Source organism: Aphelocoma coerulescens, chromosome 1 (genome assembly GCF_041296385.1).
Source record: "Aphelocoma coerulescens isolate FSJ_1873_10779 chromosome 1, UR_Acoe_1.0, whole genome shotgun sequence".
Taxonomy (NCBI): Eukaryota; Metazoa; Chordata; class Aves; order Passeriformes; family Corvidae; genus Aphelocoma; species Aphelocoma coerulescens.
This window is the reverse complement of record NC_091013.1, coordinates 31,029,370-31,093,549: the sequence shown is the minus strand read 5'-3', so window position 1 is coordinate 31,093,549 and position 64,180 is coordinate 31,029,370. Positions and strand designations below refer to the sequence as shown.

General features: G+C 42.4%; 4 protein-coding genes across 6 annotated transcripts in view; 2 read left to right on the top strand and 2 right to left on the bottom strand.

Annotated features, from left to right (window-relative positions):
• Positions 1-4,177: 4,177 nt before the first annotated feature.
• Positions 4,178-21,939, bottom strand: CHST10 (carbohydrate sulfotransferase 10). The gene is made up of 6 exons (XM_069005832.1): positions 21,579-21,939; positions 16,707-16,841; positions 13,898-13,995; positions 10,961-11,195; positions 8,614-8,719; positions 4,178-6,743 (listed from the first exon to the last, which is right to left on the bottom strand). The coding sequence occupies exons 2-6, from the start codon at positions 16,804-16,806 to the stop codon at positions 6,206-6,208; spliced, it is 1,077 nt and encodes a 358-aa protein (XP_068861933.1). The 5' UTR covers positions 16,807-16,841; positions 21,579-21,939; the 3' UTR covers positions 4,178-6,205.
• A 21,578-nt stretch (positions 21,940-43,517) lies between these two features.
• On the top strand, positions 43,518-50,716 carry NMS (neuromedin S). 2 transcript variants are annotated; one of them, XM_069029093.1, is made up of 8 exons: positions 43,518-43,662; positions 43,791-43,846; positions 44,217-44,267; positions 45,371-45,430; positions 48,122-48,157; positions 48,575-48,616; positions 49,592-49,622; positions 50,108-50,716. In XM_069029093.1, the coding sequence occupies exons 1-8, from the start codon at positions 43,590-43,592 to the stop codon at positions 50,122-50,124; spliced, it is 366 nt and encodes a 121-aa protein (XP_068885194.1). In that variant the 5' UTR covers positions 43,518-43,589; the 3' UTR covers positions 50,125-50,716. The 2 variants fall into 2 exon arrangements, with proteins under 2 accessions (XP_068885194.1, XP_068885204.1); XM_069029103.1 differs by lacking the exon at positions 48,122-48,157 and having other exon boundaries at positions 43,520-43,662; positions 50,108-50,715.
• A 3,847-nt stretch (positions 50,717-54,563) lies between these two features.
• On the bottom strand, positions 54,564-59,653 carry LOC138105708 (late histone H2A.L3-like). Of its 2 annotated transcripts, none has more exons than XM_069005822.1 (2): positions 59,485-59,568; positions 54,564-58,482 (listed from the first exon to the last, which is right to left on the bottom strand). In XM_069005822.1, exon 2 carries the CDS (start codon positions 58,416-58,418, stop codon positions 57,999-58,001), a length of 420 nt encoding a protein of 139 aa, XP_068861923.1. In that variant the 5' UTR covers positions 58,419-58,482; positions 59,485-59,568; the 3' UTR covers positions 54,564-57,998. The 2 variants fall into 2 exon arrangements, with proteins under 2 accessions (XP_068861923.1, XP_068861920.1); XM_069005819.1 differs by having other exon boundaries at positions 54,565-58,482; positions 59,557-59,653.
• Positions 59,654-61,744: 2,091 nt separating this feature from the next.
• Positions 61,745-64,180, top strand: part of PDCL3 (phosducin like 3) — a 6,390-nt gene continuing 3,954 nt past the window's right edge. Inside the window, exons 1-2 of the mRNA XM_069005811.1 lie at positions 61,745-61,849; positions 63,208-63,337. Coding sequence (XP_068861912.1) covers positions 61,844-61,849; positions 63,208-63,337 — 136 coding nt within the window. The 5' untranslated portion in view covers positions 61,745-61,843. The remainder of the gene's footprint in view (positions 61,850-63,207; positions 63,338-64,180) is intronic.

Genomic DNA, 64,180 nt, shown 5'->3' with positions numbered 1-64,180 from the left:
TGCTCCATCTTTGCTATGCAGTACTGTAACACATGATGGAACAAAGGTCTCACCTCTAAGAATCTTTCCTGATTCTATCAGAGAAGAGCAAGTGTGTGCAAGCATGCAGCTGAGACACTGAGAAACCCAGCTAAACTACACAGCATGCTTCCCATAAGGCCAAGAACTTATGTCCTAAAAGCTGTCAAACATGAGTATACAAGAAGGAGCAAAAGGTGTGGAACTGTGAAAGGGGGTGTGGAAGCCCCTTCCTCATGCTGCTTCTTTCTTTCCTGCTGCAACACTGTTCCTTATCCCTTCCCTCTTACCACATTTCTAAATCTGTAGCTTTAACCACAAATACGTACCCTAGCAGGTTTTACAGCAAAGAACTAGACTGAAAAGATAATAAAAGGAAGCAGATGCTGTAGATGGAGGCAGCATACAAATAAAGGTCTACTTTGGAGTCCTGTTCTCTCCAGAGTATTTGCTGACTCCTCTTGCTCATTGCCTTTTCGTACGTGCCACAGCATTGCAAAGAATAGTCAGAAATGAAAGAAACTGAGTAAGAGCAGAGTTGACTCTTACTCTACAAAATATGTACAGAAGAATGAAAGCAAAGTAAGTGGATCTAAAGTGAAGCTTTGTGGTATGGCAGACTTCAAATTTTACTTGCTGTAAAACCTTACTCAAAACATAAGAACAAAGAAGCCAAATACAGAACAGTGATCATTTTTCTGTAAGTGAATTTCTGCCCAACACATGGAACATCTAAGAAGTAACCCATGCAATCTTAATGTTTCAGTCACCACAAGTTCATTCATGATTGATAAAAACTCCCCTGTATTTTTCTTGAGTTTCTCAAAATTAGAGAGAACATTTTGTATTTCCTACAGCCTCTTCCACCCTTCTGACAAGAGAAGAATGATGTGTCCTACTGCGGTGTATCATCCAAAGACCTCTCAGGACACAGGAAAGAAAACTGAATAAAGCAGAAAGGCTGCAGAGAACAGGAAAAAAAGATGTTCAAAAGGAAATGTTCCTATTTCTTAAATCCCAGCAGGTGCATAACACTTGGTTCTTTACAGAGCTAATTATCCCACAAGAGCTTTTTCTACTTGTATGCTTCCAGTATAGCTATGGATTTTTCCTAGATGAGATCCACTTACTTAGGCACAATTGGGAGCTTTGGCTAGCTTCTCAGTATTAAATCACTTTGCAGAGCACCTACAGATACTCTATGATTGCGCTTTATCCTCCATTTGCAGATTTGCTTTGGTGCTACAAACTGCTCAGAAATTATTTGTACACATCCAGGGCAGTTGGCATGCTTCTGTTAAGAGTGGGTACTGCATTTCCAGGGGTGCAGCCTTCAGAATTATTTTTTCGTTACTTCCTTCTCACCTTTTTTTTTTCTTTCCTCCTTTCTGTGATTTCAAACAGACACCCACAGTAGATGCTTCACACTTTCAGCCTGCCATGTGCATGCTGTCCCATCACCATCTGCTCCTCTGGCATGCACATACATGCTATGGGGAGCATGCTTGCTCCCCTGACACCTCCCAGAAAGCTTCAGCAACTCTCCTTCAACATGTCCAGCATCTCCAGGGGCCTTAAAAATACCACCCATGGCTCTTTTCAGCGTTGCTCTCACAGACTTTGTCTTGCTTGGGTTTACCAGTCTGGAATATCTAACAGCACAGCTCCTTTTTGTGACTCAAAGCAAGCACACATCTTTTTTTCCCATTCACTCCTGCCTGGATTAAAAGGGAAAATTATGATTTTACAGCAGGAAGACCCAAACAGCACCATTTTCATGCTTACACCAGCCAGTTGCCATCAGCTGCATGGCTGCAGGCTTAATACGGCTCTCTTCATAAGGGAAATGTCTCCTGCTGCATAGCAAAACAGGCTGCAGGCCTTTCAAAGCTGCTCTGGTGGCGAGGAGATGAGTCACCTCAGGCTACTGCCACACACAGGAAACCAAGCTGACAGCTCAGCTGCACACAATTGCATTAAAAGCACAAAAATAGAGATTTATACAAGGCAGCACCAAAGCTGGCTGCACACATCAGTGTGAGCCGAAGAGCCTCCAGGAGGGAGGCACTCTGCTCACCAGCCCAAGCACCTGCAAGGCTTTGCTGCTAATAGGATCATTTCCTTCTAAAACCTTCCCCATGGCAGCAGCCCAGGAACACGCACAGCTAACTTAGGCTGAAAGGGAATTTTCCACCACCCACAAGCCTCTTTCTACCTCGCATAAATCTTCTCAAGCATAGGCCACACCAGCCTCTGCAGATGACATGTAACAAGTAATTGGACACGATAAATCTCCAGGAACCAACTCCCATGTCAAGTTTCCTTTACACCCTCACATTTCAAACAAGCACATGTTGACTTTACACCTCCTTCCAGGTCCCTTCATGTTGCTATAACAATAGGATGGGGGCTAGCTTAAATCACTACACGGCCATTAAGCAGAAATATCATTCCCTCTCTCTCTCTGTCAATTAAGCGATATCAGATACAGGCAGATACACTGACAAGAAGACATCCTTTTTCATCTGAGAAAATAAGCTTAAGCAATCCCTATATAATCACTCTTTTTCCCAGCAAACTTTCTGGAGCACAGATAAGATCAAAGGCTGCTTTCCCAGCCAACAAAGTTATTAACACCTCAAGGAAAAAGTGATGTTACACAAAAGCCAGAGCTGTCTGATGGCTTCCTTAATCTGAGGATGGAGACACGTGGAGCAGCAGGGAGCCTTACCCCAGTACAAACAGGGCAGCATCTGAGCATGAATCAGAAAACAACATGCTTTTTGGGGAAGAATACATATTTTCAAGACATTTTCTTTGACAGAACAGTTCCCAAAATAAAAAAAATGCACATGTATTTTTAACTACAGAAAAACATCTCCACGGCACGCAATCAGAAAGCACAGCAGACAATGCACTGCCAGCTGAAGTTAAGAGGAAAGGAGACAGGTTTTAACATAAAGTTGTTTCACAAACAAGTGAATTCTGAATCCATTTTCACAAGACAAACCCTCTTACCCCCAAGACCTCAAAAAATCCAGTCAGCTCAATTTTTATTACGAACATGAAGATAACAGACCTACAGAATACATTTTAATTTAATTTTTGTCTTTGTTAGCTGGGAAAAGAGGCCAAACTGTAGGGAGCACTAGGGAAGGGTGTCCATTATAAACTAGGAGCTCCATACAAGCAGATACAGTAAAACTGTTCCCTGTCTGTACTTTCACTAAAGCCAAGATACAGTATGGACTCTGATGTACATGGAATGTTTTTCCTCCTATTTTCAAGGAAATTACTTCAACTCACTACCCCTTGACTTTCCTTTGTAAAATGTGGGTAAAATGGGCCAAAGGATTCAAAAGCTGCTGAGGAGAGACAACAAAAAGAGACAGAGATGTACAAAGTAAGGATATGAATTTGTTTCCTGAAGCTGTAACAATAATAAGAAAGGAGAAAGGATAATCTGGGCCAGCAGTTCCAAAAATATGACATAAGTATCATCTGCAGTTTGAAAGCGGTATGCAAATGACATCTGAACAGCCAAAGTATGTTTGTGCATGCCACTGAGACTACATTTGTAAAAGCCTTGTGCAGAGTACAATCAAGCTAAAACAAACCACAAGCATTTAATTCATCATAACTAGCATGGCAAGGGCCTCCTCCCTAGCACAGCACACTCTGACCGTCACCCTACCTGCACTACACCAATTTAAGGAGAGCCCTACCACACCTTGCCAGTGACCATCACAGTATCTAAGGTTCTTCAAGAGACATGCCAAAATTGCATCATTGTTACTTCAGCCATGTAAGGAAAGAAAACCTCCACTCTCCTAGAAAGAAAATATAGCTCAGAAACGTGTAACTGAAAGGAGAAACATTGCATTTGAATTGAAGAAATGGTAGTGTGCATTCCAGTTCCAGCCTGAAAAGCCTGGGAACATGGACATGGGAGAGGATTATGCATCTCTGCCTAGGTCAGTCTATAGCTCTGTTCACAGATGCTCGAGAGAACTCAATGCAGAGAAAGCTATCAGAAAAAATTATTATTACTTAATATTTATGCAGCACTTTGCACCTGGCAATTTTTAGGCAAGCAATACATTAAGTAATTTACCGAGAAAAACATACATTGGCCTTCTGTGTGATCCGTAGCTCATGCTTTCAGAGGAAAACAATTCTACTTTATTAAACTTTAAGGCCTGAATTTACTATACATTATTCACTGTTACATTTTAAATTGGTAGCGAGGTAATCAATCAGGTTATTAGCTCCAAAATGCATTTAACAGTGCATTTTGATAAGTTCCCATATTAAGAAAACCACAGAAAAACCTGGAGCTGTTAACATCTTTTTATCATTGGTTAAGAACAAGTTAGGGCACTGTAATTGTTAAAAAAACCAAAGCAAACCAACCTGAAAAATATCCCACCTTCCAACTTTGCCACCCTGGATTATTCTCTTGCCAATGATGCCCAGTTAGTGATTCTCCCTTATTTCAATTCATCTGTTGAGATCTTTCTGAAATCATTTCCAGCTACAACAGGGCTTCCTTTTTGTGGGTAGCAGCACATGTCAGCTTGGCACAGCTTTCCTTTTACACAAGTGCAAGATGCTTCCTTGTGTTAATACAGAAAGCTATCAAAAACATACAGTGGCTGGATTTAAAAGCAGATTCCATAGCACTGGCTGTCATTTGCATTTCTAGCCAGCAACATTATGCTGATCTGAAAATAAATCTTTTGGGGCTAAGATTTAAAAAATACTGTTCACATGCTCACTGCAACAGAGCAATCCCTGTATTTCAGATATTTGGTCCATCTCTCTTCTATGGCCTGTGGGATGAAGTGGCAGCACACTGACTTTTACTGCTGGTGAACTCAGACAAGAGACTGCTCTTTATAAGACACAATACAAGCACAAGCAAATATGATGGCTGCATCCACTCAATTCAGATCTCTTTTTTTTTTTTTAATGCATAAAATGGGTACATGAATTTAGGTGACATTCAAACTTTTGGTAAATAGCCAATCCACCACATCAGTAACATAAATATTGGTCATTTTTGACTTGGGATACCATGGCATGAATCACTGAAAAAATGAGGGACTCCTCTTGTCTCCTTCTCTCCTTTAGCAGTAGCAATATGAATTTCCAGAGGGGGATAAACTTTCTGTTCTCTGAGGTACTCAACTGAGCAAGGCTGGATACAAGAAAAAGGTGGATCATTAACCCAAGTAAGCAGCTCTTTAATATGACATCTTGCTTTTGTAACTTCTTTATTAATCTTAACTGTTAGAAGACAAGTTAAATTGCGTGAGAGCACCTTGTGATTATTATGTGTGCTCCCACAAATACAACTGATACTTTAAATTAATTTTCCTTAAAGTTTCCTTAGCAGTTTTGTATTTCTTCTATGCTCCACTTGCAGCTGGTATTCTCACATAACTTACATAGCCAGAAGTTAAATAATCTCTTGAAAATCAAAAGTAGAATTATGAGGCTCAATACATCAGTAGTAAATACAGTAAACACTTGACAAAAATACAGACAACTGGGGTGTGGAACCAGTTCATTTTCTTACATCTAAAAGCTTCTGTCTAATTAGGTTCATTTTTTGACAAACAAGAATGGGATTAGATCAGCATTACTGTTATTATAGCAGTCACATGACAGAACCTAGATGGTTATATTTGTCAAGCATTTGATCAATTTCTAGTCCTGTACTGGCCTCTCATTTACAAAGCTCATGGGAAACTACGTGACTTTCTCATGAGCAGGAATCATCATGTTTACCCACGTCACGGTTAACCCACAGTGGAATTGCCATCTTTATAAATACTTCACAACATTTCAAAAATGGCCTTCTGTCTGGGAGGAGAGGAAGATCACAGCCCATTTGTTGTCCCTCTTTTTTCTTGGAGGGAAGAAGGGAGAAGTCAAATTCTGTATTTCAGATAACAGAGACATAATTCCTAACAAATTGCAATGTCATGTACTGAAAACGTGGTCAGGAAACAACAACTATAAGCCCCTACTTGTTCATATGACAAATATTTCACTGAAAGGTGGAGCAACATCAAAAAGCTAGAAAACAAATGGTCATTCTCAGCTCTGTCAGTGTTGCAGCTGGTATTCACGCAGGTTTAGATTAATCCATGAGACACCTTTTCATATCTCATCCCAGGTGTCAGTTAAGCAAGAAATCAGGCTCACGATAACCAAAGAGTTTAAAATCGCCTTCAAATCGTGCATAGAGGCGTCTTATGTCTCTCTTGCTAATTCCTGAAAAATACCGCTCTACTTTTGTTCTGTTGTACACTGTTATGCCTGGTGGGATGGTGGGGTATGACACCAAGTGGTCTATGCCAGCTGCTTTCAGGATATATGGAGCATCGTCCTCCAGGGTCTCGTGGTGTCCGATCACACTGTATGTGATTTCACAGGGAGCACAAAGCTCCACATATGTTACCCAGTGAATGATGTGGTCACCAAACTGAACATCCAGCCATCGGTGATTCGGGTCACCCAGGTAGCGCACAAAATCCTCAAACTGCAGCCCTTTGGTCTCTGTGCGATTCTTTCTGTATTTACGAATGATGCCGGGAGCAATTTCATGCCGGTACCAAGGTTCAAACCGAGGATTGTGCACAAACTTGTCTTTAAATGCAGAAATAAGTCTTTCAAATGGATCTCTAACAATAAAAAACTTGAAGTATAAATTCAGTCTAAACAGAGGAAGAAAAAAAATGAAAGAATTAAGGAAAGTGTTTAGCACATACTTAAAAAATGTACATCAACTCTGAACACAGCCATAGCAATATAAATCTCAAAGCACTTGCATAGTCTATCAGTATTATAATCAAAAGGACTAGAAATACCATTTCTGTCTTCTTACTAGCAGTTTTTGCATACAGGACAAAGAGGAAATAGTTTACCCCAGTTTTCACGTTTTTTTCAAACTGGAGGAGTTTAGTTTATCTCAATCCATATGAACAGGAGACAAAAGATGCAGAGAACTCCAAGTCAAAGACATATGTTATGCCACGTGATCGAGCTCAAAAAGCAAAATACATAAGGGCATGGGGAAAAGTGCACTGCTGAAGCTAAATGCATACAGAAGGCTGCATTTTTCACTGGCAGGCAGTTAGATAAATTGCTGCTTAAGTTTAAAAAAAAAAAGGTATTTTATTTGATGTTTTGTCATGTTTTCAGTAACAGCTGAGAACACTATTGAGACCACATGTTTCAACAGTGAAACATGTGACCACAGTTTTCAAATGAATTTCACGTATTACTGTGATACTGTAATATGTAATATTCTGTAGTCAGATTATCTGTAGGAGTAAATTGAAAACAAAGTTTATTTCAAGAAATAACTAAGAAAAGAGATTGAGAGCCCAATCCTCACTGTAATAAGGAGGGACTGGATGTGGACGGACTCTTTTCAGCCTCTACAGGACTTGAATCATACTTCAGATTCTGCTGACTTACTCCTAGCCAGGCAGGGCTAGATAGAGGTCAGCAAACTAAATCAACAGATGCACACCATCCTGCTTTCCATACCTAAAACTCTGGTAATTTCATGTTACACACCTGCAGCATAGCTTCCATGCTGAGCAGAGAATGCAGCAACCCAAGCAATAGTGGCATTCAATTTCATATATCCTAACTAGGGTGCACTCCTAGGTGAATAATTCAGGGCTGCTCGCAGGGAGGGAGAACACATCCCCTTTCTCAAGAAAACAGTGACAATACTTTGCTTTGCACAGTATCAATCCAATCAACTGACCCCAATTCTACAGGCAGAGCTGTGATAAATGTCCTTGTGCCACTGCATGCAACAAAAAACCTTGGGCTGAGCTCTACTGACATCTGACACATGTATAAGGGGTTGAGTCTTCAGAATGGCATAATGCACACAAACCCCATGCAAGCACACGCTTACACGTGTCCACTGTCATCTTATGTCCTGTTCTGTCCATGTTGCCACCCCTTACAGGGATTATATATGGCACAGGCTCTAGTAGAGATGAGAGCAGGCACAGTTAAAGATCGAGCTGAAGTAATGTAGAAGTTCTATTGCAGAGTATTTTTTGGCTCTGAAAATAACTAGAAGCACTTGAACAGGAAGACAAAGTGGTTCAGCTGAATGGAAAATATTGTGGGGCTAAGAAGCACTAACAATTTAAATCTAACCAGTTCAATCCCAGTAATTAAGTCTGCTGCAACAACAATCTTACCCATAGGCAGTAAGGTTTACCATGCAAGACATCAGGAATGGGCTGTCCAATTAAACCTTCAGTTCTGAAGGTCAACTATCTAACAACTAGGTATGCACTGAATTACAGAAACCTTATATCTGAGGAGTTGGCTGGCTCAGCTAACTATACCACAAATTACACTGGTGTTCTCCTTCAAAGCCAGTAGGAAGGCAGACACAGCAACATCCGTGAGGGTAACAGAATAGTGCCGTAATACAAGTGGTGGAGCAGAAACTCTGCTGTCCTGAGTTTCAGATGCAGACTTCAGCTGTACCCTTGACTGCTCATAACACCACTGACCTCAACCCCGTCCCTCATTAGAAGGGCCACTTACCGTTTTTTAATTTCAGAGTCACTGAAAGAGGACAAGCGTGGAAGGCCATTCTTCTCATGATCATGTACAATGTTTTCTGGGATCTCTTCTATGGAAGAAAATGCTCCTAGACAAATCAAAATGACAGAGCAAGTGATTCATTCAAGGGAAAAAGCAGTGAGTATAAGCAAGCATGTGTGCCTTTGGCTGACAGTTTTATGTCTTTCTCTTTTCTTTATTTTTACCATTTAAAGTTACTATGTTTAAAACTGTTAAATTATGAGAGATTCTGACTGCAAAGCCGAAACTTGCTAAAATTCTTTAGGGTATATGACATCAAGGTCCAAGACCAAATGGCCCCGAAACTCTCAGAAAAGCATATTATGCAAATTTCATCAACAATTATGTCTAAGCCTGTAACTCCTCACATGTCAGTGTCCCCATTCCCTTTCCCTCTGCCTGCCCATGCAAATGGAGGAAGACTTTAAGGATTAACTCAGATGAAGGAACCAGCTTCTTGGCTGAGCTTCAACCACCAACAAAAATAAATGCTACGAGCTGCTTTTGGAACTGCTTCAATGCAGAAGTACTTTGCTGTCAGGATCCATAAAGTTTTTTTAACAAGTATGCTGTGCTGAAACAAAAATTCCAATCAGAGAATACTCCACAGATTAAAAGGCACTAAAATTAACAACAAAAGTCTCCAGATAGTAATTTCTGCAAGCACATAAGCTGACAAGAAAAATAATGTCACTTAACTCTGCTGCGTTCATTTTAATATCCTGATCCAGGAAAGTTTTATGACCTTGAGAAACATCTCATGTGGCCCCTTGGGCTTTAGGCATAAGCCTTCACACAACAGCATCATTTCAGAGTATCAACCTGCAACAAGCACAGGGTGCTACAAAACAAGCCCGTTAGGTGAAAGTCTCTACAGCCTTCTTGTTTCCAGAACTGAAGCGAATAATAACACAGCTGCTCAGTTTTCCAATTTTTTTTTCCTAGAGGGGGCAGGGTACGACAGGTGGAGACTGGAGCTGTATTTTAGTGATTTCATGTTTTCAACTGTATTTTTCGGTACTACAGGTAACTCACATGTGGACAACAGATGTCAGATTAGACAGCCTCAGGAACCGATACCTTGCATTCATTCAGAGAACATATTTGGTACAAGCAGTAGCAGAGTTACCCCCCCCACAGTGCCACAGCTGCATTTCCCCATCCTGAATCTCCAAATACCACTTAGGTATTTGAACATAAATTATTCCCCCTCAAGTATGAGCCCTGCCTTCTGAAACTACCCAAAGAGGAGAAAGTTAGATTAACCACAGCAGTAGCCTTCATCAGCAGACACCAGTGCACTTAAGTGGCAGCTTAAGGCAAAAGGGACCAGTGTTTATGGGGAAACAATTTTCTATCATTATCTAACATGATAGAACTAGGAAACTCAAGGTGAAAAGTTCCCTGCTTTTAAGATGTGAGTTATCCTCCACTCGGCACAGCCAATACATCCCTGCCCATCCTGAGGCGTTCTTTGCATGTTATCTTTTAAATGCTGATAAGAGAGGTACTTCTAATGTCCTCATACAGCTTCATATTTAGTACTTAGAGTGTGGCTTTCATAGGTACTAAGACACATGCACACACATAGGTATGGGTGTATCTCTGCTAGATTTTTAGCTCACATCCATAGATCAAAGATGAAACAAACATTAAAGTTTTTAATGCTAGTACTGCTTGCTAGAAAAATTTTGCTGAGGGACACAGTTCATTTGCTTATTTTTCAAACACACTCATCCCTTTATTCCTTCTTTCACCATTTTTTATAACGTAACTGGTGAGCAAACTATTGCATTGAGCACCTCAGAATCTTCGTAACTCTTAAGATGGTTCACTGATAGAACATACACAAGATTTCAGCAATATAGACCAACAGCACCTGCCAAGTTTTAACTGGCTTTCTTCATAGCTAAGATCTCTAGTCAAAAGTCACTGGCCTTTAGTCAGAAATTTCATATTATTGCTACTTAGGAATTATGATACCTTGTCATATACTTTCAAATTCTGTAAATTAGTGCACCCCTTCAAAGATCAGAAACCTACCTACCACATGCATATGGGGACTCTGTCATGACTCAAATAACTTTTGAGCCAAGAAATAACAATACTTACTTTTACAGAAAGAATAGATGTCATTTTAAGGGGATATTTTGAAAGGACTAGAAACAACTGTGATAAATGCAAAGCTGAAATTAAGTATCAGTGTACAGAAATGCAGAAAAGAATCCATTTTAGTTGCCCCAGTTAGAGCAATTCTGTTTCCTCCTTCTCCTCAAAGAAACCCACACACCCATGGAAGAGTAGATACCATTTAAAACAATCAAGACTTTTTTCCACTGAGTGTTGCCCACTTTCGGCGTCTGACAAAACAGGATCTTGTGCTTGTCACACACAAATATTCGGTCCAAGACGAACTTGGAAACTGCAGTATGAGAGAGATCTCTCAATGCAGTGTCTCTGCAGACATTCCTGAGAAGCTCAAGTCTTTCCATATGAACCAGGGGTTGGCGGATCAGATTTCCTGAAAAAGCTTTTCCCGTTGGCTTTATGAAATGCAGAGGAGAAAGAAAAAACAAAAGTGAAAGACTTCAGTTTTCAGATCAAATTCTCAAGTATAAAAATCCCCAAACTATGCACCCTAATGACTCCCGGATTCATGATTAAAACATTGCTATGTATTAATTAAAGGAGTAGCCCACAGTTTGATTTCTGTGCTGCTGCTATACATAGTTTCAACTCTTAAGACATTACATGGTAGTAAACAGTAGTAAGAGCTTTTCCATACAATAATTTAAGTCTGCTGCACAGCAGCGGTGTCTTATCTGTATGGATAAAACATGCCTTGATCAAGTACTGGAACTCCCACAGAGTTTCAACAACCTGTAAGAAAGCTTCTGAGAGGTTAGGACAGGAATTTCAACATAAATTATGCTTTAAACTCTGACAAAATGGGGCTGACCCATGGTGTGATTCTTGGGGATGTCCTGTGCAGAGTTAAGAGTTGGACTCAATGATCCTTGCAGGTCCCTTCCAACTCAGAATGTTTTGTGACCCATCTGGCAGGGAAAGAATTTAGGATAAAAATTCTGTGTTGTTGTTTGCTAGCACCTACAGGCATTCACTGTTTCCATTTATCCAAGTTGAAATAAAATCAGGTGAATAAAAATGTGAACAATGAGCATCAGTGTGACAAATAAAGAAGTAGCAGGATACCGCTCCTCAAAAATGGATGAGCTGTTTCACACATCTCATTTTCTGAGACTTAGATGGGAACCACAACCACCTCTTGCCTCACAACTAGTGGAGTGAGAGGAAAAAGAAGCTTCTCTGATTAAGAGGTGATGGGAAAGCTTAAATTTCTACTGACAAATTTTCACCTTTCCACTAACTGAATGGCAATCCCCAATATCAATACAGACTAAGGGATGAACTGATTGAGACCAACCCTACCAAGGACTTGGGGATACTGATGAGTGAAAAAATGGTATGTGCTGGCAGTGCGTACTTGCAGCCCAGAAAGCCAACTGCACCATGGGCTGCATAAAAAAGCACTGTGGCCTGCAGGTCAAAGGAGGCGACTCTCCCCCTGTACTCTGCTCTACTGCCACCTGGAGTGCTGCATGCAGCCCTGGAGCCTCAGCACAGGAAAGACCTGGACCTGTTAAGGGAAGGTTCAGAGGAGGCCATGAAGATGGTCCGACATGGAGCACCTCTCCTATGAAGACAGGCTGAGACAGCTGTGGCTGTTCAGCCTGGAGAAGAAAAGGCTCCAGGAAAACCTCACCGCCACCTTTCAATGCTCACAAGGGGTTTTTAAGAAAGACAGAGAAACTTTTTACCAGGGCCTGTAGTGACAAGACAGGGGTAATGGTTTTCAAGTGAAAAAATATAGGTTTAGACATTAGGAAGGAATTTTTTCCTATGAGAGTGGTCAGGCACTAGAACAGGTTACCCAGAGAAGCTGTAGATGGTCCAGCCAAGAAATATTCAAGGCCAGGCTGGATGGGGCTCTGAGCAACCTGTTCTAATGAAAGGTGTCCCTGTCCACGGCAGACGAGCTGGAACTAGATGATCTTCAAAGGTCTCTTCGAACTCAAACCATTCTGTGATTCTATGATTTTAGGTACAGTGTCCAAGTTACAGATGAAAAAGGAATTATTTTTGTCCAAAGCTTCCACAAGGAAAAAAATATTCTCCTTTTTCTGTTTGTGACTCTTCTTCAATATCCCCTGCTCAGAATGCGATCTGAACAGTCTGTCAGATTATTTTATCTGTCCAAACAATTCTTTCTGCGTGCAACCAAAATTAATGTTGTTATTCTACATTTCATGCTGTCAGGAAGCCAAGAGGGAATTGGTTTAGATCCAGAAACCTTATTATCCTCTTCCACACTAGTAAAGAAAGCATTTAAAACTCACTACACATATCTGCCAATCTTCCACTGAATGAAGTGTTTTTCCCAAGTATTTTGAGGGTAACTTAAATTTCATGTTTTTGAAAAATGAAAGCAAAAAGAGTCGTGTTTATACAACTAACCTGTGTTCCATGCTGCATCATAAAAATACTTTAAATATAAGATGACTTACGTACTAATGCAAAAAAAAAGAAAAAAAATTGGGATTTAGCCCACTCTGCAAATGGTCTCAAATTTACATTTGTATAAAGGATTTTCAGAGTTTCCGTGTCAATCTGCTGAAAGCATGGAACTATGCATCTAAAAGATCAACTAGTATTGATTACTATTGTGTTTATATTCTACTTTGGAAGAATGCTGAAATGTAACACACAAAGAGCACAAAAGATGAAAAAGAAATTGACACTGATAAAAAGAAACAGAGAGATTGGGCAGAGATCTAAGAAAATAGAGAAGACACAGGCCTGCCCTCAACAACCACAAACCTGATCTCTGTGGCAAGACAGAACTTGAGTAATCCAAAACTGGGCCATTATATTAAAAAAGCTAACAAAAATGACTGTTCTGACTTGATAAAGGAGTACTGTAACAATTTTCTCCTAGAAATGGAAACACATTAAGTTCAATCATTCAGATGAAACAAGACAGCAGGTTACTGTGACAAACCAGCTTTGTGAAGTTAAAATGAATTCTGTTGGCTCTATCTAAATAGAACAGTCTGAATAAGTAATTCCTGTCTATCAATTCACCTTAACATCAGGAAGCCCTTCCTTAAGCTCTTATTTTCTTCTACTCTTTAACACACATAACCCTTATCTCAACAGTATGCACCTGGAATTCTTCAGGCCAATGTTTTTCCTCTGGCACATGTACCTCCTCCACTTTTGTCACAGCTGTCAGTATCAATGGCTCTTGCTTGGCACCATAGCCTAAAGAAGGAAGAGAGATAACAGCATTACAGAAGGTGAGGAGAAGGCAACTATTTCTGCTTTACAACTAAAACGCATGAACTTTACTTTCTGTATTAAGCTTACAAAACATTAGAATTTGTTTCTACATGGAAAGGCACTAGACAAGACAGGCACAAACTATGAATATTTTAAAGGATGTACTCTGTGGGAATTTTGGATGCAACTTCATTAGAGTTTTATCGAAGAAATATGCCCACCATATTTTACTTGCTTTTTGGTTGTTTTGTTTTTTTCTAAAAACTGTGCAGAGAGACATCGAAATCTTGAATCCAAATATTGCAATTGATAGACAATTTGGTCTAACAATATGGACTTGCACATAGGAGATTTATATTTTCAATAAAAAACTTAATCTATCAGGTTTCTCTCTCCCCTTGTACTAGTAGAAATGTTTCTTCTTCTGTAGGCTATTAAACTTACAAGAAGTGTTATTACAGACACCCTTTTATTTCTGTGGTACTTGAAGTAAGCACCTATAACCAACAAAGAAAGATCCCCCCTTCCTTTGTTACTGGACCAATGGCCTTCCTTAGAGATTCTCACAACAACAACAAACTCTGCTCATACTCTTGTTCTTTTTCAGTGGTTTTAGGGCAGCTAATAGTTTGAGACCAATTTAAAGCATGTAAGGGAAGAACCCTTTTCATCTTTTGCATTTAATATGGTACAGAAAAACCAAAAAATAACACAAGGTTATAGCTTTAGTCTACACATTGCAGAAAGATCAAAAATAATTTAAAGCAGCTTTCCCTAACTACAAAGCAAAAAGAACACGATTTCTCTCTGAAAATTTATTTCCATCTATATTGGATTACTTTTCCCTTCATACAGATTCTTCTATGAATAATGTTTCTTCATCTGCATCCACAGGGGCTTACCGCTTTATGGTTGAGAAAATGTGTGTACTCTGCCTACACTGGATTTTAACAAAGGGCATGCATGGAAAAGCGAGTTAAAACTGAAAGCAATGTAAGCATTCAAGCACTGTTAATTATTGCTGCGCACAGACTTACTTCATGGTATTCTTCTGGAAAATACAAGTAATCCAATTCAGCTAAACTATTTTTTACTATCATTGTGTAAAAGCATCCTGTAGATGCTACTAGAAATGATGGACAGAAAATTGCTCCTTAAGAAGTTCCTACTGTTCATGCACCCAAGACATTAGTAAAAGGCTTAAACAAAAGAACATTGATTCATTGAGCATCTGCTGGTTTTATTCTATCTGCTAAGAAGACACATCCAAATAAGAAAAAATTCTGACAAGTCATATTTTATTAAGTCTAGAAGAGCTTCTCCAGGATTTACCATCCTGTTTGGACTTTCTCCAAAATTCTGTTGGTATATTCAAAGTATTTCCCTTCATTAGTTCTAGTACAAACACTCCAACACATATACACTTAACCACAGTCATGCCTCTGCAGGACAAGCTTAAGAATTTATATATCATCTGGTTAGAGAACTATTTAAAAGGAGTGGAAGATTCAGCATAGAAAAAAAAAAAAAAGAGAAAAAACTTGGCAAGCCAAGATTTAAAAAAGCAAGTAAATGTAGAGGGTATGCTGTAGTAATTATTTATTTTAACTACATTTTAATTTTCCTGACAAATTCTGATGAAAAGAACCACTCAAAGAACACCTGAGCTGGGAAACGAGTTGGCATAGAGTGAAATACTGGAAGATATAACTACCTAACGTAAGACTAGCTGATTTGCAGATGTACCAGGACAGAACAGCTGGGTCCAAGGAAAGCTAAGTTAGTCTACAGTTCTCTGCAAGATTTGCTGAATAAATCTCCACATAGATGTGTACTACTTATAAAGGTACACCTAATGTACTTACCCATTATCAAGTTATTGAAAAATATGGCACCTAGCGTCAGTGCTTCAAAAGTTACGCAAAAAAAAAAGTATCTTAGGAAGATTCAGAAACACACACCTCTTTAGACTCTAAGTCATATCATCACCTTCACCCAAAACTCTCAGTAGGATGGCTTTGTAAGAGCAGCTCCCCAGCAGACAGAAAACTAAAATGCTAGGTGGTGTCATCAAATGGCTTAAATTCTTCATCATCTTAATAACATCTCAGCTACTTAGGCTAAGCAAAAGCCTATAAGCTGTTTACAAGTCAAACAGCAGGTGATAAAACTGAATGCAAGAAGCAGGGCAGAGGTGGCTAGGCAAAGTGCATTGCAAATGAAATAAAACGTTCCACAACTTTTACATAATACCTCTACCACAAGACAAGCAGTCACAAGGAGACAGAAGCTAGTATCATGTGAAATGAACTCTTCAATATCTTCTGAGTCTCTTTTAACTTTAAACAGGTAATAGTACTCTGTTGTTTTTGCACGACTCCTACCCCTAGTAAATCAAGATACTGACGCTAAATGTATTTGAAAAAGCAGACCTACCAAAACAGTACTGCCAAACATGATCCCTCCTGTTCTTAACCATCAAAACCCCCACCGTGACGTTAGACTTTCAGACTTCTAGCAAGGAAAGACGGAGCTGAATATCAGCACTGTCACTTCTAGAAATTTAGTTGTTCTGTTCGGAGTCCTACTGAAGAAGTGGTAACATGCCAAGAACTACTTTTCATAGAAAAGAGTATTTGTGTGAAGCACTATTCAATTTTCTGTTTCACATCAAACATTAAAGCTGAACTTACCATCCGGGTCTTTAAAAGTCAGTGTGATAAACTTGCTAGCAACCATGAACATGAATATCACCCAAAAGCATGCAGCTAGCAGCAGCCACTGGTGGTGCATGTTGTCAGCTGTGAGCCATATAAAGTTGGCACTTCCTGTTTGAAAGAGAAAAGATTGAAACATCAGTTATTTTTGCTACAGTTTAGAAAAATACTTTCTATGACCTAAAAGAAAAAACTTTAATACGTATGTGTGTCATAAAACACAGCAGTAGATGTCACTTTTTACTTTTTGCCCATTCAGTCATATTTTTAACCAATGTTAATGCTGAGGCAATGTAACCACTGACTGCTATCAAAAGGAGGCTTCACTCCTTCACCCCTGTGTACACATTCCCAGCCCCCTGATTGTGCTGAGAATAGCACTGGCTGGCTGACTGCTCGGGGAGACAGATCAACAAAACCCATGATTTTTTTAAAGAAGAGTTTATTTTTTGATTCAGCTTAGCAAGACAGCCCAATGCAGGAAAGGAAGGGAACATGAAGAACACTGTGCTCTCAGTGGTAGATGTAACATTAATACTGTTCTTGGTTATCCCAAGTCAGCTTATGACACATAACATGGACTCATCCCCTGCCCAGCCTACAGAAGCTACCAAGCTGCAACGCTAAGCTTAACCTGGCCAAATATTTTTGGTTTTCCTTGCAGCAGTGCCTACTACCTGTAGCTGTATCCCTGCCTCAAAGACACAACTTCCTCAGCAGTGCAGGAAGGGTTACCCAAACAGTTGAGACTGCAGCTTTAATGTGCAAAGAAACCACCCACAGGAACAGACTGAATACATGCAGTTTTATCCTGATTTTTGAAACTGCAATCCTAATAAATTATTTTCCATGACTGTAAGTTAAGATTAAATATAAGGAAGCCGATGATAAAAAGGATTGAAGCTCCCAGCCACTAAGAGAAATGGAAAATGTTAAGCTGTATCTTTTGCTGAATTGCCAGCTTCTGATGGGCAATACACACAGGGGTGGAATCAGGCATATGTGAAGCTCCACCACAAATAAAAAACAACCCACAACCAAAACCTAGACCAACACAGCTCTATTGTCTCTACTGTTGCTGGAGAGATAAGACACCTGAGGGGCTGAACTCAAAAGAAAAAGAGTGAATGGTTCCTTCTGAGGACGTATGCAATATAACATCAGAACACTTAACCAAAGAGGATCTAATACAAAAATCTCATACAATTACATCCTCACAGCAATCCTGTAACTACCAATAGGATCAAACTCAGTCCTAAAGTAGCCACATGGAACTTCAGTGAGAGTCACAACTGCATGGTTTGTGATCACAGCTTCTATACAGCCATTTGAGTGAATTGCCAAGGAATGTAAGAAATGCCCTCATTCCCAGTTATGATGCTAAAAAATGTTAATTAATACTTCTAAGGAAGTGTTTATTAAGTTTTTCAGTCATATACCAGTATTCCATCTTCTTCATTCCCACAAAGCTTCAATAACAAAAGTAAGAAAGATACTACTGCTACAGGTGCCAATTGCTTTTCCAACTAGCTTTTGCCTTCCAGCAATGCAAATGTTTCCAGGAAGAGTTCTCTCCACAGCTGACAGCAGTGAACCATCTTCAGGATATGCTGAAAGTCTGTGCAGGCAGTCAAGCAGTTCAAAACACATTTGGGACCCAAATGATGTATGCAAAATGGGTAAGAGGAGGTAAAGAATTGAGTATCTCCAGTTAAAGGGAAAAAAAAAATTAGCTAGGGTGACAGTGTTCAGGCCTACTTTTATTTTCTCAGTGCAGCATTTTTCAGCTTGGCTTCTGAAAGTTCCCTTCTTTCCCCCTCTTCTTTCATGAGTTCATTTTTAAGTACTTCTAAAAACACCACACCTAGGTATCAACTGTCTTTTGGACACTTAGAGGTTGCTGTGACCTCCATTAAGACAATGTTTGTCATCTCCTGTTTTTTGCTGCAATTCCCTGGCTCACAACTGAGCATGCCGTGTCCAAAACATGTTTATTCTTCATGATCTGGAAGACTGTTGAGCAGGAAAGGCAAATATAGTATGAATTCCATCAGACTAGCCTCTTTTCAGCTAAGTAGTTCAAAAGTTATTCCCAATCTACCACTGCACTAGTGCAAAGCCTACCCTAAGATTCATGCTGAAAACCACCAGGTCTCAAAGGTCCTCATTTTTCAGTCTGCCGTGAAATGCACCATCTTCCACTTAAGCACTGAGATTTGTCACCTTTACTTTCAGACATCACATTGATTTCCAACTCTCACAGATGACAGAAATTCAGACTGAATATCAAGACACAAAAATGTAGCAACAACATTTTTTTACTTTTTAGGTAGCTCTGCTAAAACCATGAGAACCGTTCAACATTCTAAACACTGAATGCAGCGGGCTGACAGAAGCTTGCAGAGAACACTCTGCAGGAGGAAAAATCTCTAACCATCAGCTATGGGCTTTTCAGAGGTATAATGAAAGGTCTGGGCCAAACCTCTCTGCCCAACTCAGTATATTTGTTCTACATAAAGCAGGGTAGAAACAGCCTCCAACATTCATAGCATCCCTGCTAGTCTGCCCACTTTTATAATGGTGACAGATGCACACCATTCAGTAAGAAGTATTGATCTATATCCCCTTATGTAATTTATGTATTGGATTTCTAAGAAATTGTGTTAAGTCACATGGGAAATGCAGTTTCCATGTGCTCTGACCTGAAATGCAGTTAGTGTAGATAGGACCCTGCTGCCAGGTCCTGTGCTGTAATGACAGGAGAGCATTTCAGCCAAAGTCACCTACAAGCAGTACAGTTCCCTCCTCAAGGACAGGGCTTAGAGAGTAGGAAGGGGTCAGGCCTGCAGCCACATCCGTAAGAACCACCACTTCTACCCTTCAACACGTGGAAGCTGAGAGGAAAACAATAAGCAGTTTTGTCTACTCTTTTTTTTTAATGTGCACAGGAAATCTGCAACCATACCCATGAATGTAAGAGCCTTGTCAGAGGATCTGTCATAACGTAATTATGATGTTACTACAGTTACTCACTTCTAGCATCCTAAAGTACATCTATATCAGCAGCACATCACCCATCTCAAGAAGGAGAGCTCTTCAAAGTTACAGACAGAAGTACCTCAACCAACATGCTCACTTAAATGCAATGATCAGTACTTTGTAAAAAAAATAATGTGTTTATGTTGTTTCTCTGTCTCTATCTTAATATTTTTTTGTTCTCACATAGGGCAATTGCATTTCCTATTTTATCTCCAACCTTACTGCATTTCTGTTGCTTCTCTTGCACTTCTTTTCTAGTAAATACAAGTACTAGCTTCTGTTTTTCCTCTAATAGTTTTCTTCAGCTTTCAAAACAGTCTTCTATTTCTGGTTGTCTAAAACACAATTTTTCTTTACAAGTAGAAAAAAGTAAGAAATATGTTGAAGGTTTAGTCCATTTTCTCACAAGGAAATACACAGAATTTTCTGGTTACTCTTTCTCCCTCTTACTGCAATTCTACACTTTTTAGGAGCACGCGATCTCAAAACTCCTGTCCCTACCCATTCCTCTGTCCTTTCCCCTCAGGGCTACCACAAAGACAAACTGCCACATAACCCTCAGATTAGCAAGATGAAAAGTTTTGCACGAGAAAAAATGGGATCACCAACACACACACAAACATGAACCAAAGATCAAGACACAGAGTTGCAGGCTTGACCCGTTGCCCGCAAGTAACCTGCTACCTCCAATAAACACTCATTCTTTGCACAAGACTGCTGTCTTCAAGTGACTGATGGGACAAAGCGTGAAAGAATTAAGCAGCATTAAAACTCAGTGCAGTCTCTGCTCCGCAGCTTATGCTGCTTGCATAGGGGCTCCTTGGCAGGACAGTCCTTGCACGCATCGTGAACGGCAGTGACAAGCCAGGAGGCTCAAACTCCCAACTGCTTGCCCATCAGCACATGATTAATGACGTAACTAGAAATGGAACTGGTAAGGAAAGCAACAACTAACTGGGACACCTAGGCCATTTTCATCAATGCTTCCTTTGTGTTATCTTACAGGTAAGAAAATGTGGCCAATTTGTTAAATTTAAAAAAAATTACTGACTAATATCTACCACAGACGGTCCTTTGGCAAGTTGCGTGGTGCTACTAAATGTTGTAGCATACATCCTAACAGGCTGGTTCTTTCCTAAGGCTTTGCTCCTCCCGAGGGCACTGACAGGCCTGTGCGTCTGCTCTTCCAGCTCCTGCTGGGCGCGGAGCGCTGCCTGCGCACGCAGCTCACCTGTCAGCGGGATGTGAACCGAGGCCCGGGGCAGCAGCGCCTGCACCAGCTTCGTGACCCACCTCAGCCCGGGGCAGGCCCGGCGTGTGCCGGTGTCGCGGCCCCGGGCTGCGCCGGGACCCTGCCTCCCCTCCCGTACGCCGTGCCCAGACAGACACCAGCTCCCACTCCAGCGAGCACCCCACGCTCTTCACAGCTGGGAAGGGCAGCAGCTCCTCTGTCCCCTGCATCCAGGCTTCCTGGGTGCTCCATTCATTCCATAAGAGCAGAGCGGTCCCCGCCAAGAAGAGGGGACAGGGCCGTGCTCTGACCGGCAGGGGACGAGCCGAGGTACTGGCCAGCCCCAGCCCGGCTCCGGGCGCAAGAACCTGGGCTGAACAGACATAAACTTTTCCCGTTCTGGAGGAGGACGACGAAGCTGGGCGGGCTTCCCCTCACCCCCAGGAGGGACGGACGACACATGCCCGCAGCGCCCGCTGCCTTCCCCGCCCAACCCGGGATGCCGGAGGAGCCTGTGTTCGGGGCTGGCGGCCGCCAGGCCTCCCCCTGTGACCCTCCCCAGCCCCTCCCCGGCTTACCAGCCCTCCAGCGCCGCTGCCCGCGGCCCCGGCCCGCGGCGGCGGGGTCCCGCCTCACTGGGCAGCACGGCCGGCCCGCTCGGGCGGCCCCGGCTGTCGGCGCATCCCCCCCGCCCGGCTGCGGGCGGCGGCGGCGCCTCCCCGGCCCCGCTCAGCCCCTGCCGCCGCCGCCTCCATTTCCTCCCGGGGCCGCGGGCAGGCCCCAGCCCCGCCGCCGGGAAGGGGAGGAAGGTGAAGGCCGCCGCGGAGACGGCTCGGTTCAGCTGCGAGAAGACGCAGCGCCGCACCCGGCCGCCCGAAGGCGGGAGGGAAGGAGGGAGGAATGGAGGGCGGGCTGGGCAGCTCTGCCCTCCTCTCCCCGCCTCTTCCCTCCTTCCCCTCGAGTGTGGCTTTCCGGCTGGACTCACATATATACACGTGTATACGTGTGTTTGGGTTGTGGCGTTTTTGTTTTTGTTTTGTTTTTTTTTTAACGGCTAAAACATCTTTCGTAGGTCACTAATGCTCCTGTTTAAAAAAACGATATAGATGTGGAAATCACAGAACCATTAATATTGGAACAGACCTCTAGGATCTTCGAGTCCAACCGTTTCCCCAGCACGGCCAAGGCCACCACTAAACCGTGTCCCCGAGGGTCACATCCATATGGTTTTTGAATGCTTCAGGAAGGTGATTGCACCGCTGCCCTGGGCAGTCTGTACCCATGTTTGACAACCCTTTCCACAAAGAAATTTTCCCAAAAACCTGACCTAGATCTCCTCTGGTGCAATTTGAGCCTGTTTCCTCTGGACCCATCACTTGTACTTGGGAAATGAAATCGATCCTTGCTCGGCTACAGCCTCCTGTTAGGGAGTTGTAGAGATCAAGAGTCCCTTTCCATGTGACTCTTCCTCCCTGATGTTTCTCCAAACACTTCTTACTATTTCTTCAATTGTCTGAGGCCCACCATCAGGCAGGAAAGTTGCCCTTGGCCAGGCAGGAAGGAAAAAAACCGTAAAAGCAGCTGGCAGAGCCAGGCATTGCCCAATGCCTCACCCTGACATGGTAGACACAGGGCAGGTGTAGGCTCCAGCAGACAGAGGAACGCTGCCCTAAAACACTGTGAAGAACAGCTGTAGTGTGAAAGCAGGTGTTGTCTGAATGCCGCTGTCCACAGCCTTTCGCTAAGCCCAGGCTCCTTTTCCCCCAAAGGCACTGCATAGTGCACACAGTCACTGCACACAGCTGTACACTCAGTGCTCAGCTCACTGGACAAGAAACGTGCTCACAGTGGACAAGCAAAATGCTCACCTTGAGGACTCTGATACACACAAACCCCATGAAAACCCGGTGATGGTGATAAGTCTCTTCTTAACATCTATTTAAACAGGTCCTCTTGAGGACATATTGCAGTCTTAAAGGGCACTCCTCCCTGTTAGATCCATGCCCCTCTGATCCATGCTTTTTCAGACTTGACTACCATGGTGCACTTTGCTGAAGCCTGACCAAGGAAGCCAAGGATTCTGTCACTGGTACATATACCATGGCCAACCTATGGAGCAGAACAGGGTAATGCAAATGCGTTCACCATTATATGCTCAGTGCTATGCTGATGGCTGCTGGTCTCCAGTGAAGCAGCAGAAACATAGATCTCACTGGGAACCAGTGGCCAAAAGCCAGTAATCAGAAAACCAATTCTCTGACTGACTCTATGTTTGTATCAGCACCTTGGGACACCACATTCTTGTGCATCCCTTCCTCTCTACCTGTGAAGTAGAAATGATGATTATGACAGTTACCTTGTTGGCAAAGCATGTTGGAAATGTGTGGCTGTCACCAGTCTGAGTCTTGCACAGGCTAGAAAGCTACTCCTTTCTTCAGGTTTCAGTGATGACTACAGTTTCAGCTACACATAGATTTATTAATAAGCAGTCTCCAGCTGTGGAACCAATTCCTGCCAGATTATCAGGCTCAACTTAGGAACTTTAACCTTTCAAGTATGTTGTTACTGACATGTATAATAATTAATCCAGTACAAAAGAGACCAATTTTCCAAATTAAGCACAGTTAATAAGCTTTGTTGTCAGTAATCGGGCTTGAAAGTGTCTGATGAAGTTGAAGAATGTGTTGCATAGGCAACTGTACTGTTGGATTATACAGTTGCTACTTCAGGCCAACAGGATTCTTGCTACTAAAACCCTAATGCTAAACTGTAGTGGAGTTTAGTGTTTCAAATAGGCAGCAAAATTGATGTGTGAGTCTAGGTTCTTTTTAATACTAGAGAATTTTTACATTGCCAGAGAGATGTAAAGGATAAGTGAGCTGTTGAAAAGTCACCCTGCTCTCTCTGGGATATTCTAGAGTGTCTTTCCCAGATATATGATGCTAAAGCCAATGGAAGTGATGTACCCATTTTTTCTGTAAAGACATGGGCCTAAACATAAAAAATTGATCTTAATAACATGTTTAATGTTTATGCTGCTAAAAAAAGGGGGTGTATGTCCTAATAACTCTTGTATATCTTTATTCCAGGTTTGACATTTCTCCTGGAACAGTCTTACAAAAGATCCACATTTGCAGCTTGGCCACTCAGGGAAGACCAGGTGTAGCTCATTCAAGCATTTTAAGAAGTTATCTGTCAGTGGCAGGCTGTCATGACTGCCCTTGGTATAAGTTAATTCTAAATAGCATTTAAGCATACCAAAATGTTTAAATGAGCCTCTGTTTTGGACAAGATAAGTAATCATCCATAGTGCAGATTGCATTTGAGCACATCCAGCCTAATCACACTGAAAGAACCTTTATTTTCCTTGACCTTCCAAGCTCATCCTATTCAGCAGAAGCCTAGGCTTGCCCATATTGTTAAACTTAAGCTATGTTTGTTTTTTGCTCTTTGCAGTTATTTCAGGTTTAGATCCAATGCCAATTACTAGGATTAGTCTTGGCAGCCCTTTTGAGTCATGCTTTGTTTCCATAAGAGCTGACCTTAAGACAAGTCACCTGCTCAGCATCAAGTACTCGCGAAGATTTAAATCTTATTTAAATCAGTAGGAAGATGTGCTTTTCCTAGTGCACTGCCATTATTAGTGAAATCATCTATCTGCTTCATGACTGCATTTCTGAAGCATGACTGGTCACCAGAGGAGATCTCTTGGGTACAAGTACCTTGATTTGCAGGTCAGACATGGCACCTTTGGTATGTAACACATTTATTAGAGTGTGATCTTCGTCACCAGATTCTGTCTTTCTGGAACTTAAGGGAGCTTATTTAAATGTGTTTTGTGTTGATACAAGATACAACATATAAAATACTTTGTGGCCTCTACATTATTAAGAGACACTGTGGAAATAAAAAAAAAAGGCAGGCCAATGAATGCAGGGAGATACAGCCTCATACAGATGCAGGATTTACTAATATGGCATAAATATCATACATAAAGTAGCATGTGTTTCCTGGATTTTTTAAAATATAAAATAACTTTAACAAAGAATAAAGTGCATGTCAAAACCAGCTCTTTCATAGGAAAGATTGAGGTGTGTGGAGGGACTGGGGGGACTTAGGGCTGATATCTGTAGCAAAAACATACTGCCTGTAGTAGGGGTATAATCAAATCCATAAGCAGCAAATGAGATGTGTTCATTTGAAGATTAGGTTAACTTTTTATTTTGGGTTAGAGGCAAGTTTTACCTTGATGATGAGTGCCTTGGAATTCTTAAATCTTTGCATATCATTACACAATTTGATTGCCCTTTGAGAAGGAGACAAAAAGTTTAGATTGAGGTAAGTAGGTCATTAGCTGAACCATCTAATTTATCTTATATTCTTCAGACATTTAGTCTGAGCTGGTAGTTTGAAAAGGGAAAACAGCTTTGTGAAGTTTATTAATAGCAAAGAATGAAACATGCTGCTAGACACTGGACTAGAGTAGCTAAGAACTACATTTAATTATCAAACCAATTTCAATTAAAATTGAACCTAATGATTCAAAATTAATTATATAGGTCATAAAATGAGTGCAGCCAATCAGCAAACTATCATGTCAATGTAGCAAGGTAAGTCAATTCTTTAAATAAAAATCAGAAATAACAATTGAATTTTAAGTCCCAGTTGTGGGTGTTTCCCAAAGTAGAGAAATTAAGACAATTGACTGAACCACTTAGTGTTCAAAACAAGTTAGTGTATTGCAAAGCGACCTGCTACCCTCTTTTAACCCTCCCCTCTCCCCACAGCTCAAATCAGACAGCTGGATTCACCAACTTTCATTTCGCTCTATCTGGCTGGCAGAGTCAAACTGGCAAGCAGCTGAGTCTTAAATTCACCTGCTGCATTCCCCAAGGGACAAGTTGTTTCCAGGCTACTCCCAGGTGACAAAGTTGCTGTGACCCTGCAGGTATGGCGCTCGCGGTTGCATCTGTGACTTAGGCTCCAGTGAGGACAAACTGCAGGTGCCCGTGCACCTGCCAGTGCTGTGCCTTGCCTCGAGAGGAGCTGCAAGATTGGCATTGCACAAATAGAGAGCACCAGAGCTGCTCTAGGCTCAGTAAGAAGTAAGGCAGATTTCAGGTGGGTTTTTTTTTTTGTCACTGTATTTCAAAAAGGATTATTGAGTGGAGGCAGCTGTGCTGCTCTGAACCAATACTTCTCTTTACCAGTGTTTGAGATTACACTCTAAAATATTGGAAAAAACATCTAAGGACAGCATGCTAAGCAGAAGACACAATTCCTGACATATCTGATACCAGTAGTACTGCTGTAGCAAGGGTTGGGAGAGCTGTTGTCTTCTGCTTGATTATCTCCACATTAGAAAACTGACCAGTTTTGGGGTAAGCAGAAACACCTGAAGGAGGCTGAGGGGTGACTTGGGTCATGGGGGGATGAGAGTAAAAAAAAAAGAGGGGCAGGCACAGAACCTGGGTCCCATTTGCTAATTAATATATGTAGGATTAGAATATTTTACATTAAGTGGAACAGCCTTCACAGGGACACTGAGTGCTTCAAATAATTTATAACTTGCTGTTTAGGGCTGGCTCTTGGGAGGTGGCAGATGTGGTATCTCTCAGGAGGAATTTGAACGTTTGTTTCCCATATCCTTATAGTTCAATAATTAATTAGGAATCACACCACTCTTGTGAAGGCAAGAAAAAAATGTTTGTGCCAGAAATTCAAGGAAATGTAAGTCTAAAAAGAGTTATCCTAAAATGACAGGCATTGTGCTACAATCCAGACTTGGGAGGGCAAGTGGGTGAGAGGTGGGACTTCACCTCTGTTGGCACATCCTCCTGACCAAGGCACTGCAAATGCAGACTGTGCTCTGGCCACAGGGAGTGACTCCCCAGGGAGGGCCCATGTCTTCCTGCACAGTGTGGCCCCTGTGCCATACCTCAGAGTGTGGTCCTCTGGGGGCATGATCCTCATCCAAGAATAATTTTGGAGTTATTTATATGTGACTGTTTCCAATGGAAATTAAGAGCCCATCATTTTACAGAATCTGATGCCTACTCTATAGTTTCCTTGACTCTTTAAAACAAACAAAAAACAACAAAAAAAATCCTCTCACCCCCCAAAAGAAGAGAAATACAAATTCTTTGTGTTTTTATGGGATTTTTTTGCTGCCTACCTGAATATGAGCTGTTAACTATGTTACCATATGTCCTTAACTTACCATGCATGTTCCCATGCTACAATGTAAAAAAGAAAAAAGGGACAAGGAATTTCCCCAGTCACCATGTAGACAGAAATAGGGATGGGAGGAAGAATTAAGAGGAAGTAGTTGGATTGTTTTGGAGAACAGGCCTTTGGAGTTGTAACACCGAGGTGAGATGAATTCTTCAATCACTGAAACTTACGTTGAAGTTTCTTGCCCTAGAAAAACAGAGACATCAAGATCTAGCTTTACCTTGATTCTCTGTGGCAAATTTTATTTCCTTCAGCTCAATGTTTCTGAAGATATTAGAGCACAGCCAGTCTTGGGCTGCAACAATAAAATCTTATTCTCACTAAGGTGAGAACAGATGGGAGATTGTCTGTTTGAAAATGCCCATTTCTAAAATAGGTGTAATTTAACCAGTTATGGCAACCACCACCAAAAAGATCCCTGAAAATATGAGAGGTAGGGTAAATATGATAAGTTTTAGTGACACTGCTTTCAGCCTCACTACAAGGAAAAGGCTTGAGAATATAAGATGATTTCAACATTTAATGTAAAGCTTTAAGATCTCCCGAAGTATAACTGATGGTCACCAACAAGCCTCTCAATTTATTCAGTTCACCCAAAGAGCAGTTGATGTTTTGGAATTGTGACCACCAGCCATGCATCAAACCTTATGTCAGGACCAGCCATGATAGTTCAACCATGAAAAGCATTAGGTTTTATCTCCAGAATTTATTCACCTAAAAAGAGGGAGAATGATTTTACATCTTCTTTCTATGTATTTAGCTTAAATGAAAGAAGGTTAACAAGATGAAATTCATATTCACAGATGATCTCTGAAAAGTATTATAAGATACTCAGTTACAAAGCATACAGTTAAATAAGTCACCTGTTGCTATTGCAATTGGTATTTGATAAAAGGCAATATTGAAGGTGCCAGCTTTATACTTCAAGAAAAGAGTCATTATTTAATGCTTTCTATCCATCACTGTAGTGTTTATGAAAGTATCATTATGTGTTTTTTCAAGTGATGTTGCTCTAAATTGCAAAATCTACATCTGAGCTCAAAATAATGAAATGAAATAAAAAAAGAGTAAGCCAAGCCAAGATGTTGTTTTCAAGTATGAACCAAGTGTTATGATTAAAAGTACATTTTTTTAGTGGTTCAAGATATCATCTTGTAGCACAGATCCTACAGACTCTTTCTCAGTTCTTTTAAAAATATTGTGGGTAGCCTATATCAGCTGTATTAAGCATTCCTCTCTTACCATATAACAGCATAAATTCTTACTAAATACAATCTTTTTTGACCATTTGGAGCCAAACCTTTCCCTTTCTTAGGCTGTCAGCTCTTGCTGCCAGGCACTAGATCTTCTGTTCACCTTCAGGCTCTGCTCACAATAATCTTTGAGAATTACAACTATTTCTTTTTTAGTATAAGGAACACCCCAGCCCTGCATTTGGAAGCATCACAGCACTTAGGCAGGCATATTTCCACAGCAACACTGTCTTTCTTTTAAGTTGTGTCCCCAGAAAAGAAGGAGGCTGCCATCCATCCATCCATCCATCCATCCATCCATCCATCCATCCATCCATCCATCCATCCACTTACCAATTCCCTCTAGACATTCTGTTCTTTTATATTTTACATTATTTAACTAGTGGGCTTTCCTGGTTTGAAAAAAACCCTACCAGAGCAGTTAGCATGTACTTTGCTGCGACATCCTTATTTCCTAATTTACACATCTTCGTTGAGCACTCACTTCATTAAGGAAACTGTGTCACTAAGCAGTGACTCATTGATCCAGCCACTGCAAAGAGGGCAGATTATTTTCTCCTTCAGGAACGATAAACAACAGCAACACACTGAGCCTCATTGTCTTGGATAACTCATGGTGCCACATTGTGTCTTGCACTGTTGTTGTCTAAATGTGCTCCTGTTACAGAAGTTCACAGAATTCACAGAATGTCTCGGTTGGAAGAGACCTTCAAGATCATTGAGTCCAACCCATGCCCTAGCACCTCAACTAGATCATGGCATCAAGTGCCATATCCAGTCTTTTTTTAAACACATCCAGGGATGGGTCATATCAGCTTCTGCTGTTCTCTTGATATTGCTGGAGTTAGAACAGGAAAATTAATTTTGGCTATATTTTCTCCAAACAGAAGGCAGGGAGCTCTGCTTGATTTCTCCCTTTTTTTTTTTTTTTTAATTGTCACACTGTAGTCAGAATTGGTGCCATGATGATTTTTTGCCTTTTCTTTTATACCTCTTTTATATACCTTTTTATAGCTTTTAGTATTCCTAGTGGTTTTTAGCCTACCTTCTTAGACTTATTTTGTTAAGCTAGGAGACCAAACATCTTAGAAGCCTCGTAGTTAAAGATCAAAAAGCCCCAGACCCCAAGGTCCTCTCCAGAACACATTTTTTAAACTAAGGTAGAACCATCCAGGGGAAGGTTCCTTGGGGAGGGGGGCTCACTTGAGCCTCTCACTGGGGAATCTTTGATAGATATGCTAATTAGTAAAACCTATAATGTTATACCCGATCTCGTGGTGTGGGCATTGCAGTGTGCATTTCAACGCATTCCACCTGGATGTGGTGCACCTAAGGATCCTTAAAATAAATACTGATGTAAAACCCCTTTTTCCCTTCTAACCATGTTTGATTCTTAATTTTAAGACCAAGAAAAGGCATCATTATGAGGTTATCCTTAAGCCATTGCACACAGATTTCATCTTATCCAACTCCTTCACACAGGAAAAATCTCTTTTCTTCACTAGCATTTTACAACTGGATAAGTGAAGCATGCTATTGATTCCATGGCAAAAATAACGCTGCTTTAAAACAATGCTTGATAATGGTAGTTCGATATAGAAGTTACCTCAAGACTGCTTTTCAGAGTTGCAGGCAGACCAGGAACTGCAGCAGCATCACTGTTTTATGCCAAAAACTCTGCAAATTGCTAGAACCTGCCAGGCTACAGTCTAAAGTGAATGTGAATTTTTTTTAATGTAAAACCAACAGAAATTGGATACACAAATATGTTTCTCATGTAGAACAGAGGATATTTAAAAATATTTTTCAAATGATAGCTTGGGTTTTGGAAATATATCCAATACACTCTCTAGAAATTTTCTGTAACTTTATTATGCCTCATGAAGCTTTATCAAGGTCTTTATTGGCTTCTTTAATGTTGTACTCATTTATCTTACTGTATTTCATCGTAGATGAATTGATTTTGACTTTACATCATTCTTCACTATCCCATTAAACACTTATCTTCTTCAGACACTCTGTTGCCAGCTGGGAATATGATAACTCTGTCAACAGCAAGAAAAAGAAAGTTGAAATTTTATGCAGTTAATTCTCCTGTCTCAGGACTATTCATCCAGCTAAATAAACATTACATGATCTCCAGTTTCATGTGACTTCATGATAGGCACATACCTCTGGCCATCATAAATCTCTGAGGTTTGCAGTGATAAACTAGAGAGGATTTGCCAGTTAGTGCACTGTATCTTTTTATATTAACAAATTATGAGATGCGGTCCCAATGTGTCATCTCTGCTAAACCTCTCCTCAGTGACATGTACATAGAAGAAAGGTACCTGATATAACCATTGATGTGGCTGCCTGTTTTGGCTTTTCCTTCTTCTTTAACAATTAAGTCTTTCCAGGTAAAACCCTAAGCTCTCTGCTCACTTTTAAGTGGGGTGCCTTACAGCAAATTATACTGCAGAGAAAAGTCTGTCTTCTCCACTTATATGCTAGAGAGGCTCCAGCCTCCACATTTTTCTGTAGTAGGGCTGAGACAGGCAGGGACTGCATTTGACAAAACATGAGGCATAGAGTAGTCCTCTGCTGAGTCATAAAGTAGTTTTCCCTGTGGATCAGCTCTCCGCTCTGTTCTTTGGTCATTATTTCCTTCAAATTCTCTCTCAAATTTTTCCCCTTCTTTTTTGGCTTTGGAGTAATTCCTTCTTTATCTTGGAGCCTTCAGAGCCAGCAGATAGTGCAGCAGTTTCCATTTAGGACAGAAAAGATGCATTCTCAAGATGTGTTGTTAGGAAGGGGAAAAGCAAGCTGGCCTTACTGCATTTTGTGCACAATGTTGCTAGCATTGAGGGACATTCAGGTACATAATTATCCCAGGGAAAAACTGCTCATAGCTTAAACCAACTCAAGACTGAAGTAGTTTATTGAATTATTAACAGCACATAATTGGTCAGCAACTGGTGAAAAATATATTCAAGAGCTATACCAGGAGATAAACCTCAGTATTAGACACTCACAAACTGTTACTGAACTAGAAATTTTTAAACACCCTTGTATAACTAATCTCCAAATGCTCAAATTCTGCACAGGGAAGGACAAATGCCTACCGCTCTCTCCAGGGTAAGGGGCTCCACTCCTGACAACTTCTCCTTTGGGGGATGTTTGTGCTCTGGCTGTGTGTGATCCCCCACTGCTCCCAACACTCCCTGAACCCTCATGCCACCAAGTGAGACCTGTTGGGCCACAGGTGCAGGGTCTGCACTAAATCCACTGGGTCATCCCTACTGGGTGCCAGCTGTGTCCCCCAATCCACATGGGTGCTGTAATGCCAGTGCTGAGCAAGGCCCCTGTCACTGTCAAACCCTGCTCTGTTACCATCACCAGGGCACTACCCTGTCTTGGAAATTTTGGTGCATCTTTTGCACATCTTTTGAAGCTCAGTCTATTTCAAAAGACTCCAATATCCTGGTTACTGTTAAATCCTGTTGATGGTCTTCTTCATCTATAAGCAGCACCTGTTTGGGCAAGCATCTTCTCAGACAGTTTCTGGTGTTCCACTCATGCTTGTTGACAATCAATTTCCTATCTTACTAAGCTATTTTGTGAAGGGTGGTCCACAAAAGCATTCCCCCCCACAATATTTTGCTGTAAAGAAATACTTACTAAGAAGAGAAAGTAAATACAGATGGAGGATAAGAACTCCCAAAATGTCTGTATTCCTGCCACTACACTATCATTCTCCCTCATTTGTCTTGTCTAGCTGGTGCATCATATTATGGGAGGTCTTTTTCTATGCATTTATGTTTAATGATGTGTCTAGATCTTGGACTGGAACTTTGGCCCCCGTTGAGCCTGGAAAGGGCTGAGCAACACAGTTCCCAGAGCAGAGATCAAGCGAGCAGAAGGGCTCATTCATGGAGTCCTTCCCCAGGCAGGGAGAGCTTTCTTAATTCAAGGTTTGGCCTACATGGAGCAACTAAAATCAAGAAGATAATGTGTAAATTGGGTGTTAATGGATACAAATTAATTCTGTATCTATAATAAATGCCACCATGCTTCTGCAAACAGGCCTTTGGGAAAGGATAACAAAAAAAACTCATTCAAATTTATTGGAGAAGAAGATTAAAAGCTTTTAAAAGACATTCAACTGTAAAATGGTTCCTTCAAAGGAAAACCTGCCTTTTGTTTGCCTGTGATTCTTCTGGACAGCTGCTTGCAGGCAGACCAGGCAGATCTTTTGCCACAGAGAAAAGATATATGTGTTCTGGACACAAAGGGCTCTAGGACTCAGGTGGGGAGAGAAACAGCTTCTGAGGAAGAGACACAATTCTCAGTAGAGGCTGTGGATGACACATCAATACTGACAGACTGGTTTGGACCCTAATCCAAATAGTAGGATTAGTATTAATGGTTCTTTGTTTATTGTTGGTTTACATTAAGTCTGACTGCTAGACCCAGAAGTGCATTGAAACTTACAATTCCATGAAACTTACAATTCCAATATTTTGAGGCCAATAAAATCCTCTAACAACTGAAAAGTTTTGCTTTTTGATACAGTAAAGCTTTTGTGGAGTGATATAATCTAATGAGATTTAAAAAATACTCAGGCCAATGAGTGTCAAGGCATAACCATTTTGGCCAAAGGACAGCATAAAAATTAGATTAAGTTTTACATCTTAAGTCAGAAGGCATACAACAGTTCATACAAATGACATTTAATGTGCAAAAGAAGCAATCACTTCATTTTCAATACTCTGTAAAGATATAGCTGACTTGAAAGAGAATGAGAAAAATTAATTGCTTTCATATTAAGTCAAATTACTTAAGAAAAATACAGGTGTTTTCAGCAATAAGTGTAAGTGACAGTGTTTGAGTACTTACTCATTTTGAATGGCACTCAACTCAGATGTTGTCTTGGGGTGACGTTATGATGTGTATCCCATATCGCTGCCTATGCCCAAAATTAATTTTTGTGCCTTTCTGTGCCTCTAAACTAAGCCTGAGAGGGGGAAGGAAAAAACTGAGCAAAACTTTTTCAGGGCAGTTTGCAGCTTGTTCAAGGTCACACAGAGATAGCAGGTTTTTTTTTCAGCTGCGGGAGTAGAGCGAGGAAGCACCCGGCTTGCTGCTTTCCAGTCAGCTTTTGGCCAGTTGTTTCAGCTTCTTGTTCTCCGGAGAGAGAGAGACTGAGAGTTGGACTTTGTTTTTCCTTCTCTGGAATTCCGGATTTTCTCCCTTTTATACTGGACTGTTTTTTTTCAACCTCAGAGCACATCGGGAGGACTTTCCACCGGGCACAGAGGGCCTGGCCCTGGCCCAAGCCCCAGCGCCGAGGAGACCAAAGGGAGGACTCTTAACACTTTCCCAGGTTTTTTTTCCTCCACAGTGAAACATTTTATTATTTAGCCTTATTTTCCTTTTCCCGTGTGTTTGGTAAATAAATAGTTTTATCTTCTTCACTTTCCTTCGAGGAAAATTTATTTTTTCCCGAACCTGGGGGGGAAGGGGTAGTTGTGCCTTCTCTCAGAGGATATATTTCTAAATTTGGCCAAACCAGAACAAATTTAGTGGCGCCCAAGTGGGGCTCGAAGGAAAGTGAAAAAACGGTGCTAATTACATTTTGGTTTGAATTTGCTTATTCTGTGTTGGGGTAAGGTAATCACCATGGTGGTTGAGTTCATAATGTCTCTCTGGCTTGATGTACTCATGTCTTTTTGGTCCTTAGGCTTCATTGAGGTACTGGTTTTTTTTTGGTCCCTAGGGTTGTTTGCCTATCCACAACTTGCTCAAATCTTGTCCCTGATATGTAAATTTTACAGAGCAGGGAGACGAATCAGGATTTCTATCTTGCTGTGCTCGGTGATAATGATTTATAAGAAGTTGACAGAGGTACGGGCAGCTGTTCGGAGTGTGTATGATAAGTGGTTTCTCCGTCCTAACCCCAGTCCTAGCTTCAGTAGCCTGTTTTGGGAATTTATTAGTAATTGCACCCAGATTGTTAGAGGAGGAGGAGACGAGGTTCCCCTTCCCTTTAAATTTGATAGGTTATCTTTTGAGAATGTTCAGTTTCCCCTGGATGTTAAAGACATCATCTTCGTGGTATTGTATCTCCTAAGCTTCCTCCATATGTCTCGCAGCTTGTCTAGAATGAGAGCTCAGATTTCCAGGGTGACTGCTGAGACACCTGACCCAGAGGTGGAACATCCTGAGTGGTGTGGGGAATGGGAGGATATGGGCCAAATCTTGAAGAAATTCTCTGACCCAATGGTTTGCAAGTTTCCCCCTGAACAAGTTCAGAAACCAGCTGAGGTGGCGAAATATCTGAAAGAGAAATATAATGACAATTCCAATGAGAACAAGCTCCTTGCAATATGTTGGGCTTTGGCATATGCCTATCGCACACTGCAGCATGTAATGGTAGAGAGACAGGAAGATAAATCAGCAAAGCCTGCAGATACCCCAGTCACTCAGGCTGCAGATAAACCAGACAGCAAGCCCAAACCAGATGGAGAGTCTAAGCCACTGACAGTGGCTCCTGTCACGAGGAAGAAGCACACCACCAAAACTGATCGCCCAGTGAAAGATGATGATGATGCAGGGGAAGGGACCTCAAAAGATGCAGGGGAAGGAACCTCAAAACCACCAACTGACTCAGGCACAGAAACCATTACTGAGTCCATGTCCATAAAGGACCTTCACAGCCTAAGAAAGGATTACACCCGACAGTCCGACGAATCCATAATAAGTTGGATGGTCCGTATTTGGGATGCGGCAGGTGATGATGTGATGCTGGACGGTGCTGAAGCGAGGCATTTGGGATCCCTGTCACATGATCCAGTGATCGACCAAGCGATGAAAAGGGGGGCTGATTCTACCAGTGTCTGGAGACGAGTTTTAACAGGCGTGGCTGAAAGATATATGTGTGGAGATGATCTCTACATGCAGCAAACCCCATGGAAGACCATAGAGCAAGGGATCCAACGCCTGAGAGAACTAGGGGTGGTAGAGGTTGTCTTTGCAAATGACCCAGGATTGAGGAGTCCAGACCGGGCCAGAGTTATTCCATACATGTGGCGAAAACTCATACACCTTGGGCCACCAGAATACGCTTCTGCTTTAGCAATAATGAAACCGGACTACGGTGCGAATGAGACTGTGAAGGATATGGCAGTGAGGCTCCAGAACATTTGCAGTACATTGATGACATCATTGTGTGGGGGAACACTGCAGCAGAAGTGTTTGAGAAAGGAGAGAAAGTTATCCGGATTCTCCTGGAAGCTGGTTTCGCCATCAAGAAGAGCAAAGTCAAGGGACCTGCCCGAGAGATCCAGTTCCTGGGAGTGAAGTGGCAAGATGGACGGCGTCAGATTCCCGCTGAGGTCATCAATAAGATCACTGCAATGTCTCCACCAACCAACAAGAAGGAAACACAAGCTTTCCTAGGTGCCATAGGCTTTTGGAGGATGCACATTCCTGAGTACAGCCAGATTGTGAGTCCTCTTTACCTGGTTACCCGCAAGAAGAACGATTTCCATTGGGGCCCCGAACAGCAACAAGCTTTTGCCCAAATCAAGCAGGAAATCACTCATGCGGTAGCCCTTGGCCCAGTCAGGACAGGACCCGAAGTGAAGAACGTGCTCTACTCTGCAGCCGGGAACAATGGCCTGTCCTGGAGCCTCTGGCAGAAGGTGTCTGGTGAGACTCGAGGTCGACCACTGGGATTTTGGAGCCGAAACTACAGAGGGTCTGAAGCCAACTACACTCCAACAGAGAAGGAAATCTTGGCAGCCTATGAAGGAATCAAAGCCGCCTCAGAGGTAATTGGCACTGAGGCACAACTCCTCCTGGCACCCCGACTACCAGTGCTGGGGTGGATGTTCAAAGCAGAGGTTCCCTCTACCCACCACGCCACCAATGCCACATGGAGCAAATGGATTGCTCTCATCACACAGCGCGCCTGTATCGGAAAATTGAATCGCCCTGGGATTTTGGAAATAATCACAAACTGGCCAGAAGGTGAAAACTTTGGTCTCACTGATGAAGAAGAACAAGTGACACGTGCTGAAGAAGCTCCACCGTACAACCAACTGCCATCAGAAGACACACACTACGCTCTTTTCACCGACGGTTCTTGTCGCATCGTAGGGATGAAACGAAAGCGGAAAGCAGCCGTATGGAGTCCCACACGACGGGTTGCCGAAGCTACTGAAGGAGAAGGTGGATCAAGCCAACTCGCTGAACTCAAAGCTATTCAACTAGCCCTGGACATTGCTGAAAGGGAGAAGTGGCCAAAGCTCTACCTCTACACTGATTCATGGATGGTAGCCAATGCTCTGTGGGGATGGTTAGAAAAGTGGGAAAAAGCTAATTGGCAACGTAGGGGAAAACCAATCTGGGCTGCTGAAGAGTGGAAAAACATTGCTGCCCGAGTAAGAAAGCTGGTTGTGAAAGTCCGCCATGTAGATGCTCATGTCCCCAAGAGTAGGGCTAATGAAGAACACCAAAACAACAGGCAGGTAGATCAGGCTGCAAAGATAGAAGTGTCACAGGTAGACTTGGACTGGAAACACAAGGGAGAGTTGTTCCTAGCTCGATGGGCCCATGATGCCTCAGGCCATCAGGGCAGAGATGCCACCTATAAGTGGGCACGAGATCAAGGGGTGGATCTGACCATGGACAGTATCTCCCAGGTGATCCATGACTGTGAGACATGCGCTGCGATCAAGCAGGCCAAGCGGGTGAAGCCCCTGTGGTATGGTGGGCGGTGGTCCAAATACAAGTATGGGGAGGCCTGGCAGATTGATTACATCACACTGCCTCAAACCCGCCAAGGCAAGCGCTATGTGCTCACAATGGTAGAAGCCACCACAGGATGGTTGGAGACCTACCCTGTGCCTCACGCTACTGCCCGGAACACCATCCTGGGCCTCGAAAAGCAAGTCCTTTGGAGGCATGGTACCCCTGAGAGAATTGAATCTGACAATGGGACTCATTTTAAGAACAGCCTTATTAACACCTGGGCTAGAGAACATGGCATTGAGTGGGTGTACCACATCCCTTACCATGCACCAGCTGCAGGCAAAGTGGAACGGTGCAATGGATTGTTGAAAACCACTTTGAAGGCACTAGGTGGGGGAACTTTCAAAAACTGGGAACAGCATCTAGCAAAGGCCACCTGGTTAGTTAACACCCGAGGTTCCACCAATAGAGCTGGTCCAGCCCAATCTGAATCCCTGCATACAACAGATGGAGATAAGGTCCCAGTAGTGCATGTCAGAGGTCTGTTAGGAAAGCCTGTGTGGATAAATTCTGCCTCGAGTGCAGACAAACCCACCCGTGGGGTGGTCTTTGCTCAGGGACCTGGTTGCACATGGTGGGTAATGCAGAAAGACGGAACAACACGTTGTGTACCACAGGGAGATCTGATTGTTGTGTGAAATGCTTGTATACCCTTGCTTGCTGATTGTCACTGTCACTGTTCGTATATAGCTGTGTATATATATATATGTATTAATGTGTGTGTAGAATTAGAATATCTTAGTTTGGGCATTGAGCCAACAATATGGGATAAGGGGTGGAATGTCTTGGGGTGACGTTATGATGTGTATCCCATATCGCTGCCTATGCCCAAAATTAATTTTTGTGCCTTTCTGTGCCTCTAAACTGAGCCTGAGAGGGGGAAGGAAAAAACTGAGCAAAACTTTTTCAGGGCAGTTTGCAGCTTGTTCAAGGTCACACAGAGATAGCAGGTTTTTTTTTCAGCTGTGGGAGTAGAGCGAGGAAGCACCCGGCTTGCTGCTTTCCAGTCAGCTTTTGGCCAGTTGTTTCAGCTTCTTGTTCTCCGGAGAGAGAGAGACTGAGAGTTGGACTTTGTTTTTCCTTCTCTGGAATTCTGGATTTTCTCCCTTTTATACTGGACTGTTTTTTTTCAACCTCAGAGCACATCGGGAGGACTTTCCACCGGGCACAGAGGGCCTGGCCCTGGCCCAAGCCCCAGCGCCGAGGAGACCAAAGGGAGGACTCTTAACACTTTCCCAGGTTTTTTTTTCCTCCACAGTGAAACATTTTATTATTTAGCCTTATTTTCCTTTTCCCGTGTGTTTGGTAAATAAATAGTTTTATCTTCTTCACTTTCCTTCGAGGAAAATTTATTTTTTCCCAAACCTGGGGGGGAAGGGGTAGTTGTGCCTTCTCTCAGAGGATATATTTCTAAATTTGGCCAAACCGGAACAGATGTCTGACAGGATTAAGTGCTGGTAAGTATGGCTAAGGGAGCAGAGCTTTGGGTTAAACTCTTTGTTCCTCACTCAATAAGTGACACATAAGTTGGAGTGTCCAGAGGCTTGAACTCCAGTTATTTAAGCACTCAGCTTCCCAGATGGGTTGGTTTTTGTGTATCACGTTAAAGTCAGGCAGATGATGGGTTATATCACTAGCACAGGGTTGATGGGTCATATGATACTGAAATAGAGTAACGTAGTCTGGTGATTTCTTCTTTCTGGCTGGTGGGTTTAGAGTGAGTGATCTTTGAGGAAACATAGTCAGGTAGTAAAAATGGTCTGGGACTGGCTCTCCCTGTAGTCAGTTCTTGGTGAGACAAACATTTATTTTCAGCTACTCTCTTCTCATATAATAATGGAGATGTAGGATTTGGGTATTTGCCAGAAATCTGAGATGTATGGTACATGTTAACCTAAATCCTTTACTCTAGTGATCAGTGTAAGATGTCCACAGACTGTGGTGATCCCTCTATAAACACAAAATTATGATTTACATATAGCTATATTCAAAGAAAATTAAAGATACAAATGAAATCATTTAGATTTAGGAGGCATGGATGAATGAGTGTCAGCATTATAATTCAGCTATTAAAATCAAATTTGTTCAGCTGGTGGTGTGAAGTATGTGTCAGCCACTCCAGCATTTGACTCAGAGACCACCTGGAAATTTATGGCAGGGCTAAGATGCCAGGAATTAATCATTCTGGACAAATCCTTGATGAAAGCTCAATTGCAGATATTGATTGAGTTATCCCACCTGTTGCCTGAGCAGAAGAGCATACTGCTTCCCTGTCCAGCTGGGGCAACACCAAATAAAATTAAGCCAAGTCAGAGTTCCAGGTTAAAGATCTTTTCAAATGTCTCAAAATCTAGAAATTATACTGATCCTTTATCCCACTGTAGCCAAATACTGCCCATTGCTACAGCACTCTTTCCATACAGCACAACATGGTAGGTGCAAATTGCTCCATTTCAAAGGAATTTACACTTCTCTGGCTGAATGTAGCAGACATAAAATCACATTTCTCCAAAAATTAGCCAAAAACTATCCAAAAGAATTCAGCTATTCCTGGTCTAGTTTCCTAACTTCACCACTATCATCTGTCCTCCATTTTGATGCTCTTGGTTAGTTCTTGTATTTGAACTCCTGCCCTGTGGGACATGCTTTTAACTGATCCCCTTGAAATATTTACTTGCTGGCCTACTTGACTTTAAGACCATGGCTTTATAGCTGTAAAGTACAGCAACCCAACCACAAGCAGAAGCATAAGATTGACTATTCTGTACTTACTTGACATTCTGACAACCAAATCAGCACCTATAGCAGATATCAGTTTTACAAAAGTGTGATATGTGCTGATAAAGCAAAGTTGGGGCACACAGCTCTGAGTGCCGAGTGGAGCCTTGCCCATGTGAAAACAAAAATGAGACAAGCTCCCACTGTTTGGACCATTTGTTTGTGCTGAAAAGGTAAACAAATGTTAACTAAAACCACATCAAACACAGCCTTGTATTCAACATAAGTAGGCACTGTTATATGTAATAGGAGCAGTGGGAGATGTCTGCAGGCTCTGTGACAGGTTTGCCTCATAAATACTCTCCATTTTCTGCAGCTTTCCTCATCTTTCCAAACAGGTCGTGGCTGAGGCATTGAAAGCCCTCAGAGCAGGATCAGGCTTTGCACGAAGTGCTGCTGAGCTGCGGAGGGGGAGAGGCATGAGCAAGCAGAAGCAGCCGGTTGGGACGCACTCTGGAACTGCTCGATGGTGAAATTTTGCAGACTCTGTCCTTGCTGTCTGCAATAACTACTGATTTCATTGCAGAAATCACTTACGAAAAGGAAACCAGCCCTTCATCTTTTTTGCCCATTGACACCAAATTTTCTTCTTATTCATTTATCAATCACAGCATATTTTAGTCTAAAATGATGGGTAATATTGCTGTTGCTAAATGTATGCCAAGTCTCCTTACTCACAATAAAAAAATCCTCTTGTTTCTCATCGACCCCCTACTAAAGCTTCATTTTAAACTCACTTGTGAATCACTGTGGGCACTGAAAGTCACCCTAATTTTCTCTCTTTGTGCAGAGAGCCCAGGACCTTAAAGCAGGAATTTTATTTATCCAGTAAAATTGTGGCTCATTAATGTGGCTTGGTGTTGATATATCCATTGGCAGAGCTGCACCTTAGCTAACACCTTTGAAATGAAACATCCAGCAGCAAAGAAAGTTCTGATTTAAGGAAGCTGAATGTGTTCATTATAAAACACCCTCATATATTTGAAATTTTAGTTCTCAACACTTTCCCCATTCTTCTCTCATACTGCACAGCTGTGATAAAATACTATTTTCAGCTAGGAGATAAGTTGTGATTTTTTTTAGTGGAGTTTGAATGAGTGAATTTTTATCTCATCTCTAAGTATTAAGCCTCACTTGATGCAAATGAATAGCTCCATAGGCTTCACTGTAGGCAAAATTTGCTGAAAGAAGACACAGAATACACTTAAGGTACTCCGTGGTAAAGAGTGAAATAAAGCAGCAGATGGTTTATTGTGCATGAGAAGGACGAAGGAAAGGTTCAGGTAGCATCCAGTATTTTATGAAAGGTAGAAATAGATTTTACCCACCCAGCATGATCACATGCCACTTTTCCTATGCTGTTACAAAAAAAATCCCACTCCTAAACTCAGATGTGTTGAAAGAGGCTACTATATAGCAGGCTGTGTGAGAAAGAAGTGGGAATTTAGGCAGGTAATGGGTCACCTGAGGAAGAAAGCAGAAGACTGTGCTTTTCTACTCAGATAGGAAAGCCAGAGAACCACATCCCATTACAGTGAACAATCACTAGCAATCTGGTAATAATTTATAAGTATTCTCTTGTAAAAAGAGCAAATTATTAGGATTTAAAAGGATTGGTATCTCATATGTTAACATTAAAAAAATAATAACAAATAGTGAATCTATAATGGCTCTCCAAAATCCCGTGAGTCTGCAGCATGGGAGTGATTTGGATGCAAGATCTGTGATAAGCATGGCAAGAGAAAAACTGTTGGTGAAAAATAATTTTAAGTTTGGTTAAAGTGTTGAAAGACAGAAAGAAGATAGTTAATATGAAAATGTGTAATCTTTCAGAGTATCTTTACCTTCTCTCATTTTACTGTCTGCCTGTGATGAGCCCAGCTCACACTTAGTGGGGCTCTGCTTTCACATTTCTGTGACTACACTGGCTTAAATAAATTACACCAAACACAAACCTGCTTCTTGCTGCTATTATCCTCCTTTTATGAGCGAATTTAACAAACAGAGACAGTCCTTTCACTCCAGGATTTCATGGGCTTGGGTAGAAAGCAGGACCACTGCAAATAGGAGCTATGGGCTTCCTGGAACCCTGCATCTTCTTGTTAATGAAAGCCTGGGAGGATTTGCTGTGAGAAACTATCATCACAAAACTTGCTGCAATCTGCTTTAGCTCCCACTAATTATACAGTCAGAGGGACTAATCTCTTTGAATTCTATCCTGTCTTGAAACTCCCATTTCCAGTTAAGACAGTGTGAATCTGACAGCTGAGTGTCTACTCCAGCAATGTCTGACCTCTCCTGACATCTCCCTACTCAGATTATTGCTCCCAAAAGGCTGTGATGAGGCGAAGACAGCTGTCTCTCCCAGGGGAAGGAACAAAGGGTGAACTAACGGTGTTGGGGTCACTCGGCTGCTCCAGTGCCTCTTTACATGTTCAGGACACGCAGCTGTGTAGGTGACAAAGTCGATGAAGTCTGGCTCCCTTTTTCTTTGTGAGAAAGCAGGTGTGTCTCCTCCCTGACTGTTCTGAGATGCTCCCACTAGGAACAGTCCTGCTGTCATCCTTTTAGTGTGCAGCACAGCCATTGAGGGACATTATGAGATGAGGTGGGATGCTGTGAAAATAATACCTTCTGCAGTTCTTTATGTCTCATATCCCACACTGGAGCCATTGCCTCTCAAGCATGTCTAGTACATAGAATCATAGAACAGTTAGGGTTGGAAGGGATCTTAGAGATCATGTAATTCCAACCCTGCTATGTTAGAAGTTGGACAACTGAATATGTATTTGCTTCAGCAGGCCCAGTCTATAAAAAAAAGAGTTTGGGAGGGCTCTGCCTTTCTCAGTCTGTGATCTGATTAGAAAGCATTGCCCTTAGAACTTGAACAGAGAAAACCAGGAAGTTTTCCATAGTCAAACACAATGATTAAATCGGGAAGAAAGGAGATTCACTTTCTGTTGAGAGCAGATCTGTATCTTTTCCACAGCCATACCCACTACGAAATGAACAAAGAGGTGGATGGCCTTCCTTATTTCACGTGAAGGTAAATGTAGTAAAATGGGCCAAGACTTGTGCAATATGAAAGTTCATATCCTTTCTGATTAGAAGGCAAACTTTATTTCCCAAGCTGCCATGAGAAGAAATAATTTCCAAACACTCAGCAAGCCCTACTACAAAACAGAATTTTCTGTTGCTCCATCATGTGACCATGCACAGCATCTTCTTTTCATCTCTCACTCTTTCCTCTCGGTCACCTCTTGTAGAAAAGCAGCTTTGACGGAGAGTTCTAGGGGTTGGAGAACGGGGTCCCTATGGCGGGGGTGGGGGTTTCACGGCGTGCCGAGCCGCGGGGCTGTGGGGGCGGCAGTGCTTGTCCGGCAGCGGGAGCGACACCGGGAGCGACAATGGGAGCGGGGCTTGGGACCGCCCCGGCGCCCATTGGCTCGGCGGCTCCATATGGGGCTCGGCGCGGCCCCATAAAGGCGCCCGTCCGCTCGCCCCTCCGTCCATCCGCGCCCCGCCATGCCCTCGGCGCCGCCCGCCCTGCCCTGGCTCCTGGCCGCCTGCTGCCTCTGCGCCCTCCCGCGGGGCTCAGGTACGTCCCGGCACCGGCGTCAGGGGAATGCGGGAGAACCCGCGGAAAGCGTCGGCTCCTCTAGAGAGAGGAGCGCCGTCGGGGCAGGGCTCCGCGGCATCCCAACACACCCGTGTCCCGTCCCGCAGGGTTCCCGCAGCCTTTCTCGCGCTCCCGGGACGGTGTGGAGCTGCCCCAAAACCAGGTACATCTGTCATTGTCGTCTGACAGCGATGCGCGGTGGAGAGGTAGGGTAGAGACGAAGAAGGTGGAAAACGACATTCGTCTTTGGCAGGGAAAAGAGCTAGGAAATCGGCAACGGACTGGCAATGCCTTTTTAAAAACCCTGGGGGAGATGGTAAAGAGAGGAGGGAGGCTGGCGCCCTGTGCCCCCCGCAGCGGCAGGTGAACAGGTATGGGCAGGGGTGTGGTGTGCAGCCGGGTGCAGAATAGGACACCTGGGTCAGCAAAAGCTGGACAGGCTAATAACGAGCCAGTCCCGACTTCCCGAGTGAAAACAGAGGTCCGAAGGTATGATAGACTCACTGTTAATGTCTGTTCTTTACTTTTTAAAGCAACTGGCACTGTGTTTCAGTCAATGGATGGAAATGTCCGATCAGCCCCAGGTAATTTGACTCTGGTAGTGTGTTTGATCTGCTGAGACTCTCTCCTCCAGACATACTAATTGTCCTGTATAACCCGGAGCATCGATGCCTGCAGGTGGCAGAGCCTCTGCCAGAGAGCCAGCAGCTCTGGAGAGCAGAGCTAGTTTGTTGGTGTATGTGCTCTCCTCCCAGTGAAGCTAATGCGGACCTAAAGGAAAGCACGGGTTTGTTTTTCCTTTCTTGCCATGCCAGTAGTTAGCTAACACTGAAGCAAGAGGTGACGGACAGTTCTGCAGGAGTTAAAGGTCCTGTGTGGTCCTGGCTTGGTGCTTGGTGGGTGGATGGGTTTTTTCTGGGGTGCTCAGAGGAGAGGGGAGCAAGGGGGAGTTTTCACAGATCACTTCTGCTGGCCCAGAGCTTACAAACACTTTAGAAGAAAAAATTAGTATGTGAAAGATCAGCTACACTGCATTTAATATCGAGCCCAAGGGTTATTTTCAAAGTGGGGAGAAAAATATTTGCAGGATCAGGAAGTATTTGGAAATTTTGAACATTTTGTGCTGATTTTTTTCTGTCTGAAATCTTACAGTTTTGTGAACCAAGACTTGTAGAAAACTGTTCCCAGAGGCTGTTTTTGAGGTGTCTTACACCTCACTTCCTTTGAAGCTGTAGTCCTTATCTAATGTGATTGCATGCATAAGCAAATCCCTGTACTGTGGCAATGACTATGGGACAGTAATTTCAGTATTCATGGTTAAAGATTATAGCATTGATTGACTGAAATGCTTGTAGGTGAAAATGAGCACAGATTAAACATGCCACAAACCAAAGCTATCCCTAGAACAATTAGCATAGAAAAATGTATTTTAAATGTGAGGTTGATTTAGATCTCTTTATAGCACCAGACTGTATTGACAACTGTTGTATTCTGCATATTATCCTCAAACAAGAGACTAATTTTTCAGCTCATAATAGCATCAGTAAGTTTTCCCCTGCTACGAGTGTTTTTAGTGAACTGTGCTCAATCTAAATTGATTCAGGATCAGAATCAAGCCTGTTTTCTATCAAACTATGTACACCACATTCTCCCAGTAAATATATTAAAGCGTTGCTTGTTTTTTCAGATCTCCAGCACTGTTTTGGATCTCTGTTATTCCATATTCAACAGCATGCATAAAAATGAGGTAAGGGGCCATTGTTTCTTTTGTTTCAAAGCACCCCCTTCTTAAACTTAAAAAGCAACCACTCCACGATCAACTTTTTGACATTTCTCTCCAAACAATAATGTAGACTCTAATAGTGTGACGGTTTAAGAGATGTAGGAGAGTATATAAAATATTTTCTTCTTGTTAGTAGTTTGCATGTAATTCTTAGTTACTTTAAATTATTTATATGAAATTGCTGTTTTTCACCAATTTAGAGCTCAAGAACCAAAACATGCACCTACAGTCAGAGTATTTTAACCTGACCCTCAGTTTTGAATAACACTGGGTTAAATATGCTAAAAAGATACATAACCCTGGATCAATAGCATACCTTATATCATGCTGAACATGGAGGTGTATGAGTTGCTTTACTGATTTTAATACTCTGTTTGAAACGATCTTGGGGTTTCTTTGTGTTTCTGACTCAGATGAAAGAGATTGAAGAGTTGTTGAGTATAGTTCTTTTTTGTTAGTGCAGTCATATAAAGACCCACCTCAATGTCAGTTCTGCTTTATATCACTATTTTATTATCACCACTTCATTGACAACCTTTTCCAGAAAATTCACTCAGCCCCTGGGTATAAGCTAAAAAGCCAGGCTGAGTCTTCTGTTGTTTCAAAACAAGAGTAGATCCTGCAAGACAATAACAGAAAGTATTTTGAAATGCATTTCAGTATCTCTTCTTGCCAGTGTCTTTAGCTTATTCCAAGCATGCTTTCCTGAAGCAGTCATAAAACTCTACAATACTGAAGCTGATAGTATAAAAAAATTCTAGCATTTCAGTCTTAAATGTCTAATAAATGTTTTTGAGTTCACTATTGACTCTTATGCCTCCACAACTTAGCTAGTGAGGGAACATCCAGAATCATCTGGTAACTTTGAACAGAGTCCTGTTCCTGGTTACTATTTTAGTAACTAACTTTGCAAAAAATGGTGTCCTCAAGATTAGAAGCTGAATCTCATACAGTAGCCTTTCAAAAAATATGAGCTACATGTCTGCAATATAATTTCTAGGTGTGGTCTGAGTAAAGAAGCAGATAAAGTAAAAATGTGAAATATGGAAAAAGAACTATGGGAAGTTTTACCCAGCTGATCAAATCTCATATTCCATGAAATTGTACTTTCTTAGCCCACAAGGAGTCTTGAGAATACACTACAAACATGAGTCTGTATGTAGTGAATCCAAGGAAAAAGTCATGAAATCCTACTAATGGCAGCTGAACTTAAATTTCTACATTATTCTATATTTCTGTGAATAAAAAAAATAATTATTTAGTCAGAGTTATAGATTCTATAGAGAAGGTAGGTGGGGTTTCAAGAGAAGAAATGAGGCCTCAGCACTGTGAAAGGTGAAGTCCATGGCAATTTGGGCTTGAATGGGACTTGAACCCCACCTGGGGAATATAAAATATTTTGTGAGAACTAAGACTAATGTCATTGCCTAATCTTTGGGTAAACCTTGTAGATGGTGCTTCAAAGAAAGCAAAAAGAGCTATCTAAACCCATCCACATCACAATCACTTCACTGTGTGTTTGAAATTTCCATCCTAGAGTTGTTTAGAAGCTCAGTTTTTACCATATTTCTTTCACATAGTAATCTCTCACCTGTTATAATTAGTTAGGGTAGTTGAAACTTCAGGCTAAGTCATTAATCAATCTCTATCTTTGCTTGGTATGTAATAATCATATCAGAACAAGGGTAGCATTCATATTGTCTCTCTGTAGTAGTCTCCTCCTTTGCATATTTTAAAGCACCTTGATTGAGCAAGCATTTTTTTCTTCTCTAGTATTTCATAGCATGTAAGTTGATGTCAGTTGCTCTATAAATTGTTGTCTTGCAGCTTGAACCAAATAAATCCTCTTCTCATACCCTGAACCATGATTCCCTATTTCTTGCTTGTGTATTTTGTCTTTTAAAATTTCTTCTCTGCAGTTTCCCATCCACATGCTTTCCTGCATTCTCACCCTGTCTTCACATCCTCGCCCATTACATGTGTTTGTTTTTCAAGCCCACTCCAGGTAACTAAACCCACTCACTGATGCAACTGTGGCTGGGGCACACAGCCATCCCACTCCTGGCTACCTCGGAGCACAGCCTGGCAGCTGTGTCATGGGCAGGAGGGCTCCCAAACCATGGCTGCAGGTTCAGGGCTGCCTTACATGTTGAACTTAGTCTGCTCACATAAAGTCATGGGGAACATTTCTGTTTCCTGAAGTAAGGCTGAGTAGAAAAATGAGCAATTTTCTGAAGAATAAAGAGTGCAGGGGAAAGCTTAAACCCAGCAATCTTTCCTGGGTTAAAACCAAGAGCAGTCTGAAAGGTGAAGAGCAGCCACATTTTAACAAGGTAAGAGCTCTCAGTACAATTCTAGCCTGAGGAGTGGAGCTCCAGGCTGAGCTCTGCTTCACTCCCCAGAGCATGGCTGCACTTTGCTGTACAGCAAGGGAAGCCTGTTGAATGATGGTAATGAACAGAGTAACCTTCCAGGCAAGACTTCACATCAATCTTTACAAAGATCAGTTTGCTGCTGTTCTTACATCAGTCTGTGATAAGTGTAAGGTTATCTCTCTTCTCACATGGAGTGTAGCAACCTCATCAGTAATAGAGGGTCACTGTAACAAACCAAAACATGCTGGCATCCTGATTAACTTACAGTGTCCACTTGCAGGAATCACAGATTGCTTCTGCAAAGTTTACAAAGAAGGTATGTAAATGTGAAGACAAGCAGTGGCAGTAGCAGTGGGTAGGGAAGTATGTCCCCTTCCTTGTTCCTTTTGCTGCTTTTTTAAAGTCAGCTTGTTTTTTTTCAGTGGTTGGGAAGTGATCTATGCTGACCCTGCTTATACCCGATGCGTAAAGCTTTCTTTTATATCTCTTCTAAACCCTGTGAATCTTTAATTATGGTAATTCATTATATTTACATGAGACACAATGTTCTTTAGGCATTAATTTTTAATCAGCATCCCAGATGAATGGGCATTGGGGACTATCAACATCTTGTTTGCATGCTGCTGAAAAAGGCCCCAGATTACCAATATTCTGATAGAATGGTAAAATTTGGCAACGGATCTATGGAACTGAGTTTAAAGTATTTTGTCATTGTTTGTGTTTGATTTTACAGGACAGTCATGGAACACTGGGGCGGCCTTTCTTCCTTTTCAGGGTATCTGAGTCTCTTCATTTTAAAGATTCTCAATAGCAGACATTGTTATATGTTCACAGATGAGCAGCTGTTTCACAAATTCTTGCTGCAGTTGTTTTGAAGAGAGGCCAAATATCCCTTGCTTGAAAGCTTAGGGAGCCATTTGCTCAAAAAGCTCTGGTTTGACTAAAAGATGACAAGATAATGAGATCTGGGGTACTAATGGATTAAACACTTATTTTTGTTTGAAGATACGCCTCTGCAAATGTTTTATCTTGAGCCAAATCATCCATGTGACTTGTATCTCTGAGACTGTCAAGGTGCACTGATGCTAAATAAATTAGATCAAACATGTGCCTGAGCTGAGTGTCCACCTGGTTTGAGAGGTCTGGCAGGAAGCGAAGTCACACTGCGTAACGGTGAAAAGCCAAAGCAAAATGATCATCATTTCTGTCATGTTTTTCACCCATGGGCTTGCTGAGCTATGACATGGTCTAATGCCCAGTGTGCTGGTTTAGACACACCCTGATTAACACCAAAGTAATTTTTAGGAATATCTTGAACACATTTTAAAAAATTTAAAATATTGTAAAGTAGGTCATGTCAGGTAACCAGAGTCCCAGTTCAGCAGTAATTTATGTTTAATTCAAGTTATTTCAAGTGTGTCCATCCAGGTTCTTTCAGTGCTGATATTTATATGCTCTTTCTTAGGCGTGTGCCTATACTACCCCAACAAATTGAGACCCACACCCTGAATGAAAATAATTAAAGCCAGAATGTTTAGGTTTTTGGGCAGAGGCTGAATGAAAATTTCTCATATTCAAAGGCATAACCCACCCTGCATGGGTCCCCTATCATTTGACATGTTGCTGTAAAGAAAATCTTACTACAGTCTTATACAGTCCTCTGTCTGCATGATGGGAATGTATTTTTGGTGTGCTTATAGGTCTGTAATCCATTACTTCTTTACAATCATCTAATTATTATATTTTTCAGCCTCGAAATGGAAGAACTATTGAAGGCAGTGGTAAGTAGGCAGCCAAAAGCATCAAGAATTTCTTCTGCCTTTTCACTAATGATGATCCTCATGACAAAAGAAGGTCCTGAGAAGCATTACAAACCTAGTACCAATCTATGAAACACACATTTCATATGGCCACTGAGAGTTGTCTTGACAGAAACATGGGGTTTTTTCATGCTAACAGACTTAGAGTACACACCCTTGACAAAGGGATGGTTTTCTTCATCATGCTTCCATACTCTAAAAGAAGGTCAGCAGGGTTAGAACATGGTAGAAAGAGAATTGTGTGAGGAGGGAGGATTCATGTTTGAGCAAAAATAACAGATTTGGGTGCTTATCTAAACTTTCAAGCATCTTAATCTTCTGGTATTAGAATCTGAAGCTATTTAATTTCTAACTTTGAGAAGAACCAGATGCACAGAACTGAGTACTAAGTCATATTCACATCAACATCTCAACATAAAAGATGATACTGTGTTAATTCATTTCAGAATACCGTGGAATATGAAGTTCATGGATTCATTTACCAACTTGATGACTTGGTTTACATAAAGGAAAGAGACTTCCCATTGCACTGGTTGTCTATTATGTGACTCAGTTGTCTGGAATTTGCTGTTCCATGTAATAAATTTGCAATCAGTAATTCTTTTTGTTGTCCTTTTTTATTGAAGCCCATACCAGACGTCCTTGGGCTATCGTGTAGCATTGCCTGGTGCCAGCTGTAATCAAAGGAAATCAATTATCTCAATATCAACAATTTTCAAATCCAACAGTGAATTTTATAACATCTTTTTTAATATGGTCATAAATGATAAGCTTGTCCTTTTGACTAGGTAATATATTTCCCCATTATTTCAGAATAGGCATCTGGAACAGCACAATATTAAAATCATCATGGACATTTTAATGATTTATTTTGAGTAACTAAGTGCTTGAGTGTGATAATTGATGAAGCCAAAGCACTTTGAAAGAAGAGGAACAAGTACTGCTCCTACACACAGACATGATTTGATCAGATAATGTATTTTTTTCAGCCTTGCCTTACTGGCTATCATAAAGCACAAATGAGGCACTTTGGAGAAATATTCTGAACATCTGCCCTTTTCTCCTGAAATCATGCATTTAAAAATGTAGTGCAGCTGCTTGTGCTTGCACTGTATGGAGTGTTTTGGTACATGGAGACATTTATGGGCACAAAACTTCAAGTACTAAGCAGTTACTTCCTTAGGAAGAAAAGAACATAGTAAAATTGAGGGTCTGGGGATACAAATGAGGCTGCAATTCCTGAATGTACCATTGGTTTCCTCAAGCCCTTTGTTACCCCTCCTTCTCTTTGGCTACTGTGGCATAGTACCATTTCAGTTACACTGGCACAGCCACATGGGATTTGGAGACACCTCTAAAAACAAACCCTGAGATACCTGCAATTTTGTTGTTTTGCGGGGTTTTATCTGGGCAAGTTCCCAATTTGGGCTGTGTTAACAGAAGTTTGGCTGGCAGATAGAGAGAAATGATGAGTTGTTCAGCAATTTTTGACTGTATCTAGAGTAGATGTTCAGTTTGGACCCTCACAACACAGGAAGGCCATGGAAAAACTGGAGGGAGGGCCTCCAAGGTGGTGAGAACTGCATCACCTACCCCTGAAGAGATGCAAGGGCAACTGGGCTGGTTCAGCCTGAAGGAGAGATGCCTTCAGGGGAATCTAATAGACCCTCCAGTGCATATGAGAGTCATCAAGGAGACAGCTGGGCTCCTTACAGTGTGGGGTGGGAGGACAAGTAGCAACAGGCATAAGTTGAAGCAAGAGCTGTTGAAATTTCCAGGCAGGGCAACCAGTTGTCCAGAGAGGACAGTCCTTGGAGATTTTTCAAGACCAGAGTAGACAACAGCTGGTCTGAATTCTCACTTGGGACCAGACTAGAGACCTTCTGAGGTCCCTGCCAGCCTCAGTTATTCTGTGACATGAGTACAATATCACGCTATTTATTTCAGCCTCCATCAGGGTCAAGACCTGGCTGAATTACAGCTCCTGGACAGAGGGTGCTGGTGGGGTGGGGGGGGGTCCCAGGCAGGCTCCTCAGAGAATTGAGGCCTATTTGTGCCCTCATAGCACGCTGTTGCTGTTGTCAAATCCTGTAGGAAATTATTCACCCGTGGAATAGGATGCTGGCTCCTCTGGCTTCTCAGGTATCTGGAACCAGTTAGGATGTCCCTCTGGAAGGAACAACTAAGCCAAATAAAAGTGGTGGGGATGCACTCTGGAAATGCAAATAAATAAGATAATGACACAAAAGCACTGCAATGGCACTCCTGGCTTGTTTCATCTCAGAGGCCAAAGCTGAAAAGTATCAAGTTTTGCTCAGTTCTGCATAAGTATTTGTACAGGTATTGGCTGGGATAGAGTTAATTGTCTTCATAGCAGCTTTTATGGTGCTGTGTTTTGGATCTGTGACCAAAACAGTGTTGATAACACAGGGATATTTTAGCTATTGCTGAGCAGGACTTGCACAAGACCTGTTTCCCACCGCACCAGTGAGGCAGCTGGGGGTGCACAAAGAGTTGGGAGGTGACAGAGCTGGGACAGCTGACCCAGCTGCCAAAGGGATATCCCACACTATATGCTGTCATGCTCTGCAATAAAAATTTGGGAGGAGAAAAGGACACCCTCCCCTCCCCTCCCCCCCTTTGGAGTGATGGTGTTTCCCTTCCCAAGTCATAGTTAGGCATGATGGAGCCTGGCTTTCCTGGAGATGGCTGAACACCTTCCTGCTGATGTAAACCAGTGAATTAATTCCTTGTTCTGCTTTGCTTTTACCTATTAAACTGCCTTCATGTTAGCCCACAGCTTTACTCACTTTTACCCTTTCAATTCTCTCCCCAACCTTTGGGGAAAGTAAACAAGCTGGCTGGGGTTAAACCAGAGTAGTACTGCACCACAGGCAACTCATGCTGTGGCTCTCACAGTCAGCAATGGCTTTCTTTGCCCTCAACAGGTTTCAAGAATAACATCTACTTGGGCCTTGCAACTTAAATAAGATTGATAAATAGATGGTAATTTGCAGGCAAGAACCTATCAGGCTCCTCAGCCATCTGTAGTAACTGTGGCTCCTCCATAAAAAGCACAGAAGACCTCTTATTCATTACTCAGTGGAAATCTTTGCTCCCTGGAGCAATGCAAATGTCACCTGTGAAACAAGAGAAATTAATAATATAGAAATGCAAAGGTCATCTTTGGCTTGAAACTTTCTGAATATCTCACTTCAAAACCCACAGCAGAAATTCAGGAGCACAGACACAGGTGACAACAACAATTAGAAGCACAGAAATATTTCTGCAAGAAAAAGAGGTGAAAGCTCAGTTCTCACTGTCAAAGAGACGAATCAAGAGTTTCATGACAAGGTATACAAAGTAATGAGTGTTTTTAGAAGAGTAAATTGGGGCCTATCCATCCTCTTGTAATAAAAAGCATCAAAAAGGCACAGTCAATTACACTGAGAGGCAACATATTTCAGCTGCAAAGGGGAATTTTTTTGTAGCACTTAACTCCTGAAACCAGTTGCCACAGCTTAGAGCATGTGGTTACGAACAGCTCAGAGGACTCTTGGAAAGGCAGGAATGGTCAGGAGTGCACACCTTCATGCCACCTAACTTGACTTGAAAAATCACTTCAGGCTGGCCTAGGACCTTAAAAGCCTGGCCTGCTGGAGCTGGGCTCAGGAAGGCACTGCTCAGCAGAGCGCACAGCAAGGGACCTGGAAATGCACTCACCTGTGGAGGAGTGAGTGCTGCCTGGCCTCATGACGTGCTGCTCACCAAAGAGACAGAGCACGAAGCACAAGAGGAAAACCTTCTTGGTTTTTTACTTCCCTCTCTCTGGTCCCTTTGTGATCTTGTGCCTTGGACAACCTCACTCCCTTCTCAGCTCCCACAGGGAAGTGCTCACTTACTGAATCTTCAGGTAACTGCAGGCTGGGAGGGATGGCAATGCTGCAGGACAGAGTCAGCATTCAGAATAATCTTGGCAAAGATGCATATGGAAAAAAATATGTACAGCTCACTGGGGATGAAAGGAAGTGATTACACATAGTGAAGAATAATCAATTGCAGCTTTGCAGCAAAGGGGATGGGTAACTGTAGAGAGTCAAATACCATAGTGTTGAGGAGAGCACAAAAATACAACGTGGAATGAATAAAACTGTGGAGACTGTCACAGGGGAGGTGTTGCATTACTGAATATAGGTAAGGCTTCATGTACAGAGCAATACAGGAAAAGAAAGGGGAACCACCAGCAAAGAGGAAAGGCAGAGGTCAAGGAAAGTTGGAACTCAATGAAGTGGGGTTGATTTTCAAGAAGGAAAGTATGAGGAGGGGAATGATAAAATGCTTCATTTTAAGCTCACCATTCCTGTAGGCATTCATCAATGCCTGTGCTTACTTATTTGCTGGGATCTTAGAGTCAAGCAGTGATTCCAGGATATCTACTGGTTGCTTATGTGGAGATCACTCAAGACAGATTTACCTGTTCCAGACAGCTCACACATTGCAATTGCCATCCCTCTACCTTATTAAACAGGGTAGAAACATATCTTTGACTGGGCTGGAGGGCATAAACTGTCTTAGTCTATATATCTATCACTCTGATAGATTTCTCCACTGAACAACTAGGAGCTACTAAGTCTCCTTCTTCAGTCACTTCTGGATCTACTTTTTCCAGTGTACAAAACCAAAAATATGACTGATCTTATAGCAGGTTATGATTCACCACCTAAAATTTTGACATTTCTCTTGTGCAAAGAACCTTGCACACCAAACACCATCTCTCTATTAACCTTCAACCTGCTAAGAGATCAATACAGGTAGACTGAATAACAACATAAGGCAAACTTGAAAGAAAAGTATTTTGTGTATCTTTACTACAAAGCTCCTGCATCCAGGGGTTACCACACAGCAGTCCAGATAGTACTTGCTGGATTACTGCACTGAAAGATGTGTACACATAAGTACAGGCTTCTGGAGTACAGTTATCTAAATATTAACCAAAAAAATACCTAAATACGGACTAGAACTTCCCAAAGAAAATGCAGAACGTGCATGAACTGACCTCAGAGCACTCACAGACAATCATGTGATCCATCAGAAAAGAAGCAAAATTCAGGAGCCTCATTCAGCAGAGCACCAAGGTCATATTTCCTCTCATGACCCTGACATGAACTGATGTGCCACAGCCACATACACTGCTGCACAGCTTGGCCTCTCCAGGGACTTCACCAGAGACTCTGCTATGAGAAAAAACACCAAAAATAGCTTTTGCTATGACTCAGTCTTATACTACATCTTTTCCTTCATTTTCACAGCTCTGTGTAGTCTGCATAGTTCCACAGACTATATATAGTCTCAGATTACAACCCAAATTCACTATACTGTGACTTTCACGAGAGCAGCAGTTGACTTCCAGGACAACAGTGTTTAGGAATTGCAATATTTGGACTGGTCAGCAGAGGGCAATGCCAGGAGCAAATTTGGGATGTTCAAAGCAGACCCACTCCGGGCCATACCCCTCTCCACCGTGCGCTGAGCTGGACCAGTTCAGGTAGTGAATGAGTTCAGACCTTGTACTCACCAAGACAAGAATCTCTGAGGCCATAGCTTGGGATGTTTCCTCTCCTTACGGAGAAAGTGAAGGTGACAGAAAATATCAAGCCTATAAACACACAAATCTCAATGCAGAGTGAACTACAAGCACTCTGCACAACTAAGACATCCATCAACAGCATCCAGTCCTCTAGACAGGTAAAGGAAGAAGAGTTTTTCCAGGCATCATTTCACCTCCATGCTTCCATCTGCCCACCACTTCACTGAATTGTGGAGCACCATGTACACACATTTTCTAATGGGTGTTATTGAAGACATCTGTTTTCCTTGACAGACACTGGTTCCATGACATAACTGAGTTAGGAAAGTAACATCACATCAAGATAAATGTGTTTTGCAGCATAGGTAACAAGAGAGTTGCCAGAGGAGCTGTATTTTGAATGGCTGGGGGTTTTTTTTTGCTTTGATTTGCAACTAAGTCACATACCAGCCTCAGCTACAGGTCACTGAGCTAAGTTGAAACTTATAGCATGAGACATGAGAGAACTAGTCATGTGCAAAGGTACCATGCACTTAATGTCTTGTTTTGTCACAGTAAATGAGCACTTTGGTGATCAACAGAACAGGCAAACTTATTTCTATTAGATTTGTAGTTTGAAGAGGATCTCCTATACTGTATTACATGAAAGAAAGTTTTTATCACAATTTCATTAGAATCACCTGGGGTATGATGTCCATGCTACAGTTTCCATACTTCCAAGCACTTCACTGAAGAAGGGCTTTCCTGTGGGTATGAAGCTAAACATCTACACTACTAAGATGACACCTTTCTATCTTCCCCCTTTGTGAAAAAAGGGTATAGTTACTTAGCCTCAAAAGTTTTGCTGTGATACCCTGTGCATTTCTGTTCAAAATCATCCAGAGGGCTTATTAATCAACCTGGATACAACCCCAACTTTCCAAGGAAGCCAAATATTAATGGTCTGGATATTTGTCTGAACTTGTTCCCAATGCCTATGGTTAGAACAAATAATGATATTAATGACCATGATAGACTAGTAATATTTGTTGAGAGTTTACCTTATGATCAAATAAGAGAATTTATCCTTGAAAAAAACTTGTTTTCTGGTTACATGAATGCATCATTATTTATCAGCTTAATTAGTGCTACTCCAGTAAATGTTTAAGGGTTTCTCAGCATGTTTTGCAAAACTGGGTGCCAAAACTGAGTTCTGCATTTTTCCCTCTCAGACTCGCAACACCTCCAAGCAAAAAAAAAAAACCAAACAAAGCCCCCAAAAAACACAAAACAAAAAACCCCAACTTTTGTTATTGTTCTATCCCCAGGTTTCTGAGGATCTATAATTTCACTGCTGATGTGTTGTAAGGCAGCAGTGAAGTGCCATAACTGTGTTTATTTCCTCTTCAGCAGGAGAACATTTGATCTGTTGGTGGCCCCTGCCAGGGCTGGCTTGAAACTTAATGAGCTGCATTCACTTCTAACAAGTGTTGTGGAAGAAAGAATATGTCTAGAAAATATCAGTAGTGCTGTTGGGTAAGTAACAGGACAGCAGGTATAAATACAGAGCAAAAATGGCCAGAAAGTATCCTGACATTCCTCTTGCCTGACAAGCTTTATAGTGTAAACAAAAGAGTATCACCCAGTTCTTCTTGCCACACAGGGAATTTTTCTTCACTTTATTCTATTGTGAAATGCTGCCTCACACAAATCTTGCATTCACTTCCTGCTGACATTTATGCTGCTCTTTCCTTCATGGTCTGTATCTATCTCTCATTCTATTTTTACAGCATTTTCATCTCCATTCTCACATTTCACAGTTTCTCACCACCTCAGAACTATTTCTCTCAACAACAACTTCTACTTGACCCTTTCCTCCTCCTGTTGCCCCAGCACAGAGTGTCCTGGTACAGAGGAAGAAGGCAATGAACAGGCTCTGAGGAGGAACATGCTATAAAGCAAACACCAGAGCAAGTTGCCTTTGAGAGGAACTGTTACTTGTTAATTACAGTAAAAGTAAGTTAAATGTCTCTGAATATGGAAGGGTCATTTTACTTTTTTGAAAAGATGCAAAAATGACTATTTTAAAAAATTATGGATCCATAGAGGAAAGCCAATGGACTAGGGACGGGAGAAAGGGGGGGGGGGGGGGGTAAGACCCCCCTTCTCACATTCTTGATAACTGTGTACAACATACAAACACTGAAATTGTCATCTGTGTTAAGAGAGAAGACATGGCTGCACCAGTTTCTGCATGCTTTGCTGTGATAGAGACTTAGAGTAATGATGAAGCAGTCTAAAGAGAAGCAGATGCTCAGTACACTTTTATGAGCAATACAGCTTTAAAATGCACAGGGTTACTAACTTTTAAAGCAGAGTTAAACAACCTCTGAGGCACTGAACTAACTGCACCACGAATCTGTGCTAGATGGAAGAAAAATTCACAGGAATAGCAGTGTGTATCTCTTCACTCCTCTCCATGCTTCACAACACTTACCTGTAACATGTTTTCAAAAGTAAGCATGTACTGGACTTTTTTAAAAAAAGTTATTCAGGTGCTATTCTAGGCTATTTTTTTTTTAATATTTTCTCTGTTCTTCCATCCATGAGAAAAGGAGACTAGTGCTGCATTCTAGAAACTTTGTTACATGCTTTAAAAATGCCTTAAAATTAGCAGGCAAAATACTTGACAAAGAAGCAAACACATACAAATTAGTGGTACTGAGTCCCATCATCCATAAGTGCACAGACCAGACCAGGAAAAGCAAGTTTCAGTGGTTACCACCATATTCCTGAGACGAAGCAACAGTTCTACTAGTTTTCTTTGGAAGGAGCTGAGAGAGGATCTTTGGTACAACCCCGCCTTGAGGAATGGTCACACAGGCAAAGAATTTGTTCAGCTCTTCATCACTTCTCACAGCCAGCTGAATGTGCCTTGGCAGGATCCTTGTTTTATTGTTGTCATGTGCAGCATTCCCTGCCAGCTCCAGGACCTCTGCTACCATGTACTCCATTACTGCAGCCAGGTAGATGGCAGCACCAGAAGCAATCCTATCAGCGTACTTCCCTCTTTGGAGGAATCTATAGACACGACCCACAGGGAACTGCAGACCTGCCCTGGCTGATTTGCTTCTCCTTGATGCCCTTCCAGCCTTGCCAGCCACTGCTTGTTTCTTTCCACGTCCAGACATTCTGACAGGTAAGGAGACAGAGAGGGCGGGAGGTCTTCAAAATACTTGGGTGCTTGGGCTACAGCTAATGGATAGCAAGAGGAGGCAAGAGCAAGGTCAGTTACCCTTTCTGCTCTTCCACATCAAGGACAGAGCTTATGCTTTTCTTGAGGAAAGAGCTCACCACACACCACAGTTCACCAAGAGCAGAGCTAAACTTTTAGCTGTTATTGCCCTTTTACAGCCTACCTTTTAGGAGAAGGATCTCATTGCAAAGCCTGTTAAGGGTTACTGAAGTTAGATATGAAAGGCTCAGAAGAAGAGAGGCTTTACCCTACTACTTGGAATATATTTGGGATTGAGGCACAGTGGATCTTTTCCAGTAAGATTTTTTTAAACACCACGACTGTTACCTCAAAGCTAACTTGAGGCCAAGCCTGTCTCTTCTTCCAAGAGAAATCTGTACTATAACAACTTCTACTATCAAGTTACAACTTTCCTCCATTTTAAATCTAAAAATGGAAAAATTCTTGCAGCCCACAACTTGTTATACCCAAAATACTCCAGGACATTTTCATACAGAGTTTTAAATTAATTCCTCAAGTGTTATTCTCTGGCTGCTATGAGAGTACTACTGGAAGTCTTCTGCACCAGGAAAAGGATGAATTGATTTGGACAGCACAATGCAGACTGAAGAATAGAAATTACCATCTACTTCCTCATGACAAAGGAAATTCATCCCAGCTAGAATACTCTTACAACTAGAGTAGCAAAAATACTCATTTAAATAACATTTCTAGTCTATGAGTAAATAGGGCAGTTAGCTTCCAGCACAGCTGTTTACAATATACAAGAACACCCATCCCTACATTAATACATAGGGGTTTTACAGAGAGGTTTAAGTATTTAAGAAAAATCAGAATAAGCTTTGAGAAGAAGGAGAAAAAGAAGTAAAAATTTAAAAACCCCAGCCCCTTATAAAATTCAAGCAAACCAAACCATAACTCCTTATCCCTATTACCAGCCAATACTTTTTCTAAATTACTCACAATACAGGCATACTGTGCAATAGAGGCAGCTAACTTACAAAATAATATGAAGCCCACAACTACTCTAAACCTTCCATGATATATTATAAATGAAAAATGCATCACATTACTTTCAAAAATTCTTATTTTGTCCTAGTCGGTGCCTTACTGCAACCTAGCCTCAACCACAGGCAAGGCACATAACACCTCTACCCCTGGCCTGAGAACCTTTTTATTAGCAACATTTTCTCTTCATCAGTGGGTCACCTGGATAATTAATTAGTCATTTGCACACATGCTTAATCTTCCTTCACCTATCCCTGATTTGGGGCAAAATGAAGAAATATGTTCCAGCTGCTGAGAAGCAAATTCTCTGGGGTGAGGGGGAAGAAGGCAGGCTGTCTCCGAGGGCTGATCCATAGCTACATTTCAGTCTCACTAGGACACTGCCAGTTCTCACCCACTCTGGCTGGAGTATTTCTGTCTGTACGCTATGTGTAAAAACAGTCCTCTCCTTCCTGATGAAGCTGGATAAAAAAAGTACATAGGGAAAGTGGGCTTTATAAATATATTTTTAGTTGGGTGGGAGGGGGAAACTGTGTTTTGCTTTACATGTGTCCTGCCTGGGCAGAGTAATGCTTGGTTCACATTGTGTCTGAGCCCCACCAAGTGATGTGATGGGGCTGCTCCTAAGATTTAGGCTTCTGCCCCCTCTTCTGGTAACTCTGTCGCAGATGGGGCTCAGGGTTTACTGTGGTTCTGGGTGCTTGGCTAGTTCCTCTCAGTTCACCTGGGCAAAAATCTCACCTCAGGCAAAGGAATATTTTTGAGCACCTTTTAAAAAAATGAGTGCCTGCTCATACTCTTTCTGTGTTTGTTTTCTGGCATTCAAAGTAGGTTCCAACCAGCAACATACAAGAGCCAACAGCCAACAGTGTGAACAGAAGATGACTATTTAAACCAGAAGGTACTCTCAGAAGCCCAGGCTCTGGCAAAACATTCAGACAACAGAACTGTCATGAGCAGCTCAGCCTTTGGTTCTGCCTGCCAGACACCAACTGTGGGTCAGAGCCTCAGAGCACCTGTATTTGTGGCACTCACCCACTTTTCCCACAAGGATGAGCATTTAGTCCAAGCTGAGTGAGGTTGAGCTTCCCACCACCTCAGGGCATTGGACAACTGGTATGGGGTACCCTCCGCATCTCCAAATGCTCACCATAAGGACTGATGTCCTCTCAAAGGACAGCTGTCCATTTCTTCTCATTCAAAGGCAGAAAAGGAGACTGTGCCTTCCCTTCAGTAACCCAGACTTAGCATAGGGAAAGTGGCCAGCCCACTTCAGAATGGCTGGCTGTTAATGGACTGCCCAGGATCTTACAACATGTGGAAGTAGGGCTCCTGAATTTTCATTTCAGCCCTTGCCAGAGCTGAGACAGTCCTTCCTCCACACACCCAAACACAGTCTTAAGGCCTGCTGGCAGATTCTTTAGGGTCCTTTTCTGGGGACTGAGATCTGGGCTCCCCCTTTCTGGGTGAGCATCCTGCCCATTGGGCTAGAGCATAAAAAGAGGGGAAGGGAGGCAGGAGCAGGTCTCTTCCCTCTTCTCTGCTATGTGTCTTTGAGAAGCAAGGTGAAAAGAGCTACTCAGTTCTTTGAAAGGGCAGGCCTAGGTGCCCATTTGTATGGAATGAGGTGTTGATCTCAAGCAGATTTGGGTCACCACACTCGACACACTTCTCAGTGTTTTCTGAGTGATACTTTAACTTGGACTCAAAACCGAAATAAAAGTAACTACCTAGAGACAAAGTTCTGGTAATGTTAGTTGGCTAACAACTAACAATATTACAAGTACAGCTAATTATGCCTAATAAGAGTAGATAATACAGCCTTGATTGCTTATTTTATTTTTAACAGATCAGGGAAAGAAAAATAAGCAGATAAACCAGTGGGGAAATAAAGCAGGGTATGAAATGCAAACGGATAAAAAAGGCTCAGTGAAGTGGAAAGAGAAAAGTTACAGGGAATCACGGAAAAAGACTGGAATGGAGCACGGTGGGTCATCTCCACCCTCCCTGCTCAAGCACGGTTATTCTAGGCCCGGCTGGATGGGACTTTGAGCAACCTAGTTTACTGGAAGGTATCTCTGTCCACAGCAGGGGGATTTATGATCTTTAGGATGCCTTTCAACCCAAACAATTCCGCGACCCTTTCCAAGCGCCCATGCCGGCCCGGGGCCTCCCGCCGCCGGGACCAGCCTTATTAGGCGGTGCGGGAAGCGGCGCCCGCCCCGCGCCCGCCCCGCCCGGGAGCGCCGCCTCCTCCGGCCGCGCCGCGCACGCCGGGACCGGCCCTGCCCGGCCTTGCCCAGCGCCGCCGCCGCTGCCCGGGCACGGCCCCGGCTCGGCCCCGCCGGCACGATGCAGGTGAGCAGCCGCGGTGCCCCCGTGTCCTCGCACCCGGCCGTGTGCGGGCGGTGCTGTGGGGCAAGCCCGGCCGGGCCGAGGGCTGGGGCCCCGCCGACAGCCACGGGCCGCCCTCCCCGGCCGAGTGCCCGGGGCAGCCGGGGTGGGGGCGGCCCGGGTTCGTGCCGCTCTCTCGGGGCGGACGTGGCTGTTACGCGGCGGTGTTGTTCGGAGCTCCGTGGCTGGGTTTGTGGCGATTTGTTGCTTTTTTTGCGAGTACAGTAGTTATTTCACTACTGTAGTGAGCGGGTGGGCGTTTCAGGCAGTGCATCAGCGTGTTAGTAAACGATAGTAAATGCGGGGTCGAGGGAAAGGTGACCACGGTCAGAGACAGAAAACAAACAATATTTGGTGTTCTGTGTGCTGAGCTACATTGTTCTCTTTATTTATTTATTCTTTTTCTTCTCCCCCTCTGTTTCCTACCCCTCCCTTCCTGTCCCGGTAGCCCATAAGTGCTGGGGTTTAGTCTGGGAAGAGATACGGTTATATGGATGGGAACAGACCTAGTGTAAGGTCTACTGATACAAGCTATAGCAAACCAATAGGCGCGTTCAGTTTACAAAGTGGACCTAGGCCAAGATAGCAAGGAAGCACAGTCAGCCTGTGGGTGCTTAACACTGGATTTTTTGTATTTTAAAAATTAAAATTGCCTGCTAAATAGGAAAACCTTACACTGAGATTTTCAACAATACACGAGGGCCTGTTGGCCTTGTTTTGCAGCATTATTGCAACTATTTTACAGTGAAGTCTCAGGAATAGTTTAGCTGTAGATTTACATCTGAATCCTTAGCAATGGGCTTGGCTGACAGAGACTGCTTGCTTTTCTCTAAGCACTCACATGGTCACTCTGACTTGAATCTAAGGAGACTTCGCGTGTACTGAGAATTAGGTCTGTAAGGTTGGTGCCTGTGTATGTCTTGTCACTAGTGCTTCCTGATGCAGTGACCATTGATTTGGTGGCCTGTCCTGCTGAGGGTCTATAAGGGAGCCCTTTGGCCAGCATGCTTCCCTGTCACCCAGCTGATACCCTCTCCTTTCATTGCACTTTGTTAGAGATACAGCAGTGGTTACAATGCTTCAAACCGTGGTACCCAACCAAGGCCTCCTGAGGTATGTGCTGTGAGTGGGAGGGAATAAAACAAAATCAGTCTTCGTGGTGCTGCAGGTCTGGGGCTGAAAAGAAGCCCCAGCATCAGGAGGATTCGCGCTGTGACTTTCTTGTACCATCCATCCAGTTACCAGTTTAGCCACTGTGTTGAGTTCTGGAAGTGGTAAAGTTCATTTTGAAGAAATATCATCCATATGTTGTTCTGTTCCAGGATCCAAATAAAGACACAGAGTGGAATGACATTCTGCGCAAGAAAGGTATCCTTCCTCCAAAGGAAAACTTGGAGGAACAGGAACGTGCAAAGGAAGAAGAGCAGTTTGCCATCCTTCAGAAATCTCTTGGTGAGTGACCAGCCAACTCAGGCAGCCACACAACAAGCCTTGGAATGGCTTCTGGGGGAAGCTTTTTCAAAGAAATGGCCAGCAGCAATGTTTATATGCTTGTAAAGCAATGTGTCGTTTTCCAGGTCTGTAGGGATACCAGAGCTTCATCTGTGCAGGGTGATCAGCTGATAATGGTATCAAACAAATACATTCCTGAACACATGGATTCTTCCAGCACAGGAAAGCTTTGTTCTTCATGTCAGCTCTGTATTTTTATGGAAGTAAATGTTTGAAAACATTTTTGAAATGTTTGTAAACATGTTTGAAAACAGAAACAAGAACAATGCAAAGGGAGTCTGGCAGGTGAAGTGCATGTCTGTGCTGCAGCTGCTAAACTTGAAAGCTTGTGCAGGTAGTTGGATGCCAGTCTAGGCAGCCTTCAGCTCAGAGGCTTTTCCATAATATTCTTTCCACCTATATATCTAAAGCACATAGCACTTTCTAAAAATCCAGTAGGAATAATAACGACAGGTTGAGAAAGCAGGGGCTGCTCAGCCTGCAGAAGAGAAGGCTTGGGGGAGAACTGTAGCACATTCCAGTGCCAAAGGGACTGACAAGAGAGCTGGGGAGGGACTTTTTAGAATCATAGAACAGAATCATAGAATATCCTGAGCTGGAAGGGACCCACAAGGATCACTGAAGTCCCAACTCCTAAGGGCAATTCCAGCTTTATGATACCATGTAGTGGTAGATAGGACAAGGGAGAATAGCCTTAAGATGAAGGAGAGTAGGCTTAGATTAGATGTTAAGAAGAAATTCTTTGTTGTGAGTGTGGTGAGGCACTGGAACAGGTTGCCCAGA

Bases quoted from the DNA above. Each gene is read 5' to 3' on its own strand.
- LOC138105708 (XM_069005819.1), bottom strand. From the start codon at position 58,418: ATGTCTGGACGTGGAAAGAAACAAGCAGTGGCTGGCAAGGCTGGAAGG.
- NMS (XM_069029093.1), top strand. From the start codon at position 43,590: ATGCCCTCGGCGCCGCCCGCCCTGCCCTGGCTCCTGGCCGCCTGCTGC. The intron at 44,268-45,370 runs GTAATTTGACTC...TTGTTTTTTCAG, and splicing joins AAATGTCCGATCAGCCCCAG to ATCTCCAGCACTGTTTTGGA. The intron at 48,158-48,574 runs GTATGTAAATGT...TTGATTTTACAG, and splicing joins CTGCAAAGTTTACAAAGAAG to GACAGTCATGGAACACTGGG.
- CHST10 (XM_069005832.1), bottom strand. From the start codon at position 16,806: ATGCACCACCAGTGGCTGCTGCTAGCTGCATGCTTTTGGGTGATATTC. The intron at 8,720-10,960 runs GTATCTACTCTT...TGATTTGTCTAG, and splicing joins AGTCTTGATTGTTTTAAATG to GAGCATTTTCTTCCATAGAA. The intron at 6,744-8,613 runs GTAAGTGGCCCT...TCCTCTGTTTAG, and splicing joins GACTCTGAAATTAAAAAACG to ACTGAATTTATACTTCAAGT.